The sequence below is a fragment of the Ischnura elegans genome, chromosome 10 (assembly GCF_921293095.1).
Source record: "Ischnura elegans chromosome 10, ioIscEleg1.1, whole genome shotgun sequence".
NCBI classification, from domain to species: domain Eukaryota; kingdom Metazoa; phylum Arthropoda; class Insecta; order Odonata; family Coenagrionidae; genus Ischnura; species Ischnura elegans.
Genome location: NC_060255.1, coordinates 24306230 through 24378318, shown reverse-complemented (window position 1 = coordinate 24378318; position 72089 = coordinate 24306230). Strand labels below are relative to the sequence as shown.

General features: G+C 38.3%; 1 protein-coding gene across 1 annotated transcript; it reads left to right on the top strand.

Moving 5' to 3' along the window:
- The first annotated feature begins 35969 nt into the window (after positions 1-35969).
- Positions 35970-36482, top strand: LOC124167135. The gene has a single exon (XM_046544933.1). The coding sequence runs from the start codon at positions 35970-35972 to the stop codon at positions 36480-36482; it is 513 nt and encodes a 170-aa protein (XP_046400889.1).
- The last annotated feature ends 35607 nt before the right edge of the window (positions 36483-72089 follow it).

The following is a 72089-nucleotide window of genomic DNA, read 5'->3' as shown; positions in this document are numbered from 1 at the left end:
TTGGCAAAGGTTGTAATTAATCGCAATGGTTTAACTTATGAAATCTGAAAATCTTGCCGCTGAACTCATTTTGGCACGAAGATCATCTCCATACATTGCAGGTGTAATGCCACTTTCAACTTCAATTTATCAACACCCATACCGGAGTGCCATTTATCACACGATCGTATGCGACGCTGCGATATATCATGAAATATATATTAAATAAATAAACCCCAGTGTAACGATTCCTCCTCCTGCCTGATAGTTTTTCCATGTCGTATTCCATACATCACGAGGTTCCCTTGTACGAGAAAAACTACCAGAAGTGTAATTTTAACAAAGACCTCTAAATCGATCACTATAAAAATTATCTGTTGTAAAAGTACAAATAATAACGACGTAATTTCCGAATTATTACGTTAAATTTTTGGTAAAAATTAAATACAAATGAAACAGCCAAAAACATTTTATAGACTAAAAAGTTTGAATGAGTTGAGAAATTTATGGAGGAGAAAGGTTAAAAATATTAATTAGGCATCCTTTTTTCCGGAATCATCAAACTAGCAGTCGAGTGATACGACATATTTCCCTTCGTCAGCTGACAGCAATGGCTACAGCTAAATGCTATGGTTAGACTGATGAAATCTCGACATCTTGGCACGGGACTCACTTTGTCATGAAGATAAATACCTAAAACTCATTTCCATACATTCCCGGCCCGTCAACCGTAATATCTCTTTTAACTGCGAATCATCAGGATGCATAGCGGAGTACCATTCATCACACGATCACATGCGACGTTGCAATATATCATGAAATATATATTAAACAAATAAACCCCGGCATAACGACTCCTCCAACTGCCTGTTTATTCAATAAAATCGTTTCATTTGCACACATCTGGCAGCGGAGACGGCAGACAAGACTTTAATATATTGATAAATGGCGATGCTCTTTCAAACTGGATATCTGGAGGAATTCTTGCTCATGCCGAAACAGCAATCGGAGGAAAAGTTAATAAAACAGGTGGGTGGGGGGGGAGTTAGGCGAGGGAAAAGTGACGCATCGTTAATCAACGCGCATAATGGCGTTAAGGTATGAAAACGCCGGTGATGATGAAAGGGAATAAATGATTGGCCCGAGCAGAAAGGGAGGCTAGCAACATCGGGGCGCAAGGGTGGAGTGATCCAGGGAGAGGGAGTTTGGGGAAGCGGGTCACAAAGGGTTTTATAGGGTGGGAGTTGGCCCTTTTTCGACTCAAAGGGTTACACTGTTAGTGCGAGAGGAAAGAGGACATAACCGTTCAGTTCGGAGGCACGGGAGAAAGGAAAATGTAACAGAAGGAATATTCCAAGAGATACAATCTGAAGCCGGGCACGTCATTGAGTGATATTCAGGCACGCAGGTGATTACTCAGTTGTTTTCCTCCAAATGCTGAATTTCCTCCGATATAACAATGAAAATCCATTACCGCTCACGAAGTGATACTGGTTTTTGACTGATAGGAAGGTTTTTAAAAAATTTTCTTTCTTATCAGTTGCGATGAAAGTCAATTTATATGGAATGCCATTTCTAGTGCTAGGACGATAGAAAACGCGTTTTAATGCAATAGTATTGTCAGATATCCGTGATAAGGATAATAAATAATGGCTAATGGTGGAACTTATTACGAAAAGTAGTCGACATTAAGCTCAAAATGTAATACAGTGTGAAGGCCAGCACGATACTGAGTGGCACGCATCAGGAACGATAAGGAATACTCTCCAAGCCCAACTAAATAAATTTCAGTAACAGGGTATATCAGATATTACTTATAGAATAATGGGCATTGTTCTATGTCATGCATTTATATTATGGAAAAGAAGTAGTGTAAAAAAGTGAAGGATAACAGGGACATGGAATATCTATGAAGTCTTAGAGAGAATGAGGAAAGATAACAAAGATGAGGAGCTTTTGTTGGTCTCCAAGGTCATAGGACCAGAATTAAGCCACCATCAAATGAAAAAATTTATGCCAGTAAAAGAAAATAATTCAGATTAATAATCCAGTTCAATCCAGTAAATAATACATTAGTTTTTAAATAATGACATTGAAATAAATGTTCAATTATTTCTAGAGAGAAAAGCCAGTTTTGGTCTTAAAATTTTATTTGAGGATATAATTTTTTTAATTTTAGCGGGCAGTAATATAAAAATCAAACAGGAGTAAGGGCAAGTGCCTACCAATGGTACAGTATTGCACATACATTTTCGCACTAGAAAGTTTCAATAACTTCTGCTATACTTTTCTAAATTCGATTTTGTGCACAAATCTTGGAATAATTTTTCAAAATCTCAGGCTCAGTTTAATAAAATCGTTCTATTAGTACTGGCTTCGTTTATATTATTTCAAGCTACTACCATTCATTTTCCGCGTATCTGCAATAGTAGGAATCACTACATAAAACTTCACCTCTCAATATACGAGCAAGGATATCATAATTAAGCTATCAAGCGCTATGAAATTATTAACCATGCGGCTAGCATTTATGATACCATAAATAATAGAACGCCAATAAGTCAATTTTTAAATTTAAAATTGTGTTAAAAATACTCAAAAAAATAAGAGAAGTTACAATAGTGTTTTTTATCAAAAGTCATTTCATATTTTGGATTCTGGAAACTAACTGATACTACTAAATTGAATAGAACTGCATAAAATGTTATTTTTATGTGATGAGACCAATGACGATGGTTTAAAAACCCATATCATATTAAAGATATTGAAAATCAGGAGATATAACGGTCAATGAAGAAATTTTGGACATTTCAGTCGTCCAATGCAATTTCTTAAAGGAAATAAGGTAAACATAAATTTAGCATGCAAACCGATGATGCTTTAGAGTAAAATAACCGGGATAAATGCGGCTTTGAATATTTACATTGCACTTGTAAATTGCAGTCTGGCATTGTAAAAATCCATTTAAATACCCTTATAAACGTCAAACTATTTAAAAATAAAAGAAATCGTTAACCTTCCGTCAGTCGCAGATGCCATTTTGGAATTGTTAAACCAAATGCATGAAAGAAGAAATAACTTTTTTAATTACAATAAATCATTCATTAAATACTTAATTTCATGAATTGACAACAAATTTATTCATAATAATGATGGAGATATTTGTACAAATAAAAGACTGAATACTACTTATTTTGACGTTTCTTAGAGTTTTTTTCCATCGAAATTATATGTACATGTTTAATTTGGACAATAAATATAAATATATTTTTCTCAGTTTCACAATATGAATTTTTCTGAAAAGCTAACAAAGATTTTTGACTGCAGGGGGAATAATTGATTTTTGGAGACATTTTATATTGATACCGCGTTCAGTTGAACTGGAATTAAATATCTCCCATTAGATTAGAAAGTTATTACTCGATGCGACCACAAAATTGTTTTGTGTATGTTTATGGTTAATGCCATGCATCTACATCAATGTAATAAGCCATCATAAGAGTATGTAGCTGAGAGGAACACGCTGTATTATACGCCAAATTTCAATCAAATATTGTGTAAACCGTAGTTAATTCTTTGCAACAATAGTTTTATTAAGGTATTAAATTGATTACAATAAACAATTGGTAGCAATATCATGCATACCAAAAATTTATTGATAAAAATAGCTGTAATTTTAAATTATAAACGTATTTAAAAAATTAGCGATGAATATCACAAAGCTATTACCATGTAACGTATTGTAAATCAAGCTTTCGCGTGGCGTCTACCAAAATCCAAAAACAGCAAAATGTCAAAATTAATTTCATAAATGACACAAAATATACAATCATATTGGACTTTATTTGAGAATCATAAAATAATAATTTTCAAGGAACATGAGTTTCCTAACTATGAAAATACTATGTGGGCCAAGCAAAGACAATGGCCTGGCGTCCAGTATATGACACGCGACCAACGGAGAGTTAAAAATAACACTCAAGTAAGAACGAAAAACCATTTTGGAAGTATCGAATTTAAACGTTTGTGTTGTATCGGTTAACCTGGAACCTAAATTATATTTTGCGACTAAAAGGATCGATCTCGAATATAAAGACAAAATACGATTATAAAGTAGTTCCTGGTGGCAAACACACCTTGAATTTGCTCCATGCATGAAACGTTTCAATAGTTACACATATTATGTTACCATTTTGTGCACACCCACCATACATTATACTAATCGTAATCAATAATTCAAAAAACTGGAAGCCTCACATCAATTAAAGGAGATAGTTGCTCAAGAAGGCCACAACTGCACTTCATTTTGGTGAAGCAAGTAGAATGTCAATTTTTTAGGAATATTAATGCAATTAATACCTGATATATGAGCACGTAGGTCTACTAGAAGAGCATGCCCCATTCCATTTATAATTTTACCATCTCATAAAAACTGAGAGTAGGGGATCGGGTTGGTGTGGTGGCTAGTGTGTTGGCTTCCCTTCCGGCGAGCTCGGGTTCAAATCCCGGCAGTTGCAGAGAATTTCTAGAGACTGTCCGATCCCTGCTTGAATGTAGTGTGGAGGACATTTCAAGCGCAACACTCCGTCCGTCGGATGGGACGTTAAGCCGTGGTCCCCTTGGCGCCTGTCGTTAAGAGCAGGCAAATGCCGACGCCGGGTTTCTCTCCACCCTTACTTGCCTACCCATCCCTCATGGCGCAAATGACCTCGCTGTCGGTCGCCTCCTCCAAATACCATACCATACCAAAAACTGAGAGTAATTCTGCTAACTTTTGGCTGCGTTTATGTAACCCTTGTTCCTCACAGTTGCGCCGTGGTCAGTTGGTTTCTGGAACACACTATTACAAGCGTAATCAAGAAGTTATCCGTTTTCCATGTTGAAATTTTTGGTATTTTGTGATCTCCATATGGTGGAATACCGGTGAAACTGTCGTTGAACTATGAAAATATAAGGGGAAAATAGCCGGAAGATGGAGAAATCCCAGAATTCAGAACGCAACCGAAGACAATTAGCCTGCTTTTTTTATTCCATTTGGGCCTGTTTCTAATAGTTTCTCTAGGTTCAGAAAAGTTTCTCGGGTTTTCTGCAGAAAAGTTACTGCAATTCTAAAAAAAACCTAAGATCATACAACTTCTCTAGGTTCATTAGCCTGGCAGTTCAGGCAAGAGGGAATGTGGTGGCAAGAGCGATAGTTTCCCTCCCCGAAGGCATGGGTTCAGTTACCGCTGCTGGCTGAGAGTTTTCAGAGATCCATATTTAAGTGCTTCGTGGTGGGCACATCATGCACTACACTACGTCCGTCGGATGGGACGTTGAGCCGTTGACCTTTCGGCGCCTTAAGTTTAAAACAGACAAAAGTCGACGCGACGCCAGGTTTCTCTACACTGTTTCTTCCCTTATACTTCCCTCACGACGCAGATAACTTCGATTGTCGGTCGTCTACTCCAAATATCCTAATATACCAGTTCATATGAACAATAAAGAGCTGATGAGAGGATCTATATATAAGAATGTAAATAAAAGGTTGATGAAGAGTTTGATCTGGAGTGTAGCGCATTATGGTGCGGAAACGTGGACACTTAGGAAGGAGGACGAGAAAAGAGTGGAGGCGTTCGAGATGTGTGTGTGTGTGTGTGTGTGGAGAAGAATGGAGAAGGTGGAGTGGACGGAGAGGAGGAGGAACGACGAAGTGCTGGACATGGTGGGTGAGGAGAGGCAGCATCATGATGAGATACGGAGGAGACAGAAGGTGTGGATGGAGGGAGTACTTGCGTAGTGGAGAGGGAGTAGTCGGGAGGGGATGTTGAAATGGTGTTGGGGAGTAGATGTTAGGTAAACGAGGGAGAGGAAGGAAAAGAATAGAATAGAAAATAGTTAGAATTAAAATTTTAGGTAGAAGAGTTGCCATTATTTTGAATTGAGGAGGGAAGTCCATTTGGGGTGGGGGACACCGTGAATGCTACATGCAAACCTACCATAATCTGTAGAATACTTTAATAATCATAAAATAATAACCAGTACACGCTAGAGCCATGGGAGTAAAATCAATACGAAGAATGGTTTCATGTGATCAGAGAGTGACTACGAGATTTTTGCTGAACTTTGGATTCGACTACGTTCAATCTCCCGCTAACGGCTCGTTCACTCTTACTCCCGATGTACAAATAATAAAAAATGCCGTAAATCAGAGTCCCGTTTGTCTTATCACGCCGTCGCTTCATTAGATTCACGGCCGGCATTCCCTTCTGCAGGTCCCTGGAAATCCAATTAAAAATTGGCTTGTCCCTTTCGACTCCCATTCCATATTCATACCTTTCACGCTTTCCTGCCTATATTTCATCCTTTTTCCACGTTACCCCTTCTTCCTCTCCTTTATTCAGCATACATATACATATATATGTATATACACACCCCGATGCCTCTTGGAGAGCCTTTGTTGCCTCGGTTATTTTTCATTTTACATGATTGATATGAAGACGTTCCTTCCATTGTGATTCAGGGAAAGTTAATAACGAAATTGCGATGGAAACGGAATTATTTCTCGGAGGCTTTGTTAAGATTCATGCCGGACATATTTTTTCATCTCGTAGAGCATGAAATATGACCTTTATATGGTTTCCGCGAAAGAAATGAGCACCATTCAGATCGTAAAGCAGGTCGGCGATGGCTCCATTTTCAAAAGCTTTCTTCGATTGGACGATGAAATAAACACAACACTAAATTTATACATTAAGGTAGTTTAACGCATATAATTTGTCATGGCATGCAGATAGTGCGCGTTGTAACGCTCACGTCAACAGCTAGAATATGACTTTAGCATAGAATGTTCAAATTCCGCCATTCCGCAGCTTGTGGTGGAAATTTTGAAACGTGGTTACTGCAATCGACCTTGAGACCCCTAAGCGACCTATCGCTCATCTTCGGAAAAAGAAATGAAATTATAAATCTAAATTATTTTGAGAATATTTTTATGTATGATAATCTCGCAATTCGGAAGGTTAATGGCATAAAAATGCATGAAATTTGTAGCGGTAACTTTATATTCTCCTTCAAGACGTTTCTTAGCATACTTACCTCATTTCATTGACACAACATTTTATTATTACTTTAATGGAGAAATATTCTAAAAAGCAGAATTTCCTTTGATAAAATATTGATATTCCGACAGCAATAAGAAACGATAAAAAAGTTCACATGAACTAAGGTTTCAACAAAATGCCGTAAAGTTAACCACAACAATAATAACAATATTGCTTAGGAAATTAGGTGGTCCATACCTATCAGGGGTAAGTAATTCTGCAAAATTTGTCGACAAACGTATTTTTTTAAATATTCGTTTCATACAGTCGTCGATGGTAAAAGTAAAAACATTTAGTGATTTTCAATGTAATTTTCAGTTAAATTTATTACGAAATGAGAAGAAACAATCATTAATTTGAACCAACAATGATAGCATTATTTCCATGCTTATAAAAATAGTATTAAAACTTCGTCTCGAGGGCTCAAATTAAACCATCTCATCAGAAGAGAGAGTTTACATGAAATCTCAGCAATACAAGATGAGCATTTCTGTAGCCATCCTGATGATCAAACAAAAATGCAGTAAAAGAAGGCACGGGAGGAATTATAGTCTACATTATTGATAAGCAATGGTTTATTAAAACTGACGCCTTAAATTCCAAAACAGCAGTTTTTTAATTTGTTTTCTATGAATGCGTATCGCAAACAGCAAGATCTATATCCATAGGAAATAATCAAAATGGCAGAATTGGCAATGTGTGAATATGAATGTGTACAGCAAAAACATTTGTTCACAAACCTCGCTTAAAAATCTTGTGCAATTTCAGAAAGCACGGCTTCAATTATATAACTTCCATAAAAACTCCTTGATTTTGAGTCTCAATGGATTTGAAAAAAAGTGAAAAAATGCCGGGAATACAAATAAAAAAAGGATTCTATACGGCTTATGAGCGCACTACAATTTCATCAATGTATGTGTCATACGGGTTTTATCAGGCCTCGTGTTCCGCTCGGACGAATAAAAATATTCATATAAATGAATACACAAAAGCGCACCAACGTCATCAAATATAGACGGCTAATCGAACAAAGCGGGCGGGGTGTCAGCAGAATAGCGAGGGTGGGGTTGAATGGAGGGGAGAGGGTAAGGATAGGGAGAGAAAGCGAAGGGAATGAAAGATGTGAGGATTAAATACGAGAACAGGTTGGGATGGGGAACACTGTGACGCAAGCGATACTTTGGTAGCGGCAGAAGAAAATTGCAACTGCAATTTTGCCGTCATAAATTACGTGGAGACGATCGTTTAAGGAAGATTTATTAAAGAAATATCTCGACCCAGAATCTAAAAAAAAATTATCATGCAGCCCTTTTGTTGATGGAGATGAATGACAGCTGAAAGTAAGGGGCGCAGACCTGCTATGAAGATAACGTTTTTTTATGAAGCACAATACATCAAGCATTCTTCAGAAAAAAAATCAATAATGCCTCTTAGTATATCAATTCATGGTCTCGTTCGAAGTTGCATGCATGCATTCATATATGTTCAACTCAAAAATGTTCAAGGACATGCGTTTCATCGCATTTTTTCATCGCATCGCAATTTTTTTTCAAAGCGTATCAGTCACACGGGCATTTATCATTCCTTCATTCTACCTCGTCGTCAATCTTTTACTTTGTATATTGGCCAGCTCCCTTCCTTCACCCCGTTGGTATCAGATTTAGGGCCTATCTCGGGGTGAGGCAAAGCACAGGAATGGATAGATGCATTCATTGAAACCCAAAATGGCACGAATCGATGAGGGAAACTAATTTATGTCAGAGAAATGTGGGGGTGGCATGAACCTTTGTTAGGCATGTACCAACAGATTTTAGGCGTACATATGAGTGATTAGGGCAGAGGAAGAACGCTGGTAGCGATGAAATTACTGCTCTAGAATTCAATCAATCAGAATGAAATCAGACAATCAGAATCAGATTCAATCTACCCAGATACCATGTACGTTAGAATTCATCTTTAAGGTTAGAGAATACTTTAAAAAGATAGCACGTAAGTATAATTGATAGAAGAATGATATGAATGATAGCCACTGCTCTGGCAAGAGAATTATAATCTGTGCGTCGTACCTGTATCCTAAGGCAATATGACTTACGTCATTCGACTTAGCCGGGGTTCGAACTTGAATCTCCCGTATGTAAGTCTGGTAGGCAACCAGTTTTAAGTATAACGGGACTGGCAGCGGTGATAACTTTTACGGTAGTCACCCGCAATGGACAAATTGAGCGAAATATCTATAGATAAAAAAATCTTCGCCTTGACTGGGATTTTTTTCCCTGTGCATATTTCACACAAGGTATGCTACCAGTCTCACCACTTTAGTTCATGCAGTGCTTTTGAATAAGACATGCGTTGCCCTGAAATTGGCATAAGCTAAATCACCTCATAAGTATAATAAATAAATCAGTAAATTGATATTAAAGATTTCAGGGTTTAAATTTTTTTATTTACTATCTGAGAAGACACGGCACGAACTCAAAATAACAGGAGTGGAATTTGGGAGGTAAGAAACTGATGCGAAAAATAATATTCAGCTAAAGAAATACGTAGGAGGAATCTGATGCTACAATAATGAACCTCTGATGTCTATCTGCTACAACCTTGCAATTGTTCGTGTTGTCCGTCTTTCATAGTGAAGGTAGGCACGGAGGCAATCGCTTGACTAGAAATTTTGGGATACTGTTTTTACCTGGAATAGTTTAATCCTATTTTTATAAATACGTCTATTTTTACATGCATTATTGACACAGTTAATACAAAACACTAAGGGATTAAAGGCGCTTTTTGGTTCATAAATAAGGAAAGCAAGGATTCTTATTTTAAAACTTCCGCTAGGAGGATAGAGAAAAATCTAAGAACTAAAAATATCATCGATTTTAATTCATTTCTGGATTTGAACAATGCTCCAGCTAAAGTAACAAAGCTACCACAGTCACTTAAATAGTAGGCGATTCAAGAAGCACACCATGTATGAGATGTAGACAATGAGTTGATTAAATGCAGCTTCGATCAGCCTGTAAACAAAATTACTCGAATGATATGCAGATTATCTTCGAACAATGCGTGAGCCTACGAGGAAGCGTCCGTCAAGGAACATGCAAACAAGGCATCACGGACCAACTTTGGGACCTCAAGAAGCGTATGGAACTTCTGTAAGGAAGCGCCTGACCCAGAAACGGGTAAGAAACCTAGTTTCCTTGATTAACTTATAGGTCACTCACTCAAAACTCATAGGTCTGGTCTTAAGCCCAAGAAGTCAGCGTCCGCTATCATCTAACGGACATTGCCATTGAGTGAATTGGACTTTCCCGGATTAACAGTCGACGTTCCTCCATCCTATGCCAATTTGATGTGTAGGAAGTTAACATTTCGTAAATCGCCTTTCAAGATAGATCAAAAACTATTTGTTCTTAAAAATTTATAGCGGAAGTTTAACATTTCACAAAAAATACAATTGCAAAAACATAATAAAAAATGTAAAAAGAGAGAAAAAAAATTAATGTTTAAAAATTAAAAATAAAATTTAAATTTAAAAAATTAAAATTAAAAAAATGTTAATTTATAATATACAATTAAATTCAGAGGTAAGGAAAGAAAGGGATAGGATCATATAATGGAAAAAGGACGAGGACAACGGTGCTGTGGTAGATGTAAAAATGCCAGCAAAGGGTAAAAATGCGGTAAAAGAAACCATAGTGCATGAAGGCATTACAGTTATGCTATTGAGGAAGGGGTTGGGGGAAAAGACTTCTCATTGCCACCCCTTCCTCAAACTTGTAAAAGCTTCCACACCTCTTCCTCAAATGCATAAAAGTGATGCGCCCATGCACTATGATATCTAATACCAGATGATGGCTCTGCGAGGTGAAACGCGTTGTGCGCTTCAATTGTGAAAAATTGCTAATATATTTTTTCCGATATTTTTTATTATTTTCACCAACGATTCATATAAAATTAGTGTACATTTGTTACCCAATTTCTTCGACCATACGAAATAGCAAAGCTTCGCTGAAATAATCGAATATTTACAAAGTTTATCAATCCATTTCAAGGATTATATACATGAAACCAAATAAAATTGCAACCCTTGAAATGGTGATCCGCAACCCTTGTTGATTACATAGTTTACATATTCATTCCAAATGAAGTCTGATAATTGTTTATAAATTTTAAATAGGCAGTTGCCCGCGCATTTATATTCATGTATTTGTATATATGCATTCATGTATTGCAAGAAATTTACTATCTATTAGTGTATGTATTTTCGTGAGCAATATATGTATAAAAAAGGAAAAGAAAAAACTAATTATTTGGTAAAAGTTGCGCTAACTCTTACACTCCAGAATTTGAATGTATACCTAGGATTCGTACACAAGGAAATAAGGCCGCAAATGAAGATAATAAAATAATAATATAAAGGTAGTACGCTTTGAAAGGAATATTTCTTGTGATGAGAATGAAGCTGCGAGGCTACAGCTCCCAGAATCGTGTGCCCATTCTTTTCTTACGAAACAAATTCGTATGAAACTTTATGTTGGAATATCAACTTTAAGGTTAAAGAATAGGATGCACAGCTTGAGAGGCCAACGTAAAAAGAGGGAGCGTCTGAAAACTCCCTCTCCAGCTAGACTGTGAAGGTAAAAAGGGAAGGAAAGAAGACAGGTGGTGTGTAGAGAAGAGAGAGAAGGAAAAACTGCGTCGGAGTAATGGTTTTAACAGTGGAAATGGGAAAGAGAAAGGAAAAGAAAGAGAGAAAAAGCAGATGAGTTTCGGAACATGTGGGACTCACAGGCCCGGAGGAGATGAAGGGCAGACTCGGCACACAGACCCGAATAGAGCGATGATGTGATGCATCGCTCCCCTTGACTGGTAACAGTCGTATTTCGTCTTGATTCTGGACGAATTACAAGCTTAAAACTACAGTAGAAATCTAGACATCATCATTCTAAACCGTGTAGACATTTCGTAACAATTGCCTGTTTCACGAATATAAAACAATTCTATTTAATACAATGAAAGTTCTTGTTTATTTCCACCGACCCCGGTTTCGTCACATAATATCGCCTTCAAGTGGAATTATGTGGCAATAACTGGGACGGCAGGTGGGTTGGCGTAATAGGGAAGGGAGGGTAGGGAAAAACCTGGTGTCAGTATTAGCCTGCTCAAAATGAAAAGCGAGTAGAAGAGTGGTAGAAAACAGAAGTTTTCTAAAAACCAAAAGGATACCTACGTCCCGGACGGACGGGGTGCTCTAATTACAGTGACCTTCTAGAGTAGTGGATAGGACAACCTCTAAAAAATCTCTTCCACAGCCGGGATTTGAATCCGGGCTCACGGGGTGGGAAGCCAACGCTACGCAACAAACCAAGGAAAAGCAACGAGGGCGCCACGGATTTATTTCCCATCCGACGGACAAATTACTGTAAACCAACTGCCACATACCACAAAATACATAGGTAAGGATGCGAAAGTCTCTGAAAATTTCTGCCACAATCTTTTTTTGAACTCAGGCCCTAGGAGTAGGAAGAACACTCTGGGCAACAAAGCTACACGTTCCATTTTAATGGAAGAAGGATAGAGGGATAGGACGAGTGAAGAGAATAAAGGAAGGAAAGAAAAGTGGGAGGTAGAAAGGCCAGGGTCGCCCAACCTTAATTAATTAATTAAGTGCGCTAAATTTAAAGTCTAATTTTGTTGGCCACATTACGAGGCATGATGGTCTCGTCGCTACGAAAAGGCTGGCAGATGGGAGAGCGGAATATAGAGCTACGTCAAACCAATCTTAGGATTTGAGCATACGTTTCTCAGTATTCCCACCACGTAAAATACACAATTTTAGCCGACACGACGCAACGTTTCGAACTCCGGATCGGCGTTTATCCTAAGAGCCTCTGAATTTCGTTTTAAGAAGACATTCAGCAGCCCTGAGGATGAGCCACGAGGCGTAGCTCAAAACGTTGGCAGAAACTTGAGTTTTTAACCCGGAGGGAATCCCGAGAAAAGTGTACACGTAGTATATTCTGGGAAAGTATGAAATCTTATTTCATGCCTCGTTCACATTACGATTGTCCGAGCGATTGTCCTAACGGTAGTTGGCCGAACAAGCCGTGTGAATGCATGTCCTGACACTAGCTCACGTAGTTCCGAACGTTGCCACTTTACGATGGTAGACCGGAAAAGGAAGCCACTAGAGAAAGACGAAAAGTCCGTGAAGCTCTCTTCTCCCTATTTTTTTCATGAATTTGTCCTAGGAAGGAATAACATGGGCGGAAGAAAAATTACTCGGTAAATACATGTTGAACACAGTAATATCTTGACCCTGCATACCTCAACAGCTTTGCTAACCGTCAATTTCTCGTTCACTTTAGATGTCAGCACTAGAGGGCAGCACAGGTTTTAACCATCGTCGTGTGAATGCACGATAGTTCCAACGATTTCTGTAACAATCGTAATCTGAACGAGGCATCTGCGAGATCTTAAAATATATTGAAATGCTATAGCTTATCGATTTTCACTTCCACGGGGATGGTTCATAAGGCTGTATGAAGGGAATGACCATTTAATGAAAGGGATATCAATGGGATTGCGAATTTTTAATACAGGTGTCAGTACAATCGAAATTTCGATTCTATTATAGTAGCGAATACGCAAATTTGCATATAATTGTAACTGTAGGAGCTAGATCAATGAAACTTGGTAAATCATAGCATTATTCATACTACACTTTTGAAATATGCTTGCTGGCTTGGCATCACCAATCTTAGGATTGTGGACTAACGATGAAGAAAGGAAAGGCGGCAAGGGGCTCACGGATTTACGTCCCATCCGTCGGACAGTGTGCTGTACTTGAAGTGACCTCCACAAAGTACTTAAGTACGGATCGGACCCTGAAAAATCTATTCAATAGCCGGGATTTGAACCAGTGCCTACGGCAAACAAACACTGAGGGCGCCAAACCATCCCGATCCCCTTTAACGGAAGAGAAATTGAGGGGTAGGAAGAGGAAGATGAATGAAGAGAAAGGAAAAGAAAAAGTGGTTGAGCAGCCAGGTTCGCTAAAATGGACGTGCTGTTAATCACTTCGCCTCCGCTCGTTCCTGAAATGCCGGAGCGGGCTCAGACCCAATTCGTTTAACCAAATCCCGGACGCAGAGCCGGCGAAACGAAATGACAAGAGCAGAATACAAGATGCTCCCCCTCTAACGGAGCTTCGTTCTTGGCCATCCTCGAGGAATATGGGCAGATCCCGGAGGGCAGTCTCCGAAAATAATTGCACATCGTCTGGCGCGTCTAATTTGCCTTTAAATCACTAAACACGAGATCCCAGATGTTGAGCGGAAACAGTTCCACGGACGGCGTCCGAAATTTATCAGAGACCGTTGAGTTTAGCCGTTGGTAAATTCATTACAAGGCCGACATGGACACGAGGATTTTCGGAGGTAAATTTACGCATGACAGGGGGCTTTCGTTGAGGATAAATTTGATCGATCTCAAGTAAGTAATGAGGAAGTGCTAAGAAGACTGGGAGAAAAGAGAAGTCTTCTGAAAAACTTAATGTGCAGACGAGATAACTTAGTTGGCCACAATGTAAGGCACGATGACCTGATGGCCTCTCATGAGAGCAACGGGGAGAACGAAAACTATTCCAGAGAATGATATTAGCAACAATAATAATAATAATAATTCGTGTTTATTGGGTGATATTGGGACAAGAAAGTACCATCTTCCATCTGACCCCAAAACCCAAATAAACAGAAGTCCACCCCTCAAGCTTCGTAAGATATAAAAGTTAATAAAATTAATCCAGAACTAGCTACTGTGGTATTGGATGTACAAAGAAGCATTAGAATGATGAAGATAAAATGGGTCGACCGAGTAAGTAATGAGGTAGTGCTAATAAGAGGGGGGAAAAGAGAAGTCTTCTAAAAACCTTAAGCAGGAGACGGGACAACTTAGTTGGCCACATTATGAGGCTTGATGGCCTGCTGAAAACAATCGTAGAACGTCAGATGGAAGGGAACGAGGGTAAAAGATGGCCCTGAATGAGTTACATCGAACAGTATGTAGAAGAGAAGAAATACGTCGCTATGAAAAGACTAGCGGATAGCAGAGAGGAATGGAGAGCTACGCCAAAGCAATCTTAGGATTCTTGACTTATGATGATGATGATAAGGCACCTTCGTGACCGACGGTTACAATTGTGCCCATGATAAAGTGTGATTCTTTTGTGACCAATATTGAGGATAAATTAATCAACGACGTACATCAGGAAATTTCCCTTTGAAATATGGTGATATGCCTTTTAATACCTACACTATCCAACCTGTCCCTGTTAATCGGTTACATTTGCATAATTTTTTTTCTACTGCTTCCACAGAGTATTACTTTGCGCTTTTTCAAAAGAGGCTTGATCTTGAATACACGCGAAACTAATAAGGGCTTATAACATCTAATTATTCCACGCTGTTTTGGCTGCTTGGCTGTCCAATAACGAGCCAAGAAGGAGATTGTACAAAATAAGTCGGATGCATTTGAAAGAGGAGTTCAATCCATCACATGATACTTCATAGTACTCCAAGATGCAGGAGACTGGAAAATATTATAAGAAATAGTCTTATTAACATCCAACTAGCTGTCGTCTTTCGAAAATAATGTACATATTATTCTACACTATTCTAATCCCCCATGACAATTCTTAGCAAGGCAATGCCGGGAAGGAGTATGTATTTTCTACAATTGAAAGGTAGGAGCATCATCGGGTTCTTATTAACTAATAACGTACCCTAAAAAACATTCAGAGAATTGAGCAAACAAAGAAAATGTTGACGCGGTTAGGAAATAGCGGGAAAGTTTCTACAAAATGGAAAGGATTACAATTCCTGGGATATTCGTATCGTTAAGACTTACAATAAATGAATAGTTTCGCTTGGCGATTCCACGCGACGTACGGTATTCTTGTGGCCTACCGTGACTTCATCTATTAAATTACGTTGCAATGATGGCATAACCCCATTGGTACGAATGAAATCATATATGCCCACATACCTCGGGTAGAATAAATAGAAATAGAAATAAATAAATAGAAAAAATAGAAATGTTCTGATGATTCTAAAAATGTACTCAGTCAACAGCATACAGTCTTTAATCACCCCCTATAATCAACTGACACTACCACTCTCTCAACTAAAAATTAAAATGCCAATTATTTATCATATTTTGAAACGAACTAAGGTTATCCTTCGACCAACAGTATAATAAAGGCAGCAAAATATTTTGGTTATTCTATACAATCTATAAATTAGTAAACATCTGTGAAACTTAAATCCGAAATAATCAAAGAGAGATATGTCTTACAAGATTTAATTCATTATTCCGAGATGAGTTTCTTGGAATTTTTAGGAAATTCGCTAGTATAACTAAATATGGTGGAGATAGCACTAATATTCAATGGGTATAGAGAGTGAAGAAATGAATAATATATTGCAAGAAATATACCCAATGCCGGAGTGTATGTACTACAAATGTACCTATATGGCTCACTATGGCACATTACCATAATTTCCACGCTGAAAGATAATACACTATCCAACCGGCAAAATTCATGGCCATTTCCATTTCTGAGAAAAAATAGTAAAATATGGGAAACTTCTTTGATCGCAAAGAAAATCTAACCAATTTGTCAAGGTTCTCATAATTCAGCCCTTTTTTATTTCATTCTCTTTAGATAACGCTTCTGTCATCAGTATGTCCTCCACCCTTACGCTTGTAATATAAATCTGTTTGAACGGTTTAGTCATTACCTTCATTTCGGTGGAAAAATCATGTGTCTTTGCTATGTTGGATTTTTCTCCTTATATTTTTTTCGAATTTTATCGTTCAAGTCAACAAGGGAGAAGAAAAATGGCATCTCATATAATTTAAACCGGTTAGATGGGAAATATAACAAGTATGAATAATTTGGAGACTGCAAAGTAGATAGATATTTTTTTCCCGTTATTAAACCAGCGTCGTTAATAGTGTATTCTTTTTTGATTCAATATAAAAATGTATGTATCATTTTATTGCTTATTTTTTTTCGTAATCATATTCCGCGTGCCGACAATTCGGGCAAAACGGAGAGAATGATAAGCCGCGACTTGGTTGCTAAGTACCTTGTTGATTTTTAATCATCAATTAAATCAAATCATAAACGATGTAAGTTGAGGAATCATTATATTGAAATACTTTAACTGACTCATCACTCCAATGTCTTCACACGAAATTCTCTCAATATATCCGAATGAAAACATATCTGAGAAAAAGAATATGAAGAAATACAACCAATGAATAATAGCAAATAGAAAATAAAAGGCAAAAGTTATATGATTTGTAAATGAAAAACTTTGCTGTTTGTTCATTTACAAATCAGTAAGATGGATTTCTACAACGTGAAGGCCTCTACTATTCAGTGCATCAAAAGTTATATATTTATTTATATTTTACGACAATTTATTACTCTCGCTTTCTTGTTTGTCCTTCTGGGCAAAGTTTTGCCCAGAAGGAATTACTTAAGGAATAGTATGCCGTTATTTTTTTCTATTCATAAAACGTGTTTTTTATAAATTTTTTACTTTTTTAATACTTTTATTTTTTTTTAATAATTTGAAAATAAATTTCCGTAACGCAGGCAAATATGCTCTTATAAATAACTTTAACATCATGTTCAAGTAACCTTAACAAAAGTAACCCCATTGAGCGGGCTGATATCTTATGCACTCTAATATGAAAGAATACGCTGCTACGTGTACAATATACTGACAAGCCACCACCAGAGAGTGTGGCACGAGGCCTGTTGGGTTGGGACAGACAATAAGATGTGTGAAAAAGCAAATAAGAATTCATGATACCAAGAGAGATAAGCGCATAGAGGAAAGATGATACTTATTTTCCGCTTATCTCTTTTACATTCGCTTAGAAAGTAGTTGTTAATTGGATATAATGCTCCGATGATGCATTAAAATAGCCACCATAATTGAAGTACCTAACTTGCTGGTCGGAGTTTTTGATCCCTTTTCCTACGATCATGTGCATCATTAAATGAAATGTTTCTATCATTTTTGTGCAGTTACAACATTCATAAGCCAAGCCTTGGTGTCACCGCTTACACAATGAAAGTACTTGCCATTATTATAGATCATTTAGAACGCCGCTTGCGATACGCAATAATTGGGTTCAAGGCTTTTCGGTGGCTAAAAAAATGTACACTTTCAGCTCGCTACTCCCGGACAAGGTAATCAGCACTTCGACGAAAATTAAAACTTCGTAGATGCTGAAAACCTACATTGAACGTCCATAAAATACTTGGGCCATGTAAAGATGGTAGAGAGATTGATACCCAATGATACCGTAGAAGTGGTAGCAACTAATGAATTCATATTACATGTTTGAGACATCAGCTAGCTTACTATTGGCGCTTTAGAAAGACGCTCCATTTTCCGTATCCTTCCAAAGCCTTCAAAAGAGAAGGTCTCATCAGGATTCAATCTGCTATTGATATTTGAAAGTGTATTTATCAATTATTGAGCCACTCCTATATTGACCATGTTTTCTCTCCGCTTTAATTTTACTCGTAATTAAAACTACGGCTATTTTTTTATTTTTTCCAATAATTTTTCAAGTCGTGTTCGAGTCATAAAAGTTTTTTTTTGTTTTTCCTCTTTTTGATGGAGTCTCTTAGAATGGAGCCTGGATAATACGTTTCGTTCTAATGTTTCGGGTTTGATCTGTGCAAGCTCAACAGATCATTATTAAGGCATGCTACCGATGAAAGTACATTTTTACGATATGATTTCATTTCGTTTAAACACCTCCACTTCCCACATGAACATCCCTCGTTAGTATACAATGGCCGCAGCATTTTCTTGACAATGAACAAGTTTTCGAGAAACTTCGCACTTGAGTTTCTTCTGTGATTTCTCGGGATAAAAACTTAAAAAAAAAATAATAAGCTTCGACAAGTCAGTATTAGAAACTTAACTCAGATATAACATAGCTTTATGTAACATGATATTAACTATTCTCTAAATCATTTATGAACGAATGAATATCCAATTTAAGGATAAGAAATACTTAAAATATGTTTACTAAGATTCCCATTAAATTAACAGAACAATTAATTGCATCGAAAACATTTCTCCCATCATCTTTGAATTATTCTTACTCAACCGTATTTGAAATCATGTTTAAAGGCTAAAAATTTAACATAACGAAAAGAACTTGTCTATTTCCACAATTATTTATTCCAACCGCTCAAGATTTCAGCAAATAATGCCATTTTTTATGTTTTGGAATAAGTGTCTTTTAATTATCTAAAATATTTCCACCGAATTGCGCTGGAAATTGTATTTTTCAAACAAAAAATGTAAATTGAACTCATAAGTTCTACGAGATCAATAAGCCCAAAATTCTACTTACATCTCCATCTCCTTAACATGGCCCTGGCATTTTATGCACGTAGTTACTAATATGAGTTTTCAGAGTTAAGCGGTTACCATTTTAACCGATTCAACGGCTATCCCCTCACCTTCTTACTGTAATGACATTCCTTTCCTGCACCTTACCCACTGATGCCATTTCCTTCATCCTAACAAATTTAAGCATCCCCTCCTCGCTTAGTACTCGCTCTATAACAAAGCGTCTGTCTTCTCTTTATCTACCCTGACGTGCTACATTTTATGAGCCAACAGAAGGAAGTTTTTTTTTTTAAACTGCAGAATAATAAGAGAGCATTTTAAAATGGTGACCCAAAAAAATGCCACGAAAAGAGGGGATACGGGTCATCCCGAGGGTACGCTATACTGTAACTGTTGGTGACGTGAAATGGAGCGCATAAAAGGGGAATATTGCGAGCGTTGGAAGCAGGAGGGTAGCGGGGAAGGAATACCTACCTGACCAGGCCAGGAACTAAGTAGGACGGGGCAAAGGGGCACATGCCCCGGGCGGAAGATTTCAGGGGGAGGGAAATTTTAAAATTTTATTAAAAAGATTATGATAAAATTCTGATAAAATTATTTTACAAGTATTAAATTAAAATTATTAAATAATAATATTAACGAAAATTATGTTTTATATTAATAAAACTTAAGACGTGTTTTGTTGATTTTATCATTTATATTATTTATAGAAGTATATATTAGTATAATTACACACCGTATGTTTTATACTTATAAAACTTGAAAAGTTTTAGTAATATATAACCAACTTAAGAAGTTTTATTAATAGAAAACATACGGTGTGTAATTTCCACTATCCCATCCCAAAACAATAGCTTACGGACCTATAGGGAGGGCATAGGGGGATATAGTCCCCCATCAGGTCGAAACAAATGCACCAGTTAAAATCGAAAAATTTTGGAGGTTACCATTGTTCACAAATATATGTAGTTATATTTTCCGGTAAATTTACCGGCTATTGCGAATTGAAAGACAAATTAGTTTTAAACTTAAGGCATAACTGTGTCTTTTTTGTCAAAGAATTGAGTTAAAAGTATATGACCCTTAAAAATACCAAATTTAAGAAATTCCCGCACCTTCCTTCGGCTGGGAGGAATTCCCCAAACTTCCAGTTTGCGCACAGATCGAAGAAGAAAACTCGTAGAAATGAATTTGAAGCATCGCTTCATCATTTATGCATTTCAATTTTCAATACATTACCCTATTATTTTGGAAAGAAAATATTTTTCAAACTAACATTTTCGCTGAAATATCCGGACGCAGGGGCAATCTCTCCCGGTATTACAATTTTCTACTATTTCTTCATCCAGCAAATATTACTTAGGTAAAGTAAAATTCCATATAAACATTTTCCTAGAATTTCAATTCACGAAAAAGGCTATAATAATCTCTTGTCGATTTTTCACACAAATATATGCATCGCGGGTGAATACGAAAAATTAACACCGTGTCTAGTCTCCTCGTCGATCCCCCCCCTTGGTCCAAACCTAGATCCGCCACTACTAATGGATATGTTATATTTTAGTAATATAATCTGAGGTTTCAGGCGAGATCGAGTGAAAACGTGACACAATGAAAAATGAAAAAGCAGGAGCGAAATCCACGATTTTTAAATTTATTAATACTGCCGGTTTCGCTTTACAGCACCATCAGGTACAAAAATATCAAGTGCGCCACGTCTTAAATAGGAAGGCAGGATGGGGTGGTAAGACGGGAAGGCGGGGGAAGGGGAAGAAAGGGCCCTGCTTTTTCATTTTTCATTATATTTTAGTGGTGGGGGAGGGGGAGGGAGGCAGCGATGGGGGATCAGTGGAGAGGAGGACGACACACTGATCTTTGCCTCCCCTGACAAAACTCCAAGTTCCAGCACTGTACTTTACGGTAAAAGGGTGGGTAGTTATATACCTTATTGCACAGGTGGGACTAGCCGCGGAGTGGCCGCTAGCCACACCGCTACCTTTTCCCTCAACGCGCGACCTTACCCCTGCCCCCCTGCCTACTTCACCCCCGCACCTGAACCCTTACCCCTTCCTCATTCAGGATTCTAACTCACTCACCTTCGCGAGCCCTGGGAATCGCCCCCTCCAGGCCGTTTTCACAGCGCACCTGGAAGAAGACCGCACCCTATAAACGGCCCTGAGGCTCGCCGACCGAGTACGTAACCCTTGTGCGGCTTTCCCCCGACCAAACAAGCCCTTATAACTTGCCACCCATTCCCCCACCTGAAGCTTCACACCGAGCCCAGCCGACTTTATTCCCCCCAAAACTATCCACGTTATCACTTCTTTTCCACTCCGCACAAGCACGGTGGTACTCACCGTGATGGTACGATATTACTAAATTTTCTCCAAACCTCCTCACCCAAAGTTCAAATTTTAAAATTGGATGTCAATGGAATGCATTTTCCGCATGCATTGCACGCAAATGCATGCAGGATGAGGTAAAGGGGATAGCACTATTCCCCAAAAACTCCATGATATCACTTCTTTCCAAGCACACACATTTATTAAAATCAACAAATTGTATTTATTTTTATGGTTTCAATCATATTTGTAGGGTTTACATTATATATTGCGTCAGAAAATTATATTTATTTTCCTGGTGCGCAATCATAATACATCTGTAGTTTTTTCAAAAATTTCTCTCCCTCTTGTTTGATTCTGTTTGTTTTCATTGTTGACCAGAGGTTATTTTTTGCTTTCGATGTATTTTTTCTGATTTTTTTGCAAATAGTTCTGTGGCGAGTGAATTTAGTTTTATGGTGACAATTATATTTGCATGTTGAAAATTAATTTTTATTTTTTTGGTTGAGCAATTATTTTTGTATTTTTTTATCTGCTCGCGAGGGAAAACCCAGAGTTTCATTTATTTATTCATAGCGTGGTTTTGCTCACCGTAATGGTACGATATTACTATATTTTCACCTATCCTCATCTAAAGTTCGAATTTTGAAATTGGATATCAATGGAATTCATGTTTTGGGATGAGGTAAAATGGATAGTATCTTCCCCCACAATCACGATGATATCACTCTTTTCCACTCCACACAAGCACGGTGATATATACGCCAAGGTTACGATATTACTAGACACTCACCAAACTTCCCCATCCAGAGTTCGAATTTTAAAATTGGATGTCAATGGAATTCATGTTTAAGAATGAGATAAAAGTTGATAATGACTTTAATTAAAGTATACCGGGACTAGCCACGCTGATAACTTTTCGGAGTCGCCCGCAATGCACAAATTGTACGAAAAATCCACAGAAGGTGATTGCAAACTTTTTCGTAAATTGAAATTCTTGGAAATATTTTTATGGAATTTAATTTTGCCTACATTATATTTTCTGAATGAATTAAATATTAGAAAATTGGAATACCTTGAATCAATGCTCTTAAGCGAGGACATTTCAACGAAAATACCGATTGGAAAATATTTTTTTTTTATAATTAAGTAAAATATTTAAATTTCAAATCATAAAAATGGTTAAGCAATACTTTTGATTTATTTTCACGATTTATTTTCCTCGCAATTCGTCGATAACGAAACGAACATACTTTTACATGTTTCTTCAAGTCAACGTTTACTCCAGTGCATCGCAATGCACAAGGTACGGCTGCATGCTTGGTGTGAAATTAATCCGTGCCGTAGCTTCCACAGTACCCCATTGATGTGGAATACAAACAAAAGGCGAGCTCTAGCTCCAATCATCACCATCAACCTGCAGATTGTTACGCTGGGAGACTGAGATTAATTATTTTTTATAGTATGCGCCTGGTGGATAAAATACGATCTCAACCTGTCAACCTTTACTCCTTCACAAATGAAATGAAAAGTTTGAGGCGTATCTTCGTGAATTCGCTTCATATTGAACCGAAAAAACCGTTAGGATTTCACATACAAGTTTGATCTCGATTATTTTCGTCGTCGGGTACAAATACAGGAAATCGTGACTTATTTAAATTGAGCCGGCATGGATGGGAGGCTGGCCAAAGAGTGGAAGCTAGGAAGAAGAGAATGGTTGTCCTTGAGTCATTCAATGTTACAAAATTGAAAATGTTGTAATACTCAAAGACAACCAAACTTTTCTTCTTAGCTTCCCTACCAATGGCCAGCCTTTCACCCCTGCTTCCTATGCTAGTAATTTAGATTCATCTATCAATGACTTTAATATATGCTGTGGACCGTTATTCTGGACTCACGCCGGCGAGATGCTAGCAGATTAATATTGGTTTAGTTTTTATTTTTTAATAAAGAGTAAATCATTCTATTTTATTAAGGTTTTCTTCTGTGTGTGTTTAATTTTAATCTTCCTAATTTAGTGTGTAATTTACTCGCTCACTTGAACCCTTTGTATCAATTTCTCCTTCTCCAACCCTGGAAAGGTCGCACTGGTTCGTATACACCTTTGAAATGCCATTCCCTCTTTAGTGCTTCTGAAAATAATCAAAATTGTTGAAGAGCTGGATTTTATCGCACTGAAGCAGCTAAAAAACCACTCGGAACCGCAAGGTGCGGTCAAAAAAGTGTCGTGACGTTGCAGTGTATATAAGGTCATGCTTGTCCTGTATTTGTACTGAGGAAGTCACACAGCGAGGAAACTAGCTTAGATTATAGCTATCTGTGTGAAACCTAGAAGGTTTTTCCCCTTCTTTACCTCCACTTTTGCTCTTCCACTGCTCACCCCAAGCCTCATATTATCTGCACATCACCTCCTCTCCGCATGGACGGGGCCTTGGGGGAAAGGCGCTCGATAGCCGGCGTAAATTCTCACGCCAGACGTAATAATTGGCCAAAACACGGTGCACCCGATTCATTTGTTTCCACCATCCATCCTTTCACGTCACTCCTTCCATCAGACCTCCTCTTTTCCCTTATTTTCCTCTCTGCCTTTCATATTCGCATATCTTCCACACTTTACCCACCCCTTTCCTCCCTTCCTTTCTCTCGAGCGCCCTCTGGGATTGCTTTTTGCTCGTGCCCTAAGGGACTGAAGGCTTGGATCATAATTATGAGTTAACGGCTCTCATAAACACAATCGCATCCACAGCCTCGAAATTTAATCTCGAGGAGAAGGTTATACGCAGGACCGGGGACAGATTGTGGCAAGCGAGGAGTCTTGCGCGTAAGCTCTGATTGTAGAAACAGAGTATGCGGGCTACAAAATCGATATCACTCTAAGAAATGTCTCTCTCGATGGTAATATCAATAGCATAATCCTATTCATCTATTTTATATAGGTAGTTTATTTTTAGAACGAACTATCAAGTGATTTCTCAAACATATTAATGGTTTAAACATGCCATTGCTTACAACTCCCCTCAAAGCAGTGCCGTAACTATGAGAGGATAGATCCCCCCAAAAATCTCAGAGAAATGTAAACAAATATTTAAAACTAGTAAAACTTAATATTTTGTCTAGTTTTGAAATATAATAGCTATATCTGCTTAAAGTTCAATTTTTATAGCCAAAATGATGTAAAGTGTTTTTCCAGGTATACCATTTTCCAAATATTTTACCAGATTTTGCCTGGGGGGAGGAGTCGCAACCCCTGGTTTTCCCATTCCCCCCAAGGCATATTCCTAGTTACGCCAATGTCTCATAGTGACTCCTTCTCTCCAAATTCTGACCTTAAAAGACGTAAGATTTTACTATTGCTTTTGGTTTTCCAAATTGCTCTTTTATATCTTTCGAAATCAGATAAAATACTCTTTTTAATTTAATATGGACGAGTTATGATTTACCAATAAAATGTCAAATATTTTAAATTTATTTTTAATACACCCACCAAAATGTAAACAATATTTCATTTAGTTAATCAGTTACATTTGGAATTTTCATTTGCAATGGAATGACTTAAAAAAATCATCAATTACAAAGAAGTTAAAACCTTACTCAATTACAGAAATTGACCTTAATAATTTTGATTTGCAAAATATATTCACAGGAATGAAGCGATTGAAATAAATGAGAATTAACTGCGTTTAGCAAGCTTATATCCATAAAGTGTTTTTCGGTATATCTACAAAAAATCAGCCATATTCTCAAGCTTCTGCTCGTATGAACGGGAAAATACTCCATTGCCTCCAGCCGTATGTGTTGGCAAATTATTCCGACGGAACAGGTGATAAGACCGCACGAAGAACTCAATATTTTAGACCACGATAAAAGCCTAACTACACCTAAAGGTCGGCGTTCCCGCAGAATCGAGAACAAACGTTCACAGAAAAGTTAATAAACAGTGGCGCGGCAGCGATTATATGAGGAAAAGAAAAAAAAGAGGAGGAAACGGAAGAGGTTGTGCGAGCATCACCTTGATCAAAATGGACTCAAACGAAGGGAAATCTTTTGTGGAACGTCTTTTCGCGATAAGGAATGCGGGCTGATGCCAGCACGACTCCCCCGGAGCCAATAACTTCCAGCACCGCCTCTCCTTATCGCAGCAGATACCCGAGAATCCGTTTTCTCCGCTCTTTGACCTTCCATTCCCATTCATCGTGCTAGACCTGTGGAGCACATCTCTCTTCCCTCCCCTTCCATATAGCCGCCCGAACAATCTCAACCCGTATTCACATCCCTCTGGCGTGAACACCCTCATTTTCGAACCTCTCCAGACAATGTGCAGACTCCACAATGCCCGAATATCTTGAGCCTTTGCCGACATCTCAGCACCTCGGGAAAAAAGATTTGTGACGCAGATGTGATCACGATCAGTGCACTGGAGATGTGTAATATGCATTCACTTGACATAAGTTGAACGCGTAAAGCATTCACGAATATAAATTTTGCTAACTCCAGTTCGAATCAAATAAAATAGAAAAATGACATCAGAATCAATTTATTTATCACCACTGACCAATGCCCATGATTACTGACTGAACAAAAGACAAACCGAAGATGCTACGTTCATTGGTAACCAAAATAGACAATACTTTTTGGGATTATAAAAGGATATAATAGCATCAAAAATAATTATTTTAAAGAATTCTAAAGTGGATATTATAAATTGATTTGCGGTTTAATGCTTTAAAACTAAAATTATCCCGTGACATTCACCGTAATATTTATTTATCTTCGACACAGATTTCAATCATTTATGCCATTATCAGATTCTGCTACATGGAAATAAAACAAATTATTAATCCTCGAATAATGAATTAACTTTTATGAATATTTCACAATGATATTCTCTCTTTCTTACTTTCTACCTTGAAAAAAAATAACATCATTTCTAACACAATACAATGCGTAATAGCTTTCTTAAATATAAATTTCATTTTTGAAATATAACATTATACGTAATGAAATGGAAATGACGTGAATTTCTTTTCACATATTTTTTTGTATCAATGTTTATGGCACATGAAATCGAAGTAAAAAGTACTGTTCCACAAATAATTTAATGCTGTATACTAGTTTCAATGGCTTCCCGTGATTATCAACACAAAAAAATTGTAAAAATATGAAAACAAACTGTTTTCAAAATGGCGCTGTGGCACTGAAAGTTGTTGACAACATTAAATCATTACTTGAGGAACAGAGTCTTTTTTTTCCTTCTATGCCTAATATGTTCCACCATGAATACTTCTTCATTCCACCAAGTAGCGCTTAAATCAGTTGATTTAATTTTTATTTTTACAATTTGAAGCTCAAGTTTGAGTATTCCTCTGGAAGTATATTTCCTGCTGGGGACACGTGCCCCAGTAAAGATCGTGCTGTCGTATTTGATCACAAGGAAAAACATTTCGTGTGTTTTTGTCGGGTCCAAACAATGTAGCCTATTCCTATAGCTACCTCGCCTTTTAGAATGGAAGGTGCTGACATTTAGCAGCTTCTAAATATACTTATTTGTAATTATACTGGTTTTCATAAATAACAGTCCCCTACAATACTTGGGGACTTTGATAAATGAAGACTGGAAAAGTATAGGAGAAATAAAAAGAAGGATAGGAATGACGAAAGAAGTTTTCAAGAAGAAGAAAAGAGCCTCGTGTAACAAGGCACTGGAATAAAATTGAGGAAGAGATTGGTGAAATGGTGTGAAGTGCGTTTATGTATGGATGTGAGACTAGGACGATGGGGAAGAGAGACAGGGACAGGATTTGGGCGTTTGAGGTGTGGGTTTGGAGGAAGATGGAGGAAATGCGTTGGACGGATCGAGTTGGGAATGAGCAAGTGTAGGATGGATGAGAAAAGAACGTTGATGGACAAAATATATCAAAAGAAAGGTAACTGGCTGGGACATTTGATGAGAGGGAATGTAATTTTGAAAGTAGCTTTGGAGGGAACGGTGGAAGGGGTCAGAAGAAGGGGAAGGAGAAGGCTGAAGTTTATCGACAACGTAAAAATTGGAAGATATGTAGACTTCAAGGAGATGGCCGGTGACAGGAGGGAATGGAGAAAGCATTGGCGAGGGGGACCTGCCGACGGGCAGAAAGCCACAAGATGATGATTATAAATAACATTACAAACCCTGGGTTCCACGCCATCCGCACATGAAAGTACCACGGGCTTCAAAGCGTAAAAATAGTTTTAGAAAATCATACATAAATTCGCGAAATTTCAGAAGTATAAGATAGAAAATGAGAGTTAAATTTTATTTTGAGCATGATGCATGAGTGAAAAAGACCCATCCCGCCATGTTATGTTAGTGTTAAAAAAGGCTTTAGAATTATCTCCATTTTGGTCTATAATTTCATGCCCAAAAAACCAAAGAGCTAATAGTGCCGAAGCGTCCATTACTTTACTATGTCAGAAAATTTCTTGTCTTAGTAACCTTTGTGTATAATATTATTGGTAATCTTTGTCTTTTGTCACTACCTTGATAATGATGCTAAGTCGTTGAAAGTGGTAAACAACATTGAATTATTTGTGAGACAGTACTTTGTTTTTTCATTGTTTATCCATGAATATTGCTTCGGTTCACCAAGTAACGCCGAAATCAATTCATTTGATTTTTATATTATAATACAATATCATGAATCATCATGCAAAATTCAAGAAATTTCAGAAACATACGATAGAATATGAGAGTTAAATTCTGTTTTGAAAATAAAATATCCCATCCTCTTAGTGTTGATAAAGGCTTCAGAATTATGTCCATTTAAAACTTAAATTTCACGCCCAAAATACCGAAAAGGGCCGGTAGTGTCGAATCATCCCTCTCTGTACCCTTTTCGAAAAATTGCACAAAAATCTGGAATGAGCTCCACGCCCCACGGGGGAACGAAACATTTCGGCGCCCGACGGTGGCGCCGGGGATTAATGGACGGCACCTGCCGGATTAACAATTCAGGTGCAAAAATCAAACTCGATTCATTCATTTTAACCGTGTGCGCGCACATATTTTCCAGCCTCGCGTTACGAACCGTCCCTCCCACCAAAAATTCGCACATTCCTAGTTCGAGGGCCGTTGGAATGCCTATACGAGTTTTCTCACAGCCACTTTTTTTTTTAATTTCCCATTTCCACGTGCGCAATCGAGCGTATGGATTTAGTCCTGGACAGTTTGCTCCCGTGAAGAGTGAACAGAGGAGAGGATATTTGGACCGGGAAAGGTGACTACAAATCAAATGAAAAGGGTTACCCCTGCTGCTTTGAGATATGCTATATTAGTCAGTTATTCCGCAGTATGATATTTTTTCCTGCGTTAATATTGTTTTGCCGAATCGTCTGTATGTTAACAACGGTTTGTAACGAGTGAATCTTATGTATTTCTTTTCATTTTTCCTTTTCGTTTATGAATGTAATGTCACGCTGAACTTGTATAAGTTGTACAATAATCTTCTCAAACATATTCTTGGCTCAAACATATTGTTGCAGAAAATTGAGTTTAAAATTGTGTTAAATTAGTGTTATACCAATCTGTCATTTATTTATTTTTTATATTGTTTGTGTGACACTATTGTCATAATAAATTGTCGCCTTAATTTCTTGTAATAATTAGTCAGTTATATCGCAGTATGATATTTTTCCTTTCGTTAATATTGTTTTGCCGAATTGTCTGTAAGTTAACGGCTGTTTGCAACAAGTGAATCTTTTGTATTTCTTTTCATTTTTTCTTTTCTTTATGATTGTAAGGTCATGCTGAACTTGTAAAAGTTGTACAATAATTTTCTCATGGGCCACAAGGCCCACGAAATAAAGAATTTATTATTATTATTATTGAAACTCAATAAGGAACCGCCACATTTATGCAATGAAAAAATTAGATTCAAAATTCATGAGCACTATAATCAAAGGAACTGCATAGTGGAGGCCAAATTTCATCCGATAGGAGACTGATCTCTGTTGCTACTTCGGTTGCATTTTAATCGGTTCTCGAAAATGTCCACAGCGCGGTGATGAGTGTAATGCGATCCACTTTTTCCAATATTATAAGTGCAATGTTTATCATTGCGAGGAATTGAATTGTGATATCATCGCATTGAAAAGTAATGAATTTGTTGGATCACATCATCATCATGTGGTCCAACAAATTCCCGTGCAGAAAGACTTAATTCGCGAACTGAATGAAATACAAAGGAAGGCTGCGCGTTTCGTCAAAAACTGCTACGGGCGTACAGACAGTGTTACCCAGATGTTAAGCGAATTAGGCTGGGAGCCATTGGTGACTCGGAGGCTTCGCGCTAGGCTTAGATTGCTTGAACAATTGAGAATGGATATCTTTAAGAGCGACACAGAGAACATAATATTAGAGCCACACTATATTTCCAGGTCCGATAGAAGCGATAAATTAAGAAAGATGTTTTGCTACGGAACGGATAGATATGGGAATTCGTTTTTCCCCCAAGCCACAAAGGACTTTAATAAACGCTATTCCCGACCTCGTTAGAGCACTTCATTTTTTTAGCTGTAAGCGGCTGGTGTCCTAACACCCCCTGCCACACGCCTTTTAGGCGACTTGCGGGGTATTATGTAGATGTAGATGTGTATAAATGTTGTTTAATACTCATATTTATGCCTCACTCTCCCGTGAAATTTTCCTCCCTTGTAATATTCGTGACTATGATAATACTTCCACGTTTATGAATTTAGTTCTGGACTTCACATGCCCTAAACTGCCGGCCTCGGTGGCGGCGGGGTAAAGTCCTCGCCTGCTACATTTGAGATCGCAGCTTAGAGTCCCGCTTAGGTAGGTTAGCCCCATCCAGAGCATGGTTGTTCGTGTAAGCATAACTGTAAAAAATTTTAGCACGCCAATGAATCATGGCCGATATGTGCTCTATTCGGTGGTTTAGAAATACATTTTTTTTAAATACTATTTCATTAAAATGCTGTAAATATGTCGGCATAAGGGATTAACACCGAGGTTTTCAAATATTTCAACAAAGTTCTTCTTCGGTTCCAGTTCAAATGCGCCCATAGTCCCCCTTGGAAATTTTCATTAATGTACAATGACAGCAAAAATGCCTCCCTTCACCCGTGAAATTCAAAATTCAGATTATGAAGGCCGTAAAGGAAGAAAAATTGGAGTCTCAATGAAAAAAATGAGCATATTAAAGCGATAGCGGGCATGAGTTATTTCTGCAATATCCAAGAGGGACCAACATGGGAAATACTATTGCCCAATAAAGAAAGACAAACTGTATGATGAGTAAGTATATAACAGAAAAATGATAATTAAGAAAGGATTAACGACTTACAATGAGTATGAATTAAAATTGAACGAAAATTTATATGTATACAAACTATTCCTGAAAAAAACTCGTATACTCCTAATATCTAGCACTATAAGGACTGCATTTAGAAGTAGAAGCTCACGATGGTAAAAGGAGCTCCGGTGAACCTAATGAAGACCTCGGGAAAAACTGACTTGATACTAGAATGATCCCATTAAACTTAATTTTAGCGTTAACTACAGGGCGGTAGTATTTCGGAAAAGAGGAATATTTTTCAAAACTTTTTTTTGTGTTTTCGAATTTAAAAAAGTCCAGAAACGTTTTACTCGTGAAAGCTCATAATCCCAAAAAGCCCATGTTTTCCTTACATTTGGAGTGGTGCACAGTCAAACAAAGATAAAAAGTCAGCGTAAGATGCGAAATACAGACACTTAAACATTATTTTGGGGATTACGGTCTTTCGCGATCAAAACGTTTCCACAACCCGTGGATTTTTTAAATTCGAAAACACAAAATAGTGTAAAAAATGTTCCACTTCTCCATAATACTGCCGCTCCGTAGTCAAATCTCAAGCTGCCCTACGAACTTAAGTTTGTTAGGATCCCTCTCCTCAACCTCTCTTTTCCCAACAGACTCAATTTCCCTCCTCCACCAACCCCAGCGGCACATCACAATCGCGCCATAAATTAGCCACTTCGCACCCTGTTGAAGTCGCCTCCAGGCACTTTGAAGCCATTGACGCCGGGTTTAAGTCGTACGAATGTTTTGAATCGCCCCCTTCCCTCCATCCCCTCCTGCATATTAAGTTCATTTTCCCGTTACTCTCGGTTTGACTGAGCACGTTGTGGAGCTTGTGTATTAGGCCTCGAGAATTTTTTTGTTACAAAAAGGGCGTATGAAGAAGAACGCCTGGGGCTCAGCCATTTTTTTTTCTCCGCAAACGCGTTGAAAATGTCAAAGAAAGCCCACATCGAAAAGTTTCCCGATCTTCGAAAATTTATGGGCTAAGCAAAGCGGACTAACGTTCCGCTTTTCCAAGGACGAACGAACAAATAGACGTCATTGCCGAAACAAATGCTTCATTCCACGGGGTAGCGCGTCAACTTCTCCTATGCAAGATATTTAACCCCTTCCACTTCAATTTATTTTATTATTATGTTTTGTAAGAGTAAGGATAATAATGGAACCTGCTGATAAGCTTAATGCTTAGCAGGACCATTAAAATGCAAAAATAATGTAGTCTTCATTCAATTGTAAATATTTAGAGAACTTAAATGTTTTATTGGAAGATATACTTAACTAAATTGAATTTTATAATGATAATATCATATTTTTCAGATAATATTTTATATTTTGTAACATTTTGAAAAATTGTGTAATATGCTATGCAATGTGACTACTTATTTGAATGGATGTTAACGAATGGTTAATATTTTATAGGTATGGAACTATTGTTTGAAAAAAATTTTAACTATCAAATGTATTATTTAAACAATTTTTATCATAGTAATAAATAAATTATTATTATTATTAAAATACTAGCTGACCCGGCGAACTTCGTACCGCCTGACAATCAATGAACTTACAGTTTACTTACACAATTTATAAATCAAGAGCGGCTGTATCGTTTTCAATCATGTTTAATTTATTATAATAAAATAAGGATACAAATTATATAAAAATACGTAAATGAGTACCAAAATTGCTTGTCAGAAAGACATTTTCTTCATTGAATCTACATAGGGTGAATCGGAGCACGTTTACGCGGATTTTTTTCAACAAATTTTCTTACGTTTTAGCTTAAGAAATTTTGGGCATTGTGGTTTAATAAAGCAGTTCATGAAATAAAAATTATACGCATTCAGTTGTTGGCTATTTGCGTTATTAGCTGTAAAAAAATGTTTTTAGGTCCAAGTCTGTTGCATACACTTGGCCCATTCAGGGGGCAGGTTGACACGACCCCAGACCGACGCTTGACTGATGCTCAAATCGTGCAAGAAAAGCCCCTATGAAGCAGCATTCGCATTAAATGACTTAAGGCGCGCCAGTTTTAGTATCTTTGTTTGGAAAAAATGCACTGCGTAAACGTACTGCATGCGTAAACGCACCACGGTGAGCCCTACACATTCGGGTTTAATGTCTTGCGTCAAGCACCTTCTGAGAAACAACAGTTTTTGTTTTGTTATCAGGCGCAAGATGAAGCGGAAGAAGCTAAATAAATACAGCGAAGCAAAGCAGTGACGCAGCGAGGGGAGGTTTTGGGGGATAAACCCCCCCCCCAAGAGCTTAGAGAATTTTTTAATGAAAGATTTTGTTGTTAATATTTGGGGGACGGATGACTAACAAACAAAACATATTTAACTATTCACACAGCCACAAAACCCACTATTTTGAACCATTTATCTTAAAAAATGTCTGGGGGAAGTGCCCCCACACTTCCCGCTTACCTTAGCGAGTTTTCTATACCCTACAGATCCGTGGTATTAGCTGCGCCCAAAACCCCCTATCCTAGCTACGCACTTGAAGCGAAGGAAAAAATACAGGGGATGGTTTATCGACTCGTGAACATAGCACGCTAAATTGACCATGAGAAAATCATGGGTTTTCATTAGCACATGAGCACAAACAACACAAAAACTGAAAGAATGACCATGCGATTTTTTAATCGTTATCACGAATGCAACACGAATTGTAAATTGAATACGTTTAAGCTCAAAAGGGCATATGAGTTGAGATCATGGAATCTACGGAATGAAGACTTCCTAACCTTTGAATTATCCTCTGAGTAAAGTTGCGTGAATCACATTCATCACCAATTTTTTTAATGATCAAACACGTTCCGTTGGATAGTTATGGTTGGTTTAGGCTTCGAAAGATCATGAGCACAGAAACTACATTTTTCTGTAAATCGTGCCTTGGTAAGCCAGGTTCGTCCAAGGACTTAAAATATTCAGATAGATAGTTGGTGATTTCGTCTTCGTTTGTTACACATTTAAAAGATTCGAATCCATGCATATTACGAACTATTTGAATTTACCTCGTTACGAAATGAGTTAAAACTACTCGATTCCTCGACAGGAACACGGACATTACCGTTTGTCAACAATTGCTTGGAGATTTGTTTACAAACACGGTAGTGAAGTGTCAACTCGAGCTGGGCCACGGCTGGGCTTATAATCAGCTCGAATTAAATTTAAAAAATGTAATTTCAATTTAATTAATATTTTGAATATATTTAGTAATTAAAATGTTATATTGTTACTAAATTCAGTTATTAAAGTGGTAAAAACAAAACAAATTATTTAATTTGTAGTTTTGACCGACTTATCAATTGTTGTGTTACTATAACTCCTAAAAGCATGTCCATAGGAAAGAGATGAATTTTTTTTTTGAAATTATCCTTTCTTAATGGCCTATATGTTAACCCCGCCTGAGACGAATCCAAAGAACCAAATCTCATTGAAATCGGTGCAGCCGTTCTCGAGTTATAAGTGTTCTAACTAACACGATTTTCGACTTTCTTTTATATATATAGATTTAGTTACAAGTCGACCATGAAGTCGGGTGGTAACATAGATTTAGGAAGTGCATTAAGACAATAATATGCATAAACCAAAATACAAAACAAAATACTTAACAAAATAAAACAAAATATTTATAATTTTTTTAAACAAATTTTCTGAATACCGTGCTCCTATCCTCTATATATACGTCTGTGGATCTTTTTAAATGCAGTGGTAGCTGATTTTATCGAAAGGACTGAACTTCGCTATCGCTCCAGCGAAATTACCAAAGGAAGAAATCGTCACAGAAGTGGAACACACCATCCGGAAGATTCCGAAGGGAGACGCCGATGAGATCAGGGAAGACGTTTCCCGCAGTCTCCGAAACGCAAGGCCACCTAAGATGAACATCACGGGATCCGAAAGGAGAGCACTATCCGGTCTTCGCAGAAACAAGGAGATTCTCATACTCCCGGCGGACAAAGGAAACTCAACTGTCCTTATGAAGAAAGAGGACTACGAAAGCAAAATTGCCAACATGCTGGAAAACTCAACTTATAGAAAATTAGCATCGGATCCCACTGCTAAAACAGAGAGGAAAACCAGGGAATTAATAAAGAAGTCATCAATCCCAAACGAAGAACAGAAGCACCTGTTCCAATCTGCCGCCAAGCCACCAAGACTATATGGATTACCCAAAATTCACAAAGAAGGGGTTCCTCTCAAACCAATAGTCAGCCAAATAGACGGACCGACCTATCGACTGGCCAAACATCTCGTGCAGTCACTTAAGTATTACGTCGAAAATACCTCTTCGTTCGTGAGAGACTCAACCCATTTCATCGAAATATTGAAGAAGACGACCATCACCCCCAACGACATCCTGGTTAGCTTCGACGTTGCATCACTTTTCACCAACGTCCCAATTCAATAATCACTGGATATCATAAAAGAGCTCATAACCTGCGGAATCCCTGAGGAATATAGCACTGCCGGATAGAGCTGATAGAACCAACTGATAGAGCACTGCCTACGAAACTCATACTTCCTTTGGAATGGAAGTTTCTTTGAATAATGCGAAGGAGCGGAAATGGGGTCCCCCCTATCCCCGGTGATAGCAGACATCTAAATGGAAAGATTTGAACAAATGGTGATCGGATCCTACAACAAGAAACCCAAATTATGGCTAAGATAAGTGGACGATACATTCGTAATTTGGCGGCTTGGACCCGAAGAGCTGCAGAGTTTCCTGAAGCACATCAACTCCCAGCATCCAGCAATACAGTTCACAATAGAGATGAAAAAAGATCGAAGAATCCCATTTTTGGATGTGATGGTGAATAAGAGGATCGACGGGAGTCTCGGTCACGAAATATACAGAAAGCCCACCCACACTGACCACTATCTGAACGCTTACTCACACTATCATCCATCCCAGAAGGCTTCACTGGTGGCAACACTATTGCACCGCGCTTACAAACTCTCGTATGCAGAATCACTGGCCAAAGAAAAGGAGCACCTGATGACGACCCTCGAGAGGAATGGATACAACAGAGAAATGATCCTGAAAAGGACTACGCAAGTAGAGAAACGCAACAGGACACTAGAAAAGGAGAAGCAGCCAAATGAAAAACCAGAAACATACGCTACCATCCCGTACGTCGCCGGCACAAGTGAAAAGATCTCCAGAATCCTAAAGAAGAAGAACATCGTCGCGAGATTCAAATGCGTGACAAAAATATACCAGATTATTCCAAAACCGAAAGACAAGATTCCAAATAATCTTTACGAAGGGGTATATCGCATATGATGCTCGTGCGGTAAATCATACATCGGTGAAACATGCAGATCCATGAAGATCCGCCTGCAGGAGCACAAGAGGGCCACACAGAACAAGAAATTCGACCTCTCAGCAGTTGCCGAGCATGCATGGAGTGAGCCTGGGCATAATATAGTATTTGACGAAGCGAAAATCATCGCAAAAGAAAAGTGGTATTACCCCAGGCTGATAAAGGAGGCAATAGAGATCAAAAGACCCAAAATGTTCAATACTGAAGACGGATACAATATAACCAACGCCTGAAAGAGAGTGTTTAGAAATAAAAAAATAAAAAAAGCACCACTTCGACCTGAAGACGCCAGGTGGAATCCTGGCGAAACTGTCGTCAACTCTGACAACGAAACGCGGCGATAACCCGGAAAATGGAGAAATCCACAAAGTTGGCTGAAATTTTTTTTCATCACATACATTGACCTATACTCCGAGAGCTATTTTTAGCTTAATTTTAACGATCAGTTCAAGATTAATTTGAAATAAATAATTATTTCGAAACTTATTTCGACCTCAAACCAATCAAAAGTATTCATATGTTCATGGAGCTCGATAAGAATCAACAAGGTGCTTGAAAAGTGCAGTCATTAAGGATAAGAAGAGGTCGCCGACCGGAGAAGATCTCCTGACGAATGACTTCACGCCTCTCCCAGTTAAAGACAGCCATGGGTGATTTACGGTGCAACCACCCTAGATGGGAAACTACCGGTAGCTTAAGGGAAGACACTGCCCCCTTCCATCGTGCGAATTTCACAAGCCATTGGGCCGAGTATTAAGCGAACCAAGTGCTCATCTATCACTCCGACCGTTAAGTAGTAGCAGCCATTTTTTTTACGCTTAAATTAATGGATTTTTACGTTCTTATGTTACCAATATCTATCCCATCAATGGCCTCTGGAGTTTTTTTTATTCCAAAATTACAGCTCACCAGTGAGCCAAATTGTGAAATAATTACCAATAGCAAGACCACGAGGATGGGAATCTATGTCATTACGATAAAAAGATGAATTATATAAAGTCATTAAATATCTAATTTTGCGCCCGTTAATTGAGCTCATTTTAAAAATATTTACAGAAAAGCTAATGCATGGAAAAGTCAAGGCTGCAATGAAATTGGAAAAGGAAAAATTAAGAATTTTAGCTTTTTGGAATGAAGGGTAGCCAAGAGATATTAAAAGGAAAATGACATCGATGACATGATATGCAAAATGTATTTTATTGATTAAAATAAATTCATATAAGAGGTCTCATCAATTGCACTCAAAGACCAAAATACTCGAATAATGAAGATATGGATAAAAACAATAGCGTACAAGCAAACACCCCATAACATTCATTAAAATTTGAGGAAAAATGATTCGTAATTAAAACACACACTTTGTTTGAAACAGTAGGAGAATTTTCGCTGATGGATCAGAGAAAATGAGTTTGACGGGAAAGGTTTTAATGGAAATCTACATCACATACTACCCCGCAAGTCGCCTCAATAGGAGTGTGGCGGGTAGTGTTAGAACATTAGCCGCTAACAAATAAAAAAATTATACAATAACAAAGGTCCACCTATCATTTAATTAAGTCCTGTATTGTTCGGGGGAAAAACGAATTCCCACACCTAACAGTTCGGCAAAATGCCTCTCTTTTTTGCCGCTTCTGCCGGATTAGGATACATAGTGAGGTTCTGATACATTGCTCTCCTCTTCACTCAGAAATCAAGCCTTGTGCGCATCCTCAGAGTCTAGCGGCTCCCAGCCTAATTCGTTTAGCGTTTCCTGAATTCAGACACATACCAAGTGATCATATGCTTCGTTGAGATCGTAAAAGATCAAAGGACTAGGATGGATACATTGGAGTAAGAAAAAAAATTCCCGGCTATTACTCATATCTACACATGATAAGATCTGCAACACCCATTAGTACTTTGTTTAACAATTAATATGGGTAGTGTTATGACTCGACAACAATAGAAAAAGGCTCGGTGGTTTACCAATCGCCTAAGATTCTTTAAATCTTCTCCTTCTCCTCCAAATTTGAAGACAAAAATTCTCAATGTGACGCCACGGGCAAAGAGAGCCCCGAAATATTTTTCAACTTAATACAATTGCAAAATGTGAATGAGATGGATCAAAAGAAGCAATTATCAGCAAGTTCATTTTGTGCTAGTATCTAGATTGTATTGAGAATCAGTTTAACTCTTAGTTTAAGACAAGATGATGCTGTGTGTCGTTGGCTAACGGCAACCAATTGGCCATTGATAATCGAAAAACAGTAATTTAATAGAGTTTTGTGACAGGACATAGGAATGGAAGATATTTATAAATATTGGGGTTCTTGATAAAGTGTGGCAACCTGGAGGTGTGACCAATTGGCGGCATTACATGAGATCCCAGGTTCAAAAGCTGGGTGAAACTTTCGAATACCGCCAAAATTTATTCCCCGAAGTGGGAGGTGATCAGAGGATAGAAAATTGCTTGCCGGTCTGAATGAATAGCACTCACCCTTTTGCCTCTTATTTTAAGGTCAGCTCTACTCTCATATATTAAAACCAACCTTTGGGTTGAATCCCTGAGTAAATGAGTGAGGTTGCTTGATCATAAGACAAGGCGGTTATTTAGCCCTCCAAAGCTGATATCGGAAGTATTCATTGTGGTTGATCCCATTAATATCGATAAAAATGATTAGAATATAAAAAATAAAATTAACAATATAAAAATACACTTTTTCCAAAAAATCAATATAAAAGGCACAACAAATGGAAAACAGTAAGCAATCACGCGGAGAAAAAATGTTGCTGCTGTATACATTAGAAGATAGGTGGTGTGCAAAATTTGAAGCCTATCTGACAGTGGTAAGTGGGTTAGTTACAAGTATTTGGTCAATGTAACAGATAAATACACGTACATTGTTAAGAAAAAGCTTGTAAAATGTTTTATAAGTTCAAAAAGGGCTTGCATTACCGCTCACTATAACCGAATTAAATATTTCTGGTCGTGTACACTCTCTGTGGTTGAGGCAAAAATTTTTTTTGTGAGTTTAAGGAAGCGGGAGGGAAATGCAGAGAGAGAAACGGAAAGCGAATGGCAAGGGAGATAATGAAGAGATACCTATCGCACAGGAATGGTGGGCCGGGCATAGTAATGTGAGGAAAGGCCTGGGGGCAGAATGATATCAGTGGGGAGGGGGTACGACAAGGGCAGGAAGCGTTGGCAGTAGACTAGAATTTTCCCCGCCATCCGCGGTTACAATCCAGGCGCACAATTTGGCCTCCCTCGCTAGACAATGGAGCGTGAAGATAGAGATATATAGAGAGAGTACTACAGCGCTCGATAACGTTGACAGGGTGGCATCCACATGTAGGTATGAACGGAGCCATGATTGTATGATTGGATCTGAGCCCCACGAATATTACAAAATAGAATCCTCAACACGGCCTCCAAAGGGTCTAGCAGGTTAAGATGGTGAAAAGTGCCCCCAGATATTTTGGAAAAAAAAAATAAACACTTAAAGTGCATAAAAAATTATGTTTCCCCAGTTTCCTTAACAGTAGCCTTAACAATGCAAATTAAGCCCAAAAAAATTGAAACACGATTTTTACTCTTTTAACCACATCTCCAGTTTTTATTTTTGCAAAATCGTTTTCTTGATTTAAAATGTAAGTACTATTATGTTCTATCATCCTGATTTTTTCAAGAGTTTTTGACAGAAAACGAAATTTGTACATAAGTTTGAAATTTTCAACATTAAATGAATATTTTTAGGAAACAATAAAACACGGCGAAAAAATATATGTCGTTACCCCTACATCGAAGTATAATCCGATTTTTTCAGATTTTTTAAATTGGTGGAACACGGTCTAAAACACGAATAACTGCTTTGCGCCATTTGCATCAATGTATTGCAGGGGTATATTTAATGTGATTGTCGAGAGGAACGATGGTTGATCAGTTTGTAATATTATTGATTAAGGATAAATGTTAACATAAGAAATGCCTATCACAATAAGATTAATCGTAATTAAAGTTTATAACCGTACTGCTAAGCTTTAAGTTTGTATTCAAGCGTCCAGAAATACAACGTCTGCCGAAAATGATTTCATTAAAGCTCAATGTAATACATTGCAATTACAAACATTATAATGCAAAATATTGGAAAAACTGGATCGCATAACTCCGAATATTAAAAAATAGGATCCTCAAGTCAGTCTCTAAATGTTTGCCAACCTCCGCGAATTTAAATGGGTTTACAAAAGTCAACACTCGCGTCGTTGGAAACAAAGTGATCAGAATTACACGGGGAATTCTAGTACAATTAGCGCTTTTGCCAAAACTTTATATTTCATAATTTATTAATTAACGGGCTGAAGCCCAATTAAAAAGCTTAAAATTCTTTATAAAATGCTATAAGATTTCACAACAATGACAATAATATACATATTAAATAGGTAATTAAGTATTAAGCAAACATCTTATCTGGTAATCCTTTCAGGTACCTCATTACAGAAGGTAAGGATTCAAAAAATAGGTCCACTTTGAGACATAAATTGCCATCACGCATTATTTGCTGCAATGGGGAAAAATGGGTATAGTTGCGTGAGTGATGGCTATTGTCAAAAAGATTGTCACCTCTAGTGGAATAAGAAGGAACTTTCAAGAATATTTCTCTTAGTAGGACAGGGGAATCAACGAGGTTATTTAATAGCTTATACAAGAAAATAATATTAGAGCACTGTCTCCGCTTAAACATGGAAGGAAGATTAAATAAAGGCAAGATAGCAGAATAGCTATAGTCCTTATCAAATAGTCTTAACTTTACATGATGATGTGATGTATCATATTCATAAAATCTCAATACTATTCCTCGCTGTTACGAACATTGCACTGCAAAATATTGTTAAAATGTGGATAGCATTGCTCTGATCACATGACATTTTTTGAAAACCGATTAAGACCAAAGAGGCGGCAGAAATCAGCCTTCTATGGGATGAAATTGGGCCTCCTCTACGCAGTTCCCTTGGCAAAGAGATTAGGTACAGCCAAGGGGGTTGGAGAATCTGGAGGCGCTCTTGCCGAGTTTTAACGTGGTCAGAGTTCAGCAATCATAGTTTGACAATTTTTAGACTTAGTCTCGGACTGATATTTTGAGTCGGCTAAATTTTGTTCTGCATACACACTACATTTAGTGAAACATTTTGCTATAATTATTAGTATTTGGGTGGTGATTGTAATGAAAGTTTACTCATCATTCACAATTTGACTATTAATCTATTAACTCTGTGTCCTGCTGGCCAATTTACAGGAGGAGATATCCTTGAAAATGTACTGTAATTGTTAGATTCCCTTTGGCTCTCATGTAATGAAATGCCAGGGTAGTTGCAGGTAAATGACAAGTTTTAGTTTACACTCGCAAAATTTTATTTCCAGCTGAGCTGATTGTGGAACGTAACCGTGGTGATTGATAATAATTTTTCTGGGATATTAAGTTTGAGACAACATCTGGAGTATGCTCCTATACGGAAGTGAGGCATGGACAATGACCGCAGCGGAGAAAGCAAGGATAGAGGCCTTCGAAATGTGGTGCTACAGAAGAATGATGAAAATCAAATGGATCGACCGAGTTAGTAACGAGGAAGTCCTAAGAAGAGTAGGAGAGAAGAGAAGCCTCATGAAAACCTTAATAAGAAGACGGAACAACCTTATAGGCCACATCTTGAGACATGATGGCCTGATGAAGACAATCGTCGAAGGACAAGTGGAAGGCAAGAACGGAAAAGGAAGACCTCGAACAAAATATATGGAACAGGTGAAGAAGGATGTGAATGAGAAGAAATACGTAGGTGTGAAAAGATTAGCTGATAGGAGAACTGAGTGGAGAGCTGCGTCAAACCAATCCTAGGATTGTTGACCAATGATGATGATGATTAAGTTTGAGACATAACTTTGCAAAGCTACTGATATTAATTAAAGAAGGTTTACTATGTACGCTTCATAGTGTATTTTAACGCATTATCAGGTTACAACAAAATAATTTACCAAAAAGTACGCTTTGACCATTATGAGATTGCCAATGTTTTGGTCAAAGTAGGCGTGGCTTATCCTACCAAAGCAAGCCATTTCTGCCAAACTTCACTCCAACCTGGGAACCAGTGATGCCCCCAACAGTACATTCAAACATCCTGGGAGCACATCGCTCGCAAAAGTTGACAAGAGTGGCCGCCGCATCTATGTACGAAACGGTGCCATGGTTATACGATTAGGTCTGGGCCCGCTCGAATATGATCCACGTTGCGAGACAACGTTGTACACTGGGTAGGGAGGGAGTGAATGGGAACACAAGAGAATCCGCGCGGGAAATTGCGGTGAGGAGTTTTGAGATTTTCGGCATTCGAGTCTTTCTCGCCCTAATTAGGGTGCACAGCCAAAGTAAGAGCGCGCGGATGAAAGAGCTGTGCGGCGTGCGCCGAGAACACAAGAAGCCGTCCGGAATCAAACAAACTGAAAGCATTCTCGCGGATTCGTGCGCGCAAAAATATGAAGCCCTCTATGAGGGCGAGAGATCGTCGGGAAATTTCCTTTTCTGAATAGTTCACCGAAAGCGAATGCCGGAAAAAAAGAGGATTAATGTTACGGAGTGAAATGGGTGGTGAAATATGAATGCGAAAATATCTCTATATATCCAAAAGCGGAGGTGGATGTCATGGAGTCAGAATTCATTCCGACGCCATCGACTCAGCGTGCCTATGGTTTCATAGACAAGCAACAACGGATAAATGGGAGTTAGCTCCCTTTTAAGAAATACAGGTATAATTTTCTCCAATAACTGTTCTTTTAAAACCGGACAAGTTTAAATTAATTAAAAGAAAAAAAACGCACATAGAAAAGCCATATACATGTTTTCTCTAATGCCTAAATCCCCTATGTTATTACTGTACACTCGAATAAGTACATTTTTCAATTTTTAATTTTCAGTGACCATATTTTACCCACTCCGGGAATTTCACAAATAAGTGACAAAAATGGCTCAAATTTATAGCATATTGAGAGGTACAGAGGTAAAAGTACTATGTAGTATTTAAAATTATGCTTTTTAAGGAACAATTAAACTTAAACTTAATACTGAAGTCAATAAAATGAAGCCGAACAAAAAGGATGCCTTTTCCAGCTTGTAGGTGAGGCCAAAAATCGGATTGGATTTGATTAGCCACAGGAGTTGAGTTGATGGAGTTTAAAGCAAAAGAGACCCGTACTTTCACCTCCATAAACGAATTGCTCCATGAATAAACACCGGAGTGTGACGAGTTGAAATATTTGGAAAACATAACACTTATTTTTGAAAATAATCGACACCTAGCGTTATATTGCATAAGTATTGAATTTTTTGGATTTCTGTTTTAGGTAATTACGTTTGCGAAGTATTAGTGACAAATACTAGACTGACTACTGAGCCTAACGGCTTTAAAGTGGCAATTGACTCAAGTATTTAAAGCTCAAATGAAGGTTAGCGTAATCTAAAGCCATTTACCAAGCTTGAGGGAACGACTCCACACTGTGCTGAGAAAAAAAGAGGGCTCAGATTACACAAAATAGTATTACGTCTCAGTTTTCACTTTCTTCGGTTTCCATGGAAACGTCAACTGGATAAATTTAATTAAGCCTCCGGAGTAATGGGAGAAGGATAAAATAAATCACGATTACGATGAGACGTTTTCATTCGCCAAACATAGCCCGGTAACGAATATCCAATGATAATCTCCGGAAGACCCACTCTTTTATCCATTAATAATACCCCAAGCCCCGGGATGAGATTCTGTTTTCCGACAAAAAGTGATACGTAAAGTCCTAATTCAAGCAAGGCCACCAATCTGCCGCATTAGAAAGAGGTTTATACCCCTCCGGTCCGTAAACAACGCTTGGTGTGAGAGATGAGGTGAGATTAAAAGTAAACAATCTCATGTTAAGGGGGGGCGAGGAGGATGGATAACAAGATGAGAGTGGAGGAAGGTCTTCCTTGGAGAGGAAATCAGGGAGGTATCAAAACGAGTATGCGATGGTAGGGAATGGAGAACGAACAACACCGTGAAGGAAGAAGGAGAGGAATGTATGTTACAAGGACGTTAGAGTGGCTCTTTCAACTATAAAAAATGGAAATTTCAAGGTTAAGAGAGATAAGGAAGGTGGGGTAAAGAAATTCTCTGGTAGAGAAAGAAAACATAAGTGCCCAAATGAAATTAAAAGATGGAGAATCCACTGAACTTTCTCAAATTGCTGAAAAATTCTTCGGAGTTAAAAAGAAGACAAAGTGGAAGATTAAAAATAAAAGAGAACAGAAGGAAATAATAGTTCACTTATATGAAAGACAGTTGTACTGGATAATATACGATAAAGTTATAAACCATAGCCTATCTACCTAAGAGATGCTGATGGGGTGACTTGTCTGTGGAGCTCGATGGGAAAGGGACAAGACACCAGGATAGAACACACCATAAGCCCATAAAACATAGGGACTATTAGAGATGACCCAGTTAACGACAAAAATGCGCGAGGTAGACCCATAATGAATACATTTAACGAAATGAGGAAGAAATGAGCCGCCATTCCTACTCGGGAGTTAAAGAGGCTGCCTCAAGATCAGGTAGAATTAAAACATAAAATAACTTGCTTGAAGTCCTTTTGGGTTTTCCACCTGTTTAATTCGTAGTATATCACTAACGTTTCAACGGACGACTCGTCCAGCTTAATTAGGATAAAAAAATAATTTGATTATTAAGTGAAAATTATTCATGAATTACTCAGTGCTTCTTCCAATCCTCGAAACACTTTTCCAAACTCGATAGCCTTAACATCCGTCAACGATTTCTTTAAATGTCATCTATGTTTGTAAAACGGCGGCCCTTTAAGTTTCTCTTTATTTTTGAAATAGGAAAAAGTACTAAAGAGGCCATGTCTGCCGAATATGGAGGAAGCATATAAACATGAATTCATCGTTGTTTTTGGCTCCAAAATTCACGAATAAGCTACTTAGAAAGAGCCGAGAAGACTTAACGTAAATATTTTTCCGGGAAATAATTGCCGGATATTTTTCACAAAAAGAAACCAATATATTGATTGATTAGATCAGAAAAGAAGATAACTGATTTTCACTAAAGTACCCATTCTAGGAAAAAGTACTTGGACGATACAGAGGATCCAAACATTACTTTAATTCTTGAAAAACGTTCGGTGATTTCAAAACAGCCATCATACTCCCCTTCAATGGAACAGGGAGAAATTAAAACATAAAATGAAAGCCAATCGACCGTGGCAATAAACTGAAAGGCTCGCAATATGAACGCTAATAAAAAAAGAAAAAAAAAACAAACCGACTGAGAGTCACCCCCGCCACTTCCCTCTCTTCCACCCTTGAGTTCGAGAGAGTCTCGATTTCATTAAGTGCTCCCGGGGTGGTTGGAGCGAGGAAAAGTTGAAGGATAAGCTCGCCTTATGAAACAGGCCGGGCGAAATAAAGCAGGCCATGGAAGAGTTACTGTTTTCGGAGGGCAGGTCGGTGGCTGGTGCAGAATCAGCTATCAGGGGGGGTACAGGGAGGGGGAATAAAAGTTCTCTGCCGAGACAAAAGACGGGAGTTTGAGCGCTGGGTGAGAAGCTCTGTAGAGCCGCTGAATCGAGCGATTGGATTGCGTGGAAACAGACGGACGGAGATGGAGTACAAGCAAATCTGAATCGGAAGGAAAAATGGAAAGGAGAAGGTGGAACATTGATCGTTATAGCCACGTGGAGTGATGGAGAAATCGGGTTCGACAAAAATCGAAAATAAAAAAAATCGTAACTTAATCAAAATCGATTTCGATTAAAATTGAAAATCAATTTCATCTACATTAAATTGAAAACTAATTTGATTAAAATCGAAAACCAATTTAATGGAAATGTAATCGAAATCAGTCGATAGAATAGATCGATTTTTCAACAGTTGAAGATCGATAAAATTAAGATAGAGCAATGAAATTCGAGTTTCGATTCAAACTCGATTTTTTAAGACCGTTTTACACGGTGCACGGAATTGCGCAGGTTATGACAGCATTAATTTCTAAAATGGCGTGGAATTGCGCGAATGCATGACGAAATTAGAACAGGGGCCATTTCGCCATCTCACGTCCACGCATTCTTGCATGTGCTCTAGCAATTCACCGCTTTACACGACGCAATTTTGACTGCACCTTCGTACACACGTTAAATTGTGCAAGTACGTGCCCCGTGTAAAACGGCCTTTATACTTTGATCTTGACCATTTCATCTAGCAATTACTGACGGACGAATATGGAAAACTAGCATTTCTAAGGCGGAAGGAAAATGGAAAGGAACAATGTCCGTTACAGCCACATGTAGTGGTAATAAATCGATTTCGAAATCTATGATACTCGAGCATGGCAATGTAAATCAGTTCTCAATAGTTTGGTTATCTAAAATATTCAAATTTAACATAAAAAAATATCAAAGTACCAGCAGTTAATTTTATGCGTGCCAATTTCTAAATTCGATACGAATCAACATTAAGCATGAATATTACAACATGTGATTTTCCATTCACCCAACATACATTTAAATGGGTTTACAAAAGTCACTACTCATGTCACTGACAGGAGAAAGAACAGCTTTTTACAAAAAAATAAGTTTAGTGAAAAAGGCCTCTTAAACAAATATTTATTAATAATAATGTGATCTATCGAATGAAATCGTTTAAAGGGTATTCCTAAAAGGCATTAAGTTAATCCAAAACTGAAAATATTGGGATCGATCTCACCTCGCCAAAATCGCCAAATTACTGAATTTTTCTAAAGCAGCGTGGAATGTGGCTACCTCTATCTTGTCGTCATGGCGATTAGATTGACGAGCTTCATGAACACAAAATGGTGCCAGCCAAAAAAACAGTGAGAATGGTTATCTTTAAGAGCGACACAGAGAGCATAACATTAGAGCCGCACTATATTTCCAGGTCCGATAGAAGCAATGAAATCTGAGAGATCTTTCGCCGAACAGATAGATATTGGAACTCATTTTTCCCCCGAACCATAAAGGATTTTAATAAATGTTAGTCCTAACTTCGTTGGAGCACTTCATTTTTATGTGTAAACGGCTGGTGTCCTAACACCCCCTGCCACACGCCTTTTAGGCGGCTTGCGGGGTATTATGTAGATGTAGATGAATACGCCAGCTCGCCCGCCCGAGGATTAATGTTATTCTCGTTATTATCATTGCTGAGATTTAAACGCTATGCCAAATGAGTTTCAACGAGTACCTGCGACCCGATGTATCTTATTAAACCCTTTCCGTGCTCACAAAAGCTCTGCTCTACCAAAAAGATTTCCTGGACTCTCCCTGAGTCCCTCTCAGTCTCGCCGGAACACTGAGCAAGAGCTCCCATGGAATTTCTCGACAAAAGAAATAGATCAAAGGAAGACTACGCATAGTGTGAGCGACTAGGGAAGGGAATGGCTGGCTGAGAACGGAGAAGTGAGAAGGACGATGGGTTTAGATTGGTTTTCGAGGTGCGGATGGAGAGAGAAAGTGGGGTAGTGATCCTAAGAGGAAGGATGGGCCAGCTATCCGGTTCAGCTCTCGTAAGGGACGTGAATGGAGTGAGGGCTTATTGAGGGATCCCTGGATTGAGTTGGAGAATCGCATGGGAAGGAGATAGGAAGGGATACAGAGATGAAGGAAGCTGGAAAGATAAACGAGTGTGTTTTGAGGCGGGTCCCTCGCGACTACGTGAAGCAAATCGCATGGGATACGCACGACCTTTAAATAAACTTGGTACTTGTTTACCAACCTGGCTTTCAATTTACAACCGTGTTCCCATAGAGCTTTGTAACCGATGAAAGAATAGGACTCGAGTTCCGTAAGTGGTCGCTAGTTTTCACATGCTAAAGCCGCATTTACACCATGTAAAAGTTTTAATAAAAATTGCATTAAAAACTTTACATGGTGTAAATATCTTCTTAGATCTAGATCTAGAGTTTTGGCTAAATGTTCCATGGTTAATATAAACTTTATGGTTCCTTAATTTATTAGCTTTGTTTGAAAGTCTTTCAAAAAGCTCCGTTCATCAGGCATTATATGATTTTAAAACTTGAGCTTGACTAAAACTATTTTCACCTGGTAAAGAGGAAGGTTATGTACTGGCAAAGGTCGAGATTGAGTGAAGAAGCAACGGATAAAGTAAGACAAGAGGTAATTTCTCTGCAAAAGGTATCTATTTTCGTAATGTAAAAGGCGCGTAAAGGAACCCGGCTGACGTCCCATCCCATAGACCAAGTGCTGTACTAGAAAGCAGAGAAATGAATTGCTTGTACATAGATATATAACCATATCATCTGCCAGGTATTCACGTAACTTTAATACACCTCATTAAAAGATAGAGAGGCATTCGAGATGTAGGTGTGGCGAAGAATGGAGAGGGTGAAGAGGACGGAGAGGGGGGGAAACGAGGAAGTGCTGGACATGGTGGGTTAGGAGAGGCAGCTTTTAGATGAGATACGATGGAGACAGAAGGTGTGGATGGAGGAAATACTTAGCGGGGTGGGGATGTTGAAAATGGTGTTAGAGGGTAGAATGTTAGGGAAACGAGGGAGGGGAAGGAAAGAATACGATTTTTAGATAGATTGTAAGAGAGTAGGCTTTAAAGTGAATTGAAGAGAGCAGTGTTTGAAGGAAAGGGAGGCTCCCAGAATACATTTTTAATACTTCATAGAAAACCTACCTTAATTTGTAGAATACTGTAATAATAATAATAATAATTCAAAGATACTTAGGAATTTATAGAAAATGTTATAGCGAGATGGATATTCATGACATATTTACAAAATATAGGCATCATTAAACATAGTCGCTATGATACAACTACTGGCTTCGTAAACAACTGAGGACCTATTGGCGTATTCCGAGAGAAAAACAGTTCAAATAGACATGCGGGACAGAGCAAAATTAAAAACGCGCTATTAATTCTACCCAGTAAAGGTCAAAGGAAGATTGCGGATTGCGGGTAGCCAAAGCGGAATAGATTTTGATCTCACATCAGGATTAGCACAAGGTGGAGATATGAATAGATATGACACATTAACAGAATAAATAAACTTTTCTCGGGTAAGAAACCAAAGAGCGCCAAAGACATTTTTAGGTTTCTCGTACATTGTATCTCGTTTTGATTTATACGTAATTCACCTCCAGGACTCGCCGAATTTTAAATTCCCGCGTCACGTGATTAATATGAAGGATATACTTGTTTATTGAAGAGAAAACTATCTACTGCCTTCAACTACTCCTTACTTTAATGTCCCAAATGTATGATCACTGACGTCATTACGTCATACGCTGAATTGAGGAGCCAATTGATGATATAGCTTTAAGCTAGGCGGCGCACTGCTCATGAGATAAGTGACGGTATTTCTTCAGGCCAAGCGCCTCTTGACTTTTCATGAAATATTTCTGATGCTGAGACGAGTCCTAGCATCGTTTTTACTGTTCACATGAACGAAGTTTTATTCCATGCCAGAAGAAGTCAATGAAGTGGCTACTGATTACTCTCGATGGTGATATTTTAAACCTGGCACCATAAGGGCTGGGAGTTTGGTACACATACCAAAATGCGATGCGTAAATAAGGGCGGGTTATGCGGTCGGACGGATATACATAAACACGTAGGGATTGGGCAATTTCTCTTCGGGAAAATTTATCGAAAGAGTGCGGGTAGATATATGTATGGCGAAAATAGAGGCCGAGAGGATGGGGGCCCTTGGACAAGGGTTAAGTTTTTCGGGGAGTGACCAGAGTGAGGGAGGTTAAGGGGCGTTCCCCATACCCCCATTCTACCCCTAACCCATGTGGTATCGAGCGAGGAGTGGGTGCTCTTTTATGCTCGCGATCAAACGCCTGTCGGGCGTTTTGTAAACACAAAAGGTGCCGCACGACCACGCCCCCTTTCGCGTAGAACAGGGAGAAACCAAAGCAAACCTCGCTGCAAAATCGCGAGTGCGAAAGAACGAGATATCGTGCGAAAAATCCACAGAGAAAAAATCATTCGCCTTGACCGGGATTCGAACCCGGATCCCTCGATTTCCGGCCGAGTGCTTTAGCCAGTTAAGCTACCGAGGCGTCATTCTTCCCTGTGGAAATTTGTGGACTATACCGGACATGGTGGTATGGACTGCCGAGCATATTATGCGATGCACATATACTCTCCGGCTGTGGCGCCATGCGCACGATTTGGACTGCCCGTCGCATAATATGCTCGGCAGTCCATACCACCATGTCCGGTATAGTCCACAAATTTCCACAGGGAAGAATGACGCCTCGGTAGCTTAACTGGCTAAAGCACTCGGCCGGAAATCGAGGGATCCGGGTTCGAATCCCGGTCAAGGCGAATGATTTTTTCTCTGTGGATTTTTCGCACAATTGTGCATTGCGGGTGACTCCCGTAAAGTTATCACCGTGGCTAGTCCCGGTATACTTAAAAAACGAGATATCGGTGGGAAACAGAAAGGGATGAAGTGCTTTTCCCCCTATTGACAACACGGGGGCGCCTGCTTCGGATGAATTGTTCCAATCTATTGCTGCCGCAGGAAAGTAGAAAACAAGCTCTTCCAAACCTAATTGTAAACTTCGCTCAGTGTATAGGAAATTTAACATAAATATAAAATAATTTCCTATCGGTATTCTTTGTCAGGGGCGCAACTAGGAATTAAGGCTGGGGGAGGGGGTTTAGGTGCAACTAATACCGTGGTGGTAATACCAGGATAAGCGGTAGGTGCAAGATTAATAAATTGCGGAATTTTAAGATAAATTGTTCAAAATGAAGAGTTTTTACGGCTTTCTGAGGGATATTTCATTAATCCTTACACTATTATATTAGCAATATCAATCCAATTAAGTAAAATGGATGAAACTTAAAAATTTCTCTTAGCTCTGGCGGGGTATTATCGCCCAATTCCCCCCCCCCTCGCTGCGCCACTGTTCTTGGTAGCATATCAGTTCAATTTAACAAAATGGTTCTTGTAAATAGAATATACAATGCATGCTGTACAATGTTGTCTACTTTCATGTTGACTCGTCTAACTAGTTGCGACGCATTCATTTGTCATCTTCATGTACTCCTCATGGTTCCGGGTTATGAGAGTTTTTATACCTGATGTTAGCAAATAGTAACTAATTGAACGAGCTAACGTTTAAGAGGACATAGACTACATCCTTTGCATATGCCATTTTATAATACTTGTTTTGCATATACTATATTACATCTTTATGATACACAACATCTCGCCAAACACCGTTGATTTTAAAGGAGTCTTATCATAAATTTGGGTAATAATATCCACTCAATTTTAAGTTACGTAGACAAAAGTTTCACAGTTAAAACATAAACATCATACGGTCCATAATTACCATGGTTAAACGGAGTAACCTAAGTATAAACTCCTTTAAACTTATTTAACTCCATAACTCAATATACTGTGAAGGAACATGGTGACCCACACAGTGAGCCAATAAGGATCTGAAGAAACAAACTGGTAGACAAATCTCAGCTTGGCTCATGAAAAAAATAAGTTATCTCTTAATATTTCGATTTTTATATTGTATGGGGAATACACGTATGGAAAACTTCGAGGATTAGGTGGTGATTCTCTCATAGGAGTGAGGGAAAAGTGTTGATGCTGCAAATGAATTTACTATCCTAATTTTTTTAAGGTGAAATAATACATTCTTAGTATTGCTTTGTTAGCCCCTAAAAAGATTTATTTTCAATTATTCATTATTGCACTTCACTGATGGGTATTTTTTCTGATTTTGCCTTGATAAAGTAATAACTAAAAAGGAATTCACTCGACATAGTGAAATACTAAATAAAAGTAATTGCTAATTCCAGTAGTTGTGACTGACGAAGAAATAACTTGAATTTTTTTCAAAAGCAATGTCAGCAGACTACCATTCTCCGAGGGCCTAATGTATTTGGTACAAAATATCATTGCCCAGAGAAAACTTAGAAATAATTTGTTTTCAAGGGAACTATCTTTGTCTACAGTCTACAGTCTATACCTTAAAAATATTGGTTGGCTTCAAACTAAAAAACGCCGGAAATATTTCCTAGCAGCTTTTCTCTACTCACTGTTTCGTCACGAACAGCCCGATTACTTATATACGCTATTTAAAATTAAGCAACAAACTACTTCGATTACCACGAGATCAGATATAAATTTTATATACTATCCCGCCCATCGCACAACTTCTTTCCAGAAATCTTTCCAGGTTGTTGGGTCAAATTTCTGGAACGAGTTGCCTAAAAGTGTGAAAGAAATTCGGTCTCTGAAATTATTTAAGTCAAAGGTCTATAGCTTATTGCTTACCGCCACGCTGTAATTTTGATTTTAAATTGTATGTCTTACCGTTGTATACATTGTATAAAACTTGTATCACTGATTGGATATTGTATATTTTTTTTCTCTATTACTGCTCACAATGAGAAATTGAGCAAATATATTGAAGTATGTATATATGCTTTGTGAATTGTTTTGTTCTGAGAGGACATCAGTCCTAGAATAATAAATAATCTTTCTATCTATCTATCTATCTATCTATCTATCTTTGAGCGTAATCATGTCCTTCAAACAGTAAGCCATCATTGTCATCTTATTTGGCATGCGTATGCCTATAGCACTAAGATAATAATAATAATAATGTGCTTATTTCATTCTTTTTCATAATTCATAGCATAAAACAAGCATCACCTACAGTAAAATGAAATTGGCAGCCCATAAGTGCAGTCTTTAGTGGGGTTGATAACAAATGCATGGCTGCAGAGAAAAACAAAAATACGCATGAAAGGCAAGTTAATACAAAGACAAGCGCTAATTACGAGGGTAGCCTTGTAACTGTCGGGAATGATGAAAACTATAAGAGATACATAAACGCAAATTTTTTATTGATTTTCAAAGTACTCTCCGTGACATTCGATGTCCTTTTGCATTCGATAGAACCCGTCGTTATAGAATTTATTCCATTCCGAGCTGTTTTGTAGGCATCGACCGCTTCTTCAGGCGCCTGGAAGCGCTCCCCTCGTAACATATTCTTGATTCTGGGAAATTTGAAAAAATTATTGAGGCTTAAGTCCGGCCTGTATGGAGAATGATCAAGAACTTCGACGTTTTGCTGCTCCAAAAACGACATCGTAAATCGAGCGGTTTGTGAGCTTGCATTGTCGTGATGCAGCATAACGCGTCAATTTTGGGTTATCTTTCCGAGGCTGGGCGATCATTTCTGGCAAGCAAATGGTCGTATACGATTGATCATTAACTGTTCTTTGATTTTCAAGAGCAATCGTCGCCACATGCCCTGATTTGGCTACGACCGCTGCGATCATTTTCTTGACAACGCTGCGAGAACGAATAACCTTTGTCGGTTTGAGTTCACTTTGGAAGACCTGTACTGAAGATTGACGTTTTGATTCAGGCTCGTAGCTATGGACCCATGATTCAACACCACTTACGATATTGTGAACGTGCTTTGATGCTCCTGAGTTGAATAGTCGCAGAGTATTTCGATACCATTTGACTCGTGCTGCTTCCTGTTCTTCAGTGAGGAGGTGCGGTATCCAGCGGGAAACCAATTTTTTTTCGTGTAAGATCTATTGTACTGAGGTCCCTGAGATGTCCAATGATGCATAAATCTCACGGTGTGTAACATGAAGATCTTCATCATCATGTTGCGTACAGTATCCACGTTTTCTTGAGTGACAGTGGTTTTTGGTCGCCCTTCACGCGGTTCGTCACTGAGGGTAGAGCGTGCTCACTTAAACTCTGCATACCAGCGATAAACGGTTGTTTTTTTATGGTGATTCTTCGCCAAAAGCAACAAAAGGTGCTGAGATGCTTTCTTGCTGGGTGAGGCTTCGTCGTAAACTATAGAAAATTATGGTGCGATGCAGATCATGACTTAATTCCATCTCGTACAGCGACTTGGGAACTTTGCAACACCAACGTTTTAAAACTATATGGCCGATCTTAATGAAACTTTGCATGGGCATTTACAAACTCAAAAAGTTTTTTATAAATACCATTTATTTTTCTAGGTGTTAAGGACTTCCTATTCCCGACACTTTAAAGACTACCCTCGCATAAATGTATCAAAATCAATGCATCCCAATATTGAATTAGAAATTATGACATCAAAAAATTTTATGGTCTCTTGAATTCCTCATTTTACCTATATTCTGGTATTCAGCCCAAATATATAAAGAGAGATGCTCCAAAAACACTCTAATTCCCATTTTCCATGATTATACTACAAATAAAGTAAAAAAGAAATCTAAAGACAAATGAAGAGCTATTCTTAACGGATTCCTACTCAACCTAACGCCGTAAATTTAATAACCGGAGAACAGATAAGTAGTCATGGGATGAATCTGAGATCTACTGCAAAGGAGATAGATGAAGACCAGCAGTATACGAGAATGAAGAAGCTATTAAAAGATTCTGAATGAAATGAAAGACTCAAACGGTATAACATATCCAACCTCGTCTCATCTTAAGAAAAGGATAGTCGCAAAACCGAGCATACCGTTGGTGGTGGAAAGATTATTTAGCAACTAAGTCTCAGGGGTATAGAATGGGTTTCTCGAAGATTTAAGTCTGAGCTGGGTATTACGGAAAGAGATCTCATGGAGCTCATGAGTATAACTACAGAATTAATGACAGCTTTAGGATGGAGAGAACAAGGCTAAGGCAAAGGATAATGGGTAAAATATCTTTTTGAGAACTTGAGCTGGAGTGATATCTCAGGGATCGAGTCAAGGCTGCGAAAAAAGAGATGGAATAGTGTATAGAAGTGTAATTAGAATACTGGGACAAAGGAAAGAAATTATTGTTACATCGTGTAAACGGGCTTTGGTAAAAATTCTAAAAAGGAATCAGTGGCTTAAATGCTGAAGGCTACTTGATGTGGGCGTATGATGTCCCAGGGATTTACATTAAATCACTCTCGTTCTTTTCATTAATTTATTCATTGAAAATGAATGGAGATTTCTGCTTTAATGCTGGCCATGTACAGATACCTCCCAATGTACCTGTACTCTAAAAGTAAACGGTTGAACATTAAAAAATTTGATTATTTCATTCGTTGAAAAGAAAGTCTAACGAAAATAAAAACATTTGATTATGTTATGATGAAATTAAAGTCGTGTTTTCCTCGTATAAGCACACTAATATACACAGAAAAATATTTAGTTGAATCAAAAATGTGTTTAGGTGCGATCTTCTCCGCGATTATCATACATATATGTAAGTATTTATAGCGACTGTATTATCTCTGACGCAATAATATTGAACCGAAATCAAAAATTGACTGTTTCTAAATGTAAAACTTGCATCACCTGCAATCACACTATATTGATATCTGCCATTGAAATGAATATTCATATACATATTTCCTACATTTACAAAGCTGCGAATTACATTTTGGGAATTCATTTTCATTTGATAAACAAAAACAAGAATCTGGGAGGATAAATACAAATGTCCACGTCTATTGCATACTCACCAAAATAGCTTCATTGCGACAGGTACCGAAATAGTAGTTACCGAATGTGGCATATAAAAAAATCCTAGATTTGAAAAAGCATGAGAAACATATCTCTTGATTAGATCACAAAGCACTATGAAACAATTAACTTTGTTTAGGTGCAAATTATGAACACCGAGGATGAAATCCGACATGAACATGGCTTAGAATTACCGTTTTCTTTATTTTCCAAAACTTTATTGCAATTGACAATAATTTAAAAAAATAATAAACTAGCCGCTATATCAAGGGTTACATCTGACTATTAGTTCGCGAGCCAGCTTTGGACCGAATGGATACAGATAATCTTTCAATTGTACATTATGCGTTTTTATACCTCGGTGAACTGGTACTGCGTGACTTCACACACTCGTACATTTGACGGAGGTATTGGACTAAAAATACACCAACTGCTTCGTATATTACAAAATAATTCAGTTTAATGCCTTCGTAAAAAACACTAGTATGTGAAGTCACGAAATACTGGCCTCACTATGGTATACAAAGTCGTATAATATTTAGGTGAAAAATCATCTATATCCATTCATTTCTACGATAGCTCGAATGCTACGTGTCAGATGTAACCTTTGATATTGCGGCCCGTAGACCTGTCCTCCGTCCTCCCTCGCTTGCCGGTGTCCCCCCTTCCTGTGGACAAATTGTCAGTCACCCGTGATGACTCCTGAAACACCTCTCCCCACTGTCCAGTCAAACAACCAAGCCTTTCCCTCCCCCGTTCAATTGTCTGCTGTGGCATAGCCTTTCCAACCCAGGGTCAGTCGCCTTCCTGTTCCTATACTATACACGCAAAAGCGGCGAGGACTGGCATCCTCTCCTATCCACGTACACATCGGCGTCCCCCGCCCTATATCCGTTTCCGCTTCGTCTCCGAACCTTTTCCATACCGTTGATTCCCGCCTCCCATTCCCCCGTCACGCAGCCGACAGCAAGGGGAGGGGGGAGGGAAGCCACCAAGCCATGCTCACATGGCCCGAATTCTCTCTCCTCGTCAACCACAAAAATACGCAAGCACGCACACCCTTGACTTTCCCTCTCAGAGGAAATTTCCTATTATTTACAAAAGAGGAAAAGGCTTGAATATGGAACTGATACTGGATTAGAGTAAAAAAATGTCATGAAGACATGATGAATAACATTCTTTACTGGTATCACAAAGAAGATAATAGCGCTAGTGGAGTCGGGCCTAAAGGGGCCCGAGCCCCCTCAAAAATTCTTTATGGGGGGTGAGGAAAAAATGTGTCAGGCTTTTCGATTTTACCCGTAGTGTCCAGTAATCGAGATGCGAGTTTTCAGGGTTCTAATGTTGATCATTACACTTCTCAAATGCTTTAAAAACTTTAAAACTAACTATTTATAAATTTCCCGAGGCAAGACCCCCGGTATGGTCCCCCCCAATATTATTAAAGTCAGCACCCCTAGACCCAAGATCCTAGAACTAAATGCGATGTAAGTAGAGCGGTGCCTTATGCAAGCATTACGCGCCAATAACGCTAGTTTAGTAGGGAGCGCGTTTTAATCTATAAGTACAGAGTCACTAAAGATTAGATTACTTGAGGTATTTAGAACAGTTTCCTTTACTAGGGATATCTGAACCGCGCCCTATTTTCGCACAAATCATATCCGATGGAAACGAGAAAAAGAGATATATTTTTTCCAACGAGGTAGGCTAGGGATGCTTTTTTTCCTTCAAAAAGAGGGGTCTTTAATAAATACATGATCGAATGGTCATTCACTCAAATTTATCAAAATTCAAACAGAAAAATGCGTTACAAATACGACAATGACATGTATGAGTTCTTGCACCAGTCTAAATACTGTACGTTAACGTAACGCCGGTTTTTTTTATTCACCATTTGCCGCCGGGTTAATTTATTTTGCAAATCTGAAGACTTCAAAATGTAGTCATTCATAAAAAGGATACGTCAACTCAACTTTTATATGACACATTACCTTAAGTAGAAGTGTATAAAGCAATTGCAGCGAACTTAATATGAAGTTTAAATGAATACAATACGAGTCAACCAGCTGAAAAAATTACGAATTGATTATCCCACGACGAGGACCCGATCTAACAGACTACACTATTCCAGCATCATACGTTCTCCACTGCGCCACCGCGGATCCTTGCAATGCAAGCCTTATAATACGAAAGATTAAAAGCCAACTGTAAACACCGGGACATGCACGTAGTATAAACACAAAATGACCATTCATTCCAACATAAATCGAAACAGGATGATAAATTTAGAATAATTAAGTGACTTCTGCAATTGAGTGCATGTATTTTCACACACAAACGAAATATATGCGGTGGGTATCCATGGACAACAAAAGGAGTAAGGGAAACTAAATTACTCTGATAGGCAGAAGTGGCGCCGCAAATGTTGTCCTAAAATTTTGAAAGTAACTACACGAGGCATTTGATCCTCCAGTAGGTCTCTTAATGTGTTGTCACCCACCACGCATTAAGCCTTAAAGCGCCACCGCAACCCGGGCCCACTCATCGGCCCGGGGGGTATGTGCGAAGAATTCCAAGGGCCGATCTATCGCATGGGTTTTTTACACTCACGCCTTTTATTTTTTGCGCTTCATGTAGCTTTTGCAACTATTTTTTTTCGTTTCCGTCATGCTCAAACATACCTGTAAGTATTTAGACTACATGAAGAATAAAATTATCTTCAAAAAATGCATATTAGGCTTTATATAAATTTTTAGGTGCATATCTACAAATTCACCATAAAAAAAGTCTTGGCGTTCTTCAGCGTACCAGAATAAATATATTGGCACCAAAATAGTTAAAACATGTTTGCAAAATTCGCCACTCGTGTCGCTGATGGACAAATTGATCCGAGTTTCACGAGGAAATAAGGTATATAAGGGTAGTTTTTTCATCGAAGAAAACGAAAGGCATTGATTGCGATTCGTTACCCACCATTAGTGTATTCATAATACACAAATTATTTGGTTTTAGAAATACCGGTTTAGACGAATGGCAAGGGCCAAATTTTACCCTCATTTGAAAAAGGCCAGATTGGCGCCCATGCGATGCCACTCCACGTGACGTCACAGGGACCTAGTTTCTACACGAGAGGATGGGAGTTATACATCGTCTGAGGTTACCAATGCATGCAAGAGGCACAGAGCTCAGGGAAACATGTCTTAATAATCACCTATTAAAACTGGCTAAGGTCGGAAAGTTTTCTTCGTTTGATAAGGTATTAATAAACATTTTTTAAGCCAAGCGCTACCAGATAGCAAGGTACTCAGCTACCCGCTAGCATCCTGCGTCGTATCAACGCTCAGAGCCTCGCCCAAGGTCACCTCACAAGGCGGGAGTGGGAACCAGAAATGCGTCACACGAACTTTTTCCCATCATTCCTACTTACGCGTCGCGTTTTCGTGCGCTTGAAAATTTTCACTTTTCATTTAATCGCGAAAAATAGATATCGTCATATAAAAATCTAAAAGCGTGAAATACGTACTCCAGGAGTAATAATCTTTCGATTTAGGCAATAAAAAAATAATAGGAAACCACCAAATTAGGGGTATCAACCGAAATTCACACACACTTTGACGTGATCTATCAAATCCATTACTTTCCAATGCTATTACTTGCGATGACAAACCTTATACAGGAAAATATTGGCAAAAAAGTGGATGGCATTGCACTCATCACCTCGCCGCGTACATTTTTGAAAACCGATTAAAACGCGACCGAAGTGGCAACAGAATTTAGCATTCTATGTGATGGAATTGGGCCTCCTCTACGCAGTCCTCTTGATTTTATCCACTCATTTTTGTAAACGATTACAGATTTTTTGGCCAAACGCCTCGAAAAATCGACCTTGTAACGAAAAGTGTTCTCATACAAATACGAAAGCTGAAAATGAAGATATTTCGAGCTAAAAAACCTGCGGATACCCCTCTATTTCCATCTAGTTGAAGGTTTGGACTTTCGGAATGCGCATCAAAATCTGCGGAATGAAATGAAACGAGGCTGAACGCGTTCCGGGGGGAAGCTGGGAGCGATGAAATTTCTGAAAATCCATTTAAAATGGTCTTCTTCCCTGGCGGCGGCAGCTCCCATCCGCACGGCTGTCGACGCGTTAAAAATAAAATCACTGTGGTGCATTTGAACGGATTTGACGAGAGGGATACCTACATATATGAGAGGAATATTTGCGGGGCTAGTGAATGAGCGTAGCTGCTATACCGGACAGCACACGCTTTCGAGGTCAGGAGAACGAGATAGGGAGTGGGGGTGAAATGGGAGAAAGTTTCTCCGATGCATAAACACCGGACAGAACGATGAGCACGGTGCACCGCCATTCATGGTCCTCGCTTTATTCATCCAACTTGCTCGCAGACCGCTTATTCGCGCTCGAAAAATCAAGGCCGGACATTCAGCAGGAAGGTTAACTTTGGCAGCAAACCATAAGGATAGGAAGTGATGATTTAAATTTTAAAAAGTGGCACGATGCATGCGGAGTCATCATCACCCGCGTGTGAAATTGCATGCACTCGTTCTTAATGCAAGGAGTTTAATTACTGGTTCGTTTAGCTGCGAGCACAGTTAATACAGAAAGCGGATAGAGTGACCTGAAAGCTCATCACGAAGATATTCCGTCCAAGGACAACGGTAAACCAATAAAAACGCCACCGATATATAGTTATCGCAAACTTTGGCCTCCTCAAAACGTAGAGAATACGGGAGTAAACTTTCTGCTGAGGGATGAAATAAATATGCATAAATTTTAGTTTTTTCTTCGAATTTTACATAAAGTTTTACAATATTAATATTTTTCATAATTATGAGTTAACTATTGTAAGGTAGAAAATTAATGCCATTTTGATGCTGTTCTATTTATGTTAAAAACAGGGTCTACGTAAAAATACATCGGAGAGGTAAGGGAAAGGAACACAGGCGAAAGTAAGCGAATAGCGCGCAGATTGGCTAAAATTGGTTCTTGGTGTTGAGATGGAACTCCAGACCATGTTGTACAGTTTAACACATCTCAAGAAGATAGTTACGTTGGTTTACGCCTGCCTGAAATATCAGATCATCACTACTTAAAGCGCTTTACTCGCTGGATGGAAGCTTCCTATCATAAATAACCATTGAAAAAGTTAAATCCCCTTCCATAATTCTGCTGCAATGGCAATGCGAACTTGATAATTGAAATAACTTTGCAGGAAAAAGGGCCATTGAGATTTAGTGCGTCAGCAACGTTGTAGACGTCACTGAGCCTGCGGCCCGAAAATAACGCCCCTAACCCGAAATAAACGAGAGATTAAGGCTCTCAATATCTGCCTCAAAATTTGCTGATAGAATAAAGGTAGGAGAATAAATGCTCCGTTACCATTAATTTACGTCTGCCTAAATCTCAGAATATTACTACTTTAAGTGCCTTCCACGCTGCAAGCCAGGAGTGAAAGGGATTCTCCTTTACCACTGCACGACAGAATAACACGTTATTTATAATGGAAAATAATTGCCTAGCCACCACACTGCACTACGTACTCTATCCACCATCTCTATATTATTGGTCACTTACTTCTACTGGATGTTGGAACTACAAATAGCCAGATGTCACGAGTAAGATAAAATGCCGAAGACGTAGGCGGTCGGGCACATTCTCAGAGGAGGAGATGGAAGTTGGTTGAAGATGGTATCGCTTGCGAATACTTAGGAAAAAGGGCCCGAGGGGAAGACCTCAACTGAGATGGGAAGACCATGTGCGGAAGGCTTTGAAAAAGATAGGTGCAACAGGGGAACTGGCAGAAGATCGAGCTTGCTGGAAGAGCCTGGTTGACTTAACCAAATATCGGCTTGAACATAGATGGTCGTGAAAGTAAGGCCAACGAATTAATTCCGTTAATTTGGGCCATCGGATATTAAAGTCATCCTCTTAGTTGGGTCAAATCTCCAAAAACGGAACATAATTGACGACCTATCTATCTTTTGTTTTCCCCGGTTTATTTGGACAAGAAGCGAATAAAACGGGCCGATCGCCAAATATCGGTGAAATTTGCCCAAAACCTCAGTGAATACATGCAAATTAACCATTGTATTTTTAAAGTCACATTTTTTGTTTGTTTGTCCTTTCAGGTATAATATTGCAAATAAAATATAAAAAAACTTCCCGATTAACTATCAATTTAAAATTTTCAGTATAGATCGGGCCAAATGGTAATGCATTCTGTCACGACTTCTAGTTCTTCGGAGGCATCGGTAGAGGATCCCAGTGGACCCCGTGAGGATGCAACCATGAGGGCCGGGACCAAGATCTGAGGATTTATACGCAAATTCCAAGTATATGACGATGAATATTTATCACCCCAGTGTCAAACGCAAAGCAAATGGCATCACGTTTTTTTTTAAGTCTTTTATCCGTAAAATTTTAACGTGGAATTTTAAGCAAAGGCAAGGTGGTTTATTGTCTTCAATTTATTTCGCCACTTTGAATCCTCCCTATTACACATGCTCACGTTCCCATGATTGATGGCTGAAATAAATATGCATGATTTTTAATTTACTCTTCCAATTTAAGATAAAGTTTTATAATTTTAAAATATTTCATAATTATGATTATAACTATTATAAAGTAGAACAATAATGCTATTTTGATCCTAGCTGGTCTTTTCATGTTAAAAACAGGTTCTACGTATTCATATTTATTAAATAGTTCGGATGAATAGGGCAACCTCTTACTTGGGGCAAAGTGCAGAGGTCCATACGTCTCCCAATTAACCGGAACGTAATGTATTATTCGTGTCGATTTCATGGAATTGAATATCTCAACTATCATTACTCGCAAGCATAGGCATCAAAGCACTTGCAAACTGCTCTCGGCACGGGCACTTTGAGATTCTTCGCTTTTTAGCAGTGTTTCTTCGTATCACTTTTGAAGCGTCATTCATAAGAAATGAGAGTGACCATTGATACTTTGCGGATTCTGTTTCGGCAAATGGGGGTTTGTGGAAAGGGTTGAACGTCATTCCACTGATGAACCCGAAAACGACACGTAACTAGGTGACGAGAGGACGTTCCGGGAGTCTGTGGTTATCGCCACTCGGCAATTCTCAAAGCCCGGTGCGTTTGAGACCGGCTCAAATTTAGTCATATGTTCGACCAGGGGTTCATTATCCTTCCCTCATCTCTAGCCAGGGGTAGAGAGGAGATAAATACTCAATAAAATTAACGCGGACAGGATAACCATATTTTAAACCATATTTTAAAAATTGGTGGAATTAAAATGCTATTAATTCGAGAGTTCGATTAATGGTACATACTTCACGTTGGTTCATACTTCACAAGGAATGGACTCTAATATAGGAAGCAGTTTGTCAAAGTAGCATATTAGACATGGTAGAAGTTTTTTACTTCTATAATTAAATTACTACAAGTAGATCATTGGTCTGGTGTTAACAAGAACATAAGAGTTAAACGATTGATAACATTGCAAAAAAAACCTCAAAACCTACTTCTTGTACCGATTTAAAAAAAATAGATACCTTTTTCGGGAAGGGTTCGAATATTTTTGCGACTAGACTGGTCCAGTCCCTTATAATTTTAGGTGAGCTCCATGGATTATTGTTATCAATCCTCAGAACAGATACTTTATGCAACTTGTAATAGGAAAAACTCACTCAGTGAAGATCAATTTGATTTGATCAATTTGATAATATTCTAGTTGTATACTACAATTGACAAATAATAAAAGTCCCCTCTCTTTTATCTACAAAATGACTGGAAAAAAATACACAAAGGATCCTCGTTTACTTTGATGAAAAAGATTCTTATCCTCCCAGCCCATGCTTCTGGAATCGCCCGCTAAAACGATAAGAGTATGACATTGGTACCGTCACTCATATATTCTTACCCTACTCAAAGGGCAGGTACCTACACTGATATAGGGAGAAATTAACTCATAAGCTCTAAAGGAATTTTCTCCCTACTTTTCCACACTTTCCGCCTACTTTACCTCTACTCCCCGACTGAGCATTAAAAAAAACACATCAAGAGGGCTAAGTACGGCCTCTCTCCTCTTCGGATGAATTAATCGTTAGGTTGGATGCACTGCCTGATTAAAATCTACACGCTCCAACGACCAACTCAGTTTAAAGCAGGGCGTCGGCTATTTTTAGGATACTTCATGGTCCCTCCGCGTGCCTAATAAGGTTATGTATTTCATGCCGCACCGCTTCAAACGGCTAGGGTAAATGCAGTTACTGGCTCAGTGTTGGTCGGCTGGTTGGAATTTAGTGAACACCCTTAGATAGTAACCTTTTCCAAGCCTTCGGGTCATTCAACCTGGAAGCTAAATGGGAGAAGCTTAGGTGACACAACCTCACTCTCACTGGTAACTACGGAATTTTTAAAAAACTTCATTGGTATGATCCGTCACGGAATTTTTAAGATTACAGATGACACTGACGTAATTGTAAGTGTTAAAGGACTTACGGAATTTTAAAGATTCTCTTTAGGCAGAGTAGATATTTTCTTTCATAGTCGGTGTGTATATTTCACGAATATATTTATCATTTTGACTCTTCGCGATTTTTATCTCTCTGCCTTGATTATTATTTTCCGAATTTCGGCCTGAAGTTCTGTGACTTTTATTCGCTTTTGACAAAAAAGAAGCCCTTGCGATAAAAATGGTTTTCGAAAGAAAAATAGTACACATTTGTCACAATTTACCTTTGACTACCAGAGTGATTTTGACTCCCTGATGTATTTTACGTGCCTTTTCCCCAAATAGTAATATTTTTTCAAGTGTTTGCTTATTCTTATGCTAATAGCTGATTAATTTATAAGGACGATGCGAGTTACATTCCTACTTAATTTAGTTGCGAAATATATACAGGCTCCATAGCCTTTAATATTTTCTATCAGAATGAGCACAGCATGTTTGCTCAGCCGATCCACAGTCATGTATATCTGAAGGTGGGAGAATTTAAAATAATACCAAAAATACTGCTGAGAGCGTAAGGCAAACCTGACCCCTGTCCCATCAGTCTAATTATAGCCAAAAGTGCACTTATGTAGTAGGGCTGGTTCTTGCTCTCGATCCCAATAGAAAATGATCAAAAATTGTTGGATAACTCTAAATAACTGGAACTTAACCTACGTGAATATATTCAGCCAGACAATTGACATCATTAAAACTGAGGGTAAAATCTCATAGGCACTGCATAAGCACCCAAAAAAAGGTTCACCATCTCGCAAAGGTTCTCTATCTTATTGCTAATGGGTTGAACCACAAGGTACTATACAATAAAACAATGAGAGGAAATTAAGTACTCTCAGTGTTTCTCGGTAACTATTAAAATTTCCCCAATTGGCTATCCGGTCTATATCAATATATGTATTTAAACAAATTTTTACCATGTTGCTGAAGCTTTTTTTTCCACCAACTCGATGAGAATTTGATTGATCGATACAACCCTGTTGCCTTTAACTCAGATTGACCAATTTTAATATTAAATATTAGTTTACTATTTACTAAATATTGCTTTTAGTAAGAAGGATTAGGTATAATCCATAAGAATCACTTAATTCACGACATTTCTTCCAAAATTTAATACTCTCGTTGTTAGTTGTTGCAAACGGGGCTTAAGTCACCAACACATCTGACACGAAGATCTTGAGCCACTCTGAAAAACTACTGAAATTGGGAAGGAAATTACAATCTCTCGTTCTTATTTGACGCTTAATGTCACGAAAAAACTTATATAACGGATAAAAATTCCGCTAAATCCTTCTATTACCTACGAAACACTAGATTTACTTGTACACTTTACTTTTGGTGCAATATTGCAATACAAGCCGCGGTGTTGCGCGCTGTAGCGGAAGTGTCTCGAGGCGCAACGGTATGCGAAAGATATTGGTTATTTGGGCTCATAAGCGTAATAGGAGTAATAGGAAATAATATTTAATTGCGCAGAAAAAATATTCAGCACATAGAGAAATTACAATGGTGAAGGGTGGGAAGGAAACATTTGCTTACCACACAAGAGGACCCGAGAGTATAACGACAACGCCAATTATAACACACTGAGATTCTGCTCTTTTCTAAAAGCGCTAAGAAAAGATAATTCCTTACCATCATTAATTACTGACCATTAGCTTTATAATACAACGGTTACGTCAACCAACGAATACCGTTACAAATAACATGGGCTTGCAGCTTGGAACAGTATTTTTTCAACTACTGTTGACAATTTAGTTGTGAATTATACCATACAAAGACTCTCAACCGCAGTGCGACTACCATATTACACTAAACTACCCGAAAAATATATTTATTTAGGTTTAATCAAAGAAAAAAGTTTTCACCATATGAAGTTTCATACATTACTTTGAGTTGAATTCCTTGCTCTCATAACCTCTTTGGCAATTTAGATGAAGTTCACCCACCTGGAAATAAAAAGTAGGCATGAGGAGAGGCACTTAAACGCTGGCATATTAGATAATCATATTATCATAGCAGAAAACGATTTAATAACCATATCAATCATAAGATGACTCCCTAAGAAGTTTAATATTAAACAAAAAATGCATTTTCAACAATTCAGCACCAAAATCTATGATAAAAACGACCAATAAAAATTATGATAATTATTATTATTAAATTATTCTATCGATTTGGGTAGGTTTGCATGGAGCATTCAAGAATCATTTGCCGCACTCACTCCAATCTTCGACTTCCTTCATCAAAGCACCACACGGCTCATTGTTTTCATTGTGTCCAAAACTTCCATACAATCCGAACAAAAACATACATGTGGGTTTATTACATAGGTTGTTAATATTCCCTCTCCGCGCTGTAACACTGTTCTGCAAAAAAATAGTTCAAAAAATGCCCCGCTACAATTTAGGGTGTTTCTGGCTAATTTTGGGTCGCTGAATCCGAAAATGACCTCCGTTTTTTTTCTGTCACCCTTCAATCAGATGCATATAACATTAGTAAAAGTCCCTTAAAAATCTATAAGTTTAGATAAGGGGTTGTTTTCCCCAATTTAGGGGTTGCATAAAAATGGAGGGTTTTTTTGCAAAAAAGGGAGGAAAATCTTTTTGCAGAACAGTGTAATAGCTCTATTGAGACCTTCTCTCTTCTCTTATATCTTTCCTTCCCCGTCCACCATGTCTAGCACTTCGTCATTCCTCTTTTTCTCCGTCCACTTCACCTTCTCCACTCTTCTCCTCATCCACATTTCAGACGCATCTAATTTCTTCTCGTCCTCCATTCTAGACGCCCACTTTTCGCAAAGTGAGGTACTGTACACCAAATCCGACTCTTAAATTGTCTTTTTTTCAAATTCTTCCATCGTTATCCTCATATCAGATCCATCCTATCAGAACCCGGATCCTTCTATTTCTGGACGAGTGCTTTAACCAGTTAAACAAACCTGAGGAAATTTGTGGAGTAGCGTAGCTATCTAAAGCACTCGGCCGGAAATCGAGGGATCCGGGTTCGAATCCCAGTCAATGGAAATGATTTTTTGATTTTTTTTTCTATGCGGATTTTTCGCATAAGTTGTGCATTGCGGGTGACTCCGTAAAGTTATCACCGTGGCTAGTCCCGGTAACCTTACAAGCTATTTTATAACTTGGTTTCATTTACAGGCATTGATCATCTGAAAAAAGGAAAAACTGCGTCGGATTTCGCTTCACGATCAGTCCCTAGGGACTGATTAATATCGCACGGCGAGGGCATGCTGTATTTTCCTACATTGCCAATAAGCGTGGCAGAAATAAAAAGAATCGAACAAGCCAGGTGACGTAGAATACAATTTAACACATTTAAAAATTATAATTGATTAAGTTAAATATTGATGATAAATTGGCTGATATATTAAATGTTCTGTAAAAGAAAAAACAAATTTTATAGCGAAATCAATCCACAAATAACTGAGAATAAGATGCGTATTAGAAGAAGGAACCAGTAGGTAAATATGCAAGCAACACCAAGATTAGTATCAATTTTTATACCATACCAATATAATTTGCTATCTCAAATCTTTGGATTAGTTTTCAGCTGATATCATTTCAACAATATATTTTCCTCGCAAGGCTCATGACTTTTTTCACCTTATGATTCATTATTTACTCATACCTGTTGATACACCTGTTGAGATAGTCTCCATCCTAGCACTAACATCATAATGAGTAGTATCATATTATTTTTAACATGAATTGGACATTCATTCCATCCAGTATATTGCCTATAGTCAGTTATTCACGCACGATGACAAAAAGTGTGCAAACACAGCAATTTTTGTCGTCATCATTTTTAATTTTTCCAAGTGAACATTTTGAGTATTCACTAATTATAATTACTATTTTGTTCATCTATAATACATCCACCCAATTACCATTAATATTTACTTCAATCAATCCTAATTTTAAAATGTGATGGTTTGTAATTTACCTACGCCTTCTGGCATGCTTGATACATTTTTTAACTACACTTGTCTAATTTTATCTACACTGAACTCTAGGTAACAATTGCCTAACGAGGAGGCAATATGAAATGAAGCAAGACGTCTCCCGAGCAGAACGTCAACTAAGACAGCTGGTAGATGGGGGTGAAAGTCCGGAAAGGCAGAGATGGGCATTATTTTTCTTCCGGGAAGTTCCTTCAGGGTGGCTTATTTCTTTCCGGGGTCTCCAAGCTTCACGCTCGGCCTAACATTTCTTATGTTTTTTTTAAGGCATTGTTCCTTGGTGTTGGAACACCAATTCGGGACGGAAAAAAACAAAAAAGCAACGACGCGCACAGACGCCACCCGCGAGCGGTGTCGGCTGTCGTGTGACGCCTCTTTGCGTCTTCAGCACGTTAAAGCCAATGTATAAATTTGTAGCGGAATGACACACCATTTTTCTCTTTTTCTCCCCCCCCCCTTTTCATTCTCAACCATCGCAGAAGAGCTTGCTGTAAAAACAGTAAAACTCGCATACTACGAAAATCGGCCTATAACGAAATCTCGCCTATAACGAAATGCCGCCTATAACGAGGTGAAGTCTCGGTCCCTTGGACTTGAGTCCCATGACGGCCAGTGTTAATTTCCCCGCATGTAACGGGTTGGGATGATACGAAATCCACGCTTTTAAGAGCTATTTTGTGGTCCCTTGGGGAATTATCTCCTCTTTTATAAAGAAATCACGGCCATCTTGCCTACTTAGCCGTTCCTTACCTTATCATCAGTTGTTCTCTTTTGTTGTTCTCAGTTCTATTCTTGGTCTTAAAATTCTTCGCTTTACTTCCGTTTGATGAAAAAATAAATGTCTTCATTGAAAACCTTGAACTATTTCGTTTGCTTTTTAGGAGGAGATTAGTTTATACATTATTATATGTAGAATGTTATTAAAAATGCAATTAATGATGCATCAGGACTATTTAAATGCATCCTGTGGGAGGATGATTAAATATAACGGATCTGTTGCTTCAATTAAGACGATTTGCGGGATAGTAGCCCGCAATCCTGAGATGTGTAGGTTAAAATCCTTTACTAGGGATATAACGGAATCCCGTTTATCACGTAATAGAACGATGCCACTGTAATTACTTAAGAGCGAGTTTCACTGTGCCATATTAGAAAAAAAATGAATTATACGAAAATTACATAAAAAGAAATACGGCGTTCGTAGTTTTCCTCGGCTAAGTTTCAATTTCTATCTGACACTGCACTTCTCTTCCCCCATTCCTCTTGTTTCGCTTTCTCTTTGTGCCTACACTGCCTCCAATTGACTCTTTCCGGTTTTTTTCTGGAGGTCTCCAATCCAATATTTGCTTAATACTTTACCTATTTCCTTACGAAAAGTAACGATTAGGATTATGGCTCAAAATATTACGATAGCTTGTAGAAATCAATTGGGTAAGTTAAAAGTGATGATTTCATATTTGAGCGTAACAGTTAACAGTACATTTCATTAAGATTTTAATTACTAATTACTCTGTCACTTCTATATAGCTCCACAACTCAAATCTTTGGCCGACATTAAAAGACAAGTGAAAGATTGGTTAATAAGTGATATTGTAAACTTGTAATTTCCTTATTTTAATCTGAAATGTACAAAATACATTAAATTATCATAGTTTTGTTTAAAAGCCCATAAAGTTGAAGTTGAAACTTGTAATATAAATGCTATGCTCTCATCAATGTGCCACATGTTGTATTGAATAACTGGAACCTTCTGACAAGCCATATGGCTTAGAAGGACCAAGTTTGTATATGCAAATAAAGGCTATTATTATTATTATTAACTATGATCGTAGGGTTTCCTAGTGTATTGTTTGTATAAGATATGGCTATTCTCTATTTCCACCGGATCAGGTTCTCCATTACGGCCGTCGCGTCGCTTCGATGAACGAGTCCTTTATCGTCGGACAATGGACGACTCGTTAAAAGAAACGCCGGTCATGATGGAGAACCTGACCCCGTGGAAATCCCGAATAACCTTCTGTGGTAACTTCGAGAAGGATGGTCGTTAGTGGAGTTTCATATTTAAATGTGAAAATGGCCATTTTTAGTTTATACATTAACGTGGATTTATAGGAATTTTTAATATTTAAGATGTGAAGCGTAAAGAGGCATTTTATAGAAACGGCGTATCCCACCCTTATACTCTTGTCACGCCCTCTCAAGCGTGCGACTATGGCATGAAAATTCCAGGAAGCCTGAAGGGCTGGAGAGGCGAGAAGAATAGAAACAAGGAAAAATATGTGAACGGAAAAAAGCCACTGGAAGACTCTATTCCCTCAGCTCCATCCCAGAGAATGCGCACGTAACAAATGCACGCTGAACTTTACGCGACGACAATGCGGACATGTCGCAGCACTTCCAAGAAACTCCGCTTCGCCAAGCTCCTTGTATTTTCTCTTCCCGGAAGAGGAACATATCTTCGTGTTCATCAAGCCATATAGTGACAAATCCTAGTGGTTTAAATTCGAATAGTATTTGTATTCGTTGGGCCAGAACAAACTTTTAACGTGAAAGGGGTGCTAAGGGATGACTATGACAGGAATGTGAAGAAAACACTACGTTATCATTCGCGTTCCTCAGGCCAGTGGACTGCACCGCTATTATCAGCCTTTTTGTTCCAAGTTAAGGCATTCTCAGCATAGAAGTCACGCAATTATAAATCCCCTTTTATCAAGCTCACATAGACTCCTCTCGTAATTTCTCAAGAGACTTAAGCTTTGCACGATGATTTCGGAGTACGAACGTAACAAGATTTATCATACTATTCCCGCACTGCAGCGAGGTGCCTTATTTTAGAACACAGAAGTCATTTAGTCAAAATAAAAGAAATTTTCTTGAACGAACGCAGCGTTGGTGCATTACCATGACAAAAATGGACACGTTTGAGAAAAAATAGTCGAGAAAGCGTAAAATTACGAAAAAACAGAAAATTACGAGAAATATACAAAGGTCATGGTCATCCGAGCAGTTATTAAGAAGAAGAGATAGTTGAGGAAAACGAATGGATATTCCAAATGATAGAAAAATAATACGAGTGGAATGAAAAGTACTGAGAGGATAGGTATTATTCCCTGAGCGCCGCATGAGAGAGCGAATTTATTATAGACACCCCTTAGGAACGGCGGCTTTGTGGAGACGCTGCGCTGTCGGATTGTCTTGCTGCACTTTGAGATATGACGCGTGGCTCCAAGTTCCAAGCCATCCTTCGGTATGAAAGATAAATTCATCATGCTCTTACCCTGCGAGGATAAATTGTATCAATTTTGCGGACAGGAGCGTAATTTCACGCGTAATACATAGATGGCGAGGAATATAAATCGTTGCTTTATCATAATTCTAAGGAGGCACCAGCAATTAAACTAAGAGTCTACAGAAAATTAACATTTCATTCCAACCAACACATACATTCATACTAAAAATGGTTCTGAATGTATGAAGGTGACATTAACCGTACGTAAATTTAGCAACCTAACTTTGTCTCAAG

Excerpts from the sequence above, each read along its gene's own strand:
- LOC124167135 (XM_046544933.1), top strand. The coding sequence starts at position 35,970 with ATGAAAAAAGATCGAAGAATCCCATTTTTGGATGTGATGGTGAATAAG.